This window comes from Triturus cristatus, chromosome 9, assembly GCF_964204655.1.
Source record: "Triturus cristatus chromosome 9, aTriCri1.1, whole genome shotgun sequence".
NCBI lineage: Eukaryota > Metazoa > Chordata > Amphibia > Caudata > Salamandridae > Triturus > Triturus cristatus.
The window spans coordinates 360,017,273-360,089,361 of record NC_140592.1 but is presented as its reverse complement, the minus strand read 5'-3'; positions in this window follow the sequence as shown (position 1 = coordinate 360,089,361).

Below are 72,089 nucleotides of genomic sequence, written 5' to 3'. Positions count from 1 at the left end.
CACTGGGCATGTGAATGGCTGCATATCTGACTGAATTGGTGTGTAAGCGACTGTATGCATCAGTAAGTAAGTAGGAGTATGTGTGGCCTTTTACAAAAGTGAGTGGATGTCTTTGTAGCTGTATGGGTGAATGAATGGGTGTATCAGTAATTACATGGGAGGGTGATTGAGTATGTTAGTGATTGTATGCATGGCTGACTTGTTTTATAAGTTACTGCGTAAGTGAGTGCGAGCATGTTTTAGTAAATGGATTATCAAATAAATAACTATGTGAATACCTGCATAGGTAAGTACCATCTTGTAGTAGTAGATGTTTTCGTAACTGATCTGGTGCGTTACTAACTGTATAAGTGAGTTAGAGAGTTTGTCAGTGGTTGAATGGGTTGAGTTGTTTAATCAGTGTGTCTCTGGGTGTCAGTGGCTGTATGAGACTCTACCTTTGTCTGCAGTTTTACAGTGTCAAAATGCTGAACTACATACAAACAAATAATTAGAAAAGAGGCAATACGAAGTAATGGGAAAGCATGCCAAGTGTTCTTTACCCATAAAAACACTCTCCAAGGCTATGTTATAGTAATATTCCTGTGATACACAACTATCTCGAGACATCTATAGATGTAGCACTCCAACCACTATTGAAAAAGAACATAAATATATGTTAGTATTTCATTTACAAAATTGCGAAAACATAACAGTACACATTTCTTATGCTGTAACAGTATATCACAGTATAGTTCAACATTAAATTTTTCCTTTTTTACTGTTCTCAGCTTTCATACTTGTTCACCATAATCGAAGTACTATATAAAGCTTCATCCTTGATCAGTGTGGAAAAAACAATCGTATAAATTGTAGAAAACAAACTGCACAGTATATCACTATAAATAAGTGGGGCTATGCGTTGCAGTCTCTAAAGTTCATTAATCTGTTGTTTCACAATACTACCAATATATATAAACCCCTCTTGAATTTTTTAGATCGTTTTGAAAACATCACCCTGGTAGGCCGAATGACGTCTAAAACGCTGATGATCCATGTAGACAGGGGCGTAATAAACACCCCTGTAGCCCCAATGGTGCGGGGGGCCCCCAGTCTTCAGTATGTGAAGGGGGCCCCCTCAGCTCATCTGTGAAGAGCTGTGTGTGTCTTGCTCTAAAGCAGCTGCAGTGTGCAGCCAGCTCTGAGCTCCTTGGGTTGACCCAGGACTGAGGAGAAACAAAGTAACAAGTTACATTGTTTCTCTTCAGTCAGAGCCAGGTCCAGAACAAGGGTGGGGGCCCTCAGAGAGAGTATACTCCACAGGCCACTGTTCCTCTGAGAAGGGATGAGGCAGCACAATGCTGACTGGGGCAGGAGAATGTTTGCACCTCCAGGAACAGGATCTGCTGGGACACATTGGAAGGGAAACAAGCATTTGCAATGCAATTGGTCTCTCATTTGTGAGAGTTAATGCTATTGAGGTTGTAAAGGACAATGTGGTTTACCTATGCATTTTCTAATTGGAGTGGAGTGAATGTGTGTGGTGTCAAGTGGTCATATGTGGTTTGGATTGGAATTGTTAGTTGAGGAATTGTGTTGTGTGGATTGGATCTGTGTAGTGAAATAATGTGGCATGTGTGCAGTGTAATTATGCGGATAGTAAGTATGTGGTATTGAGTGTGCTGGAATCATGTGAAGTGGGATTCTGTGTCATGGAGTGGAATTGTGTGTCTTGGAGTGAGATTATCAGGAATGGTATTTTGTGTTCTGGAGTGGTATGTAGTGAAGTTTACTTATGTGGTGTGCTGTTAAATATTGTAGCATGATGTGGAATTTTGTGGTGTAGTTTGGATGCATGTGGTGTGTTGTGTAATTGTGTTGTTGGTTTGAATTATGTAGTTTGTTGCTGAATTATGTGGTGTGGAATGGAAATGTTTAGAGTTGAATTGTGTGATGTGGAAGTGTGCGCTGTTGAGTGAAAATTATGTTGAGTGGTATTATGAGGCATGGTGTGAAGTGTAGTTATGTGGAATGTTGCTACAAGGAATAGACTGGATTTATGTGGAGTGTATTTATGCAATATGGAGTAGAGCATAATTATGTGGAGGTTAATTATGTGGTGCTGAGCGGTATTATGTGGAGTGTAATTATGTTTTGTGATGAATTGTGTGGGGATGAATTGTGGAATTGTGTGATGTGTGGAATTATGTGGCATGGTGAATAATTGTGTGAAGTGGAATTATGCAGCATGTTGCAGAGTTGTATTTTGTGGAGGGTAATTATGTGTTTTGGAGTTGAGTGTAAATATGTTGTGTGAAGTATAATTATATAGATTGAAGTGTAATTATGTGTTGTTGTGTGGAGTGTAATTATGTTGTTTGGAGTGGTATTAAGTTGTGTAGAATTTTATTATGTGACCTGGAATTATATGGTATGGAGTGAAGTGGAAATATGTGTTTTTTAATTTTTAGGAGTGTAATTATGTGGTATGGAATGTTGTAGGGTTAAATCATTTATAGTTGAATTGTGTGGCATGGAATTATGAGATGTTTAAATGTGATGTGTGTGGTAGAATTAGGTGGCATGGATTTGAACAACTGTGCATGCTAAAGTTTTTATGTCATGGTGTATAAAGTTGACGATTGTCTATTTTTCTTTGTAAAAATAATATGGACTGTTTCTTTACCTTCCGGTACATTTCTGAACAATTTGTTAAGCTAAATTGTATTGTTGCATTGTGTGCGCATGCAGGGAAGAACAAGTGTCTGGCAGACATGCAAAAAATCATCCTATGTCTCAGTATTAACTTTCACACTGCTAAGCAGTAATTCCAATCCTAGAATGAGTTACCTGTTTGCTTTACAACGACAGTTAGTAAAACAAGTAAGTGCTTTGCCAGCCTATATAAGTAGCAATGGTTTTAAAGGGACTTGTTTTCGTGCAAGGTATTGCTTTTCCCAGTTCACGGAAGGGATAAAAAACATCTCCAGATAATAATAGGGTTGACAGGATGGTGCGATAGCAGAATACTGATATGTGTGGATCTGGTGAGGACTGCAGGCAGCAAGTGCTTGATGCGCCATTTGCATAAGAAAATACTATACATTTTTTTCGCTATCCTCCATTAGTTATTAGTAAGGAAGGGGAATGAGAAGCGTTCACCGACAGCATTCGGTTAGTCTTAGGGAGACAGAGAATGCTGTGGTCTGTGGTAGATGCCGCCCAGAAGGCATAGGTATATGTATCAGGACCTGCCAATGAAAGGAAGAGGAAATGCATTTTAGATGTTGCCGGTATTGATGGCTACTGTGCGGTTGCCGACTTCGCTGGGCTGACAGTGGGTGGGGAAATGCTGCGTTGTCACTGGAGGTTTAATTACATGATTCGCACATTCTCTCTGGTGTTTGTCCTTGGGGTACTTGCTGACTGGTGCTACATATGGGATCAGGTTTGCCTTTGACAGGAGGTGTGGTTTAGTGGGGTACATAGTGTAAATTAATGTTGGCGTGAGGAAACAAAAATCAGACCATTTGTACATTTAATATTATTGTGTGCATCATGTAGAGAATGCAAACTAGCAGGAATGGCTTTGATGCTATAGAGGCTAGCAGGAAGAACTGTTTTGGGGTGGTCAGTTGAAGAGATTGTTTAACATGTTTTAAACTACCACAGTGGCATTGGGGAGGGCAGCACCTAAAATGCTCTGTCTTTACTGGTAGGCAGTGGTTAGATGGGGACTGGCCATCAGTCTTTCTGTTGGTGGTGGACAGGGGAGCAGTGGGCAGCGGTCATGGGTTCGCAGTGACATCCGAGGGGTGATTTTAAAGGCGGGCGGAAAAGCATAACTGCAGGTTTCGTTGGGGTGAGACTAGAGTGTAATGGATGCATTAGTAGCAGGCACAATGGCAATGGTCTGTGTTTGGAGGTGGTTAAGTGAGTGGGCTTCGCTTGGAGGTGGGTCATCTAGTAGGATGATGTGTTTCATGGGCTGGCTGGAGGCAGTGTTCTGTAACTTTGCTGGAGGGCGCAGTAGCAGTATTTACGTATCTATGTAAATCGCCCGATGAAATAGTGGATGTGACCGATGGACGAACCAGAATCCTTTTCTTATGGCTGGGGGAGCCCCTGCTGTGTGGTGGGTCATTGGCCTGAGAGCTCTTGACTGGCACGTAGAATGGGGGCCCCCCTCCAATGTACTTTGCAGGGGCCCCCCTCAAGTTTTGTTACACCACTACATGTAGACAAAATCCCCTACATTACTTTTTTCCACAAGTAGTACGTTGAAGTTTGGATGAAGAAACAAAAGATGACAATTTTGTAATTTGAAAGGCAGTTTTGGTTTCAATTTAACCTTGGTGTGATTCAATTGTGTGCATCAAGTTTCACACTTTAATGAGAGAGTGTATTATTTAGATGTTATATTAACTCTTTTGTGGAAGATTAAAAAAATCTTGTGAATTTTGGAGAACGTTTTAAAGACATCACCCCCGATAGGCCCAATGATGTTTAAAACACTGATGATCTACATAGAAGAAACACTGTACACTTCTTTTTTTCCCAGAAATCCTCCTTAACCCCTTCGCTGCGGCGGAAATTCCGCCGCAGCGCTGGGGGGTGCGGGGGGGCAGCGCGGTGGCCCGGTGCTCATGAAGGAGCCACGCCGTCATGAGCCACGGTTGGGCTGTGCTCATGACGGAGTGGTTCCGTCATGACTCCGCCCACAGCGCTAATCGCCCACACAGGCGGGGAATTAGCGCCGCGTGGGCGGCGCGGCCGCCAACAGCCGCAGCATGACGGAACCACTCCGTCATGAGCACACAGCAACCGTGGCTCATGACGGCGTGGTTCCGTCATGAGCACGGAAGGAGTTAAAACTTTGGTTGAAGAAACAACAGATAAGAGTTTGGTAGCTTGAAAGGAAGTTTTGGTTTTAATTTAATGTTGCTGTCATTGTACTTCATCCATCCAGTTTCACTCTTTAAATAGACAGTGTAGTGTCCAAATGCTATATTAATTCCTTTGTGAAAGATAATAGCGAAAGTACTAAAATTTCTTTCAGAAACTGATATTTGACCAGTTTTGAAGTTTGTTGTTTCAGTTTCTAATTTAGATCCATCTGCTCTGCATCGTTGTAGCATTAATATTAGGTATTTATCAATTTTTCCGAAAATCAGCGTAGTCATAACATCTGATGTGCAATTTGAGCAGGTCATATTCTGTTTAGCCTTTTTCATCAATCCGTCAAAAGGCACAGTTTTATAATCCGTTAATGTTAAATACAGAAAATGCGCAGAATTTATTTGAGTGGTAGATGAAAAATAACAATCTTCACAGTCATGGTTCCATGTGTAACTCAGTCCAAATAAATCATTAATATTTACTTTGTCTTGTTCTAAAACTCCAAAGATCACCATAATATATTCCTGTGAATTTCGTTGAGTGTTGAGAGTAAATACTACAGATCCAGTATATATGTCTACTAGTTCTCAAATGCCTGAAGCAGAATGTACTACAGTCCTATCACTATTTAAACGTTGGAGCAAATGACAGAGTGCTGAACACAATGTGGCATAATTACAAGGAATTAACAACACCAAAACATCACTTTTTCTGGTGGCGTTAAGTCCTTTGGCTTATTTACAAGGCAGCGTTAAGCCACTTAACGTGGCTTACCACAACCTTGTAAATAATGCCCCTTTTCATGCAGCACTTAGGGGCATATTTACAAAGAAGAGACGGAGCGCAGTGTTAGCCTTCTTGGCTTAACGCCATGCTCCGCACTTCTGAAACGCAGTACTGCACCGGATTTACAACAATATGGTGCAGCACTGCATTACCCCTTGGGCTGGTGCTAATTTCAGCTGTCTTGCGCCAATGCAGGTTCCTTTGCACTATAGTACAAGGGGTTCTGAGTTCGGGGAATGATTGTTTATGTACAGGAAGGTGTCCCTTCCTGCACATAAACAATCTTAACCCCTTCTGTGCCCATGACGAGATGGTCTCGTCATGGAGCACAGTCGCGCTGTGCCCATGACGAGACCATCTTGTCATGACACCCACCCAGGGGAGAAGCGCTGGCGCTCCCCCCGTGAGTGGTCGATCTTTTTTTTTTTTACTGGGAAGGCAGGGGAAGACCTTCCCCTGCCTCCCCCCACCCCCCCCGCGTCATCAATGACGTCAGCGCGCAAACCGCGCTGACGTCATTGGAGGTTTCCCGTTTGCTCTCCGTGGCGCAGGAAGCTATTTGCTTCCAGCGCGTCGGAGAGTAAAGGTGAGTTTTGGGGCTGGGGAGGGGGGATTTTTGCATCAGTGGGTTTGGGTTAGGGTGGGGGCACTATGGAAGGCCCAGGCATGCCAGAGGCTCGGCTTCGTTCGTGTGTGCCTGTTGTTGCTTCCCTGTGAAATGGATTCAAATTTGAAAAACACTCGTCTTTCTAGTTGCTTCCCTGTGAAATGGATACAAAAATGCAGAGAAATGCCCTTCTTTGTAATTTTTCAAATCCAAAGTGCAGCAGCATGATTTTTGCATCGGTGGGTTTGGGTTAGGGTGGGGGCACTTTTGTATGCAAAAACCAAAGGAAATGATGGACGGAGTGTTGAACATTGCAAGCACTCACCCCCAGTCAACTGATCTGGGTTTAATCCATCACTGTTCTTTAGCCCACTCTGCCACCCCAGTTCAGACATGGCCATATGCAAATCAGTCTGACCCTGTGCCTCATGGGAACAGTCCAGCCCGAACTGCCAAGCCATGTCTTCCCTGGACCGGAAACAAGCTTCCTAGGACCGGTTTCTGGCATTTCAGCCGTCTTCAGCCAGGCTTGCTTGAATCCAGTGGCAAAGTGAGCAAGGGACTCACGTCTGAGCATACCCTGCCAACTTATGGCGAACAAAGCAAAAACCAAAGGAAATGATGGACGGAGTGTTGAACATTGCAAGCACTCACCCCCAGTCAACTGATCTGGGTTTAATCCATCACTGTTCTTTAGCCCACTCTGCCACCCCAGTTCAGACATGGCCATATGCAAATCAGTCTGACCCTGTGCCTCATGGGAACAGTCCAGCCCGAACTGCCAAGCCATGTCTTCCCTGGACCGGAAACAAGCTTCCTAGGACCGGTTTCCAGTCCAGGGAGGACCTGGCTTGGCAGTTCGGGCTGGACTGTTCCCATGGGGCACAGGGTCAAGACTGATTTGCATATGGCTGGGTTCAAACTGGAATGGCATGGTGAGCAAAAAAACGATGGATTTGGGCCCAGATCTCTGTACTGGGGTGAATGTATGACATTGTTCTGCATTCTGTCCATCAATTGTTGATTTTGCTTTTGTCACCCCGAGTGGGAAGGGTATGCTCAGACGTGAGTCCCTTGCTCTCCATACCACTGGAATCAAGCTATCCTGGCTGACGAGGGCTGAAAGCCCGAAACCGGTCCTAGGATGCTTGTTTCCAGTCCAGGGAGGACCTGGCTTGGCAGTTCGGGCTGGACTGTTCCCATGGGGCACAGGGTCAAGACTGATTTGCATATGGCTGGGTTCAAACTGGAATGGCATGGTGAGCAAAAAAACGATGGATTTGGGCCCAGATCTCTGTACTGGGGTGAATGTATGACATTGTTCTGCATTCTGTCCATCAATTGTTGATTTTGCTTTTGTCACCCCGAGTGGGAAGGGTATGCTCAGACGTGAGTCCCTTGCTCTCCATGCCACTGGAATCAAGCTATCCTGGCTGACGAGGGCTGAAAGCCCGAAACCGGTCCTAGGATGCTTGTTTCCAGTCCAGGGAGGACCTGGCTTGGCAGTTCGGGCTGGACTGTTCCCATGGGGCACAGGGTCAAGACTGATTTGCATATGGCTGGGTTCAAACTGGAATGGCATGGTGAGCAAAAAAACGATGGATTTGGGCCCAGATCTCTGTACTGGGGTGAATGTATGACATTGTTCTGCATTCTGTCCATCAATTGTTGATTTTGCTTTTGTCACCCCGAGTGGGAAGGGTATGCTCAGACGTGAGTCCCTTGCTCTCCATGCCACTGGAATCAAGCTATCCTGGCTGACGAGGGCTGAAAGCCCGAAACCGGTCCTAGGATGCTTGTTTCCAGTCCAGGGAGGACCTGGCTTGGCAGTTCGGGCTGGACTGTTCCCATGGGGCACAGGGTCAAGACTGATTTGCATATGGCTGGGTTCAAACTGGAATGGCATGGTGAGCAAAAAAACGATGGATTTGGGCCCAGATCTCTGTACTGGGGTGAATGTATGACATTGTTCTGCATTCTGTCCATCAATTGTTGATTTTGCTTTTGTCACCCCGAGTGGGAAGGGTATGCTCAGACGTGAGTCCCTTGCTCTCCATGCCACTGGAATCAAGCTATCCTGGCTGACGAGGGCTGAAAGCTCGAAACCGGTCCTAGGATGCTTGTTTCCAGTCCAGGGAGGACCTGGCTTGGCAGTTCGGGCTGGACTGTTCCCATGGGGCACAGGGTCAAGACTGATTTGCATATGGCTGGGTTCAAACTGGAATGGCATGGTGAGCAAAAAAACGATGGATTTGGGCCCAGATCTCTGTACTGGGGTGAATGTATGACATTGTTCTGCATTCTGTCCATCAATTGTTGATTTTGCTTTTGTCACCCCGAGTGGGAAGGGTATGCTCAGACGTGAGTCCCTTGCTCTCCATGCCACTGGAATCAAGCTATCCTGGCTGACGAGGGCTGAAAGCCCGAAACCGGTCCTAGGATGCTTGTTTCCAGTCCAGGGAGGACCTGGCTTGGCAGTTCGGGCTGGACTGTTCCCATGGGGCACAGGGTCAAGACTGATTTGCATATGGCTGGGTTCAAACTGGAATGGCATGGTGAGCAAAAAAACGATGGATTTGGGCCCAGATCTCTGTACTGGGGTGAATGTATGACATTGTTCTGCATTCTGTCCATCAATTGTTGATTTTGCTTTTGTCACCCCGAGTGGGAAGGGTATGCTCAGACGTGAGTCCCTTGCTCTCCATGCCACTGGAATCAAGCTATCCTGGCTGACGAGGGCTGAAAGCCCGAAACCGGTCCTAGGATGCTTGTTTCCAGTCCAGGGAGGACCTGGCTTGGCAGTTCGGGCTGGACTGTTCCCATGGGGCACAGGGTCAAGACTGATTTGCATATGGCTGGGTTCAAACTGGAATGGCATGGTGAGCAAAAAAACGATGGATTTGGGCCCAGATCTCTGTACTGGGGTGAATGTATGACATTGTTCTGCATTCTGTCCATCAATTGTTGATTTTGCTTTTGTCACCCCGAGTGGGAAGGGTATGCTCAGACGTGAGTCCCTTGCTCTCCATGCCACTGGAATCAAGCTATCCTGGCTGACGAGGGCTGTAAGCCCGAAACCGGTCCTAGGATGCTTGTTTCCAGTCCAGGGAGGACCTGGCTTGGCAGTTCGGGCTGGACTGTTCCCATGGGGCACAGGGTCAAGACTGATTTGCATATGGATGGGTTCAAACTGGAATGGCATGGTGAGCAAAAAAACGATGGATTTGGGCCCAGATCTCTGTACTGGGGTGAATGTATGACATTGTTCTGCATTCTGTCCATCAATTGTTGATTTTGCTTTTGTCACCCCGAGTGGGAAGGGTATGCTCAGACGTGAGTCCCTTGCTCTCCATGCCACTGGAATCAAGCTATCCTGGCTGACGAGGGCTGAAAGCCCGAAACCGGTCCTAGGATGCTTGTTTCCAGTCCAGGGAGGACCTGGCATGGCAGTTCGGGCTGGACTGTTCCCATGGGGCACAGGGTCAAGACTGAATTGCATATGGCTGGGTTCAAACTGGAATGGCATGGTGAGCAAAAAAACGATGGATTTGGGCCCAGATCTCTGTACTGGGGTGAATGTATGACATTGTTCTGCATTCTGTCCATCAATTGTTGATTTTGCTTTTGGCACTTTTGTATGCCCAGGCATGCCACGCGGCTTCGTTCCTGTGTGCCTGTTGTTGCTTCCCTGTGAAATGGATCCAAATTTGAAAAACGCTCGTCTTTCTAGTTGCTTCCCTGCGAAATATATCCAAAAATGCAGAGAAATGCCCTTCTTTGTAATTTTTCAAATACAAAGTACAGCAGCATGATTTTTGCATCGGTGGGTTTGGGTTAGGGTGGGGGCACTTTGGTATGCCCAGGCATGCCACGAGGCTCGGCTTCGTTCCTGTGTGCCTGTTGTTGCTTCCCTGTGAAATGGATCCAAATTTGAAAAACGCTCGTCTTTCTAGTTGCTTCCCTGTGAAATGGATCCAAAAATGCAGAGAAATGCCCTTCTTTTTTTCAAATCCAAAGTGCAGCAGCATGTAGAGAAATAGAATTTCTTATATGAGAATAATAGCAAGACAGAGGGGTTGCAAAGTGGCCAGATTGTTTTTTTTTTACATCCAAATACACCAGCATCACTTTACAGAGTTTGCCAGTGAACTGCTACTTTCATTTTCTCGTCTTTCTTTGAAGAGCATTGTTGTTTCCAGGTTGGGAGAGTGTACCATTCCTGGAGGTACTGCAATACCTGGTTGATGGGTGGATTGGAAAACACAATGTGTACCATGGCTCTGTGTTTATGGATGTGGTCTCTTTATACCATACTGCTTACGTTTTGTAAGGATGTAAGCAATGGACAGTGAAACGGTTCCCTTCAGGGCCCTCTAGTCATGTCCATAACTTTTCAGGTGAAACCACTCGCTGATTTCTGAATAGTTAGTGAGAGATCAATTAGGTAACCATGTTGTTTCTGCTTACATTTCACATGCTTTGCATTCCCTATGAGTGGTTGTTTTTTTTTTTTTTTTAGGCAGCATATTACTCTTATCAAGTGCATAATTTGAATTGAGCCACATCCAAGTGTTTAAGGCTTCGTTCCTGTGTGCCTGTTGTTGCTTCCCTGTGAAATGGATCCAAATTTGAAAAACGCTCGTCTTTCTAGTTGCTTCCCTGTGAAATGGATCCAAAAATGCCGAGAAATGCCCTTCTTTTTTTCAAATCCAAAGTGCAGCAGCATGTAGAGAAATAGAATTTCTTATATGAGAATAATAGCAAGACAGAGGGGTTGCAAAGTGGCCAGATTGTTTTTTTTTTACATCCAAATACACCAGCATCACTTTACAGAGTTTGCCAGTGAACTGCTACTTTCATTTTCTCGTCTTTCTTTGAAGAGCATTGTTGTTTCCAGGTTGGGAGAGTGTACCATTCCTGGAGGTACTGCAATACCTGGTTGATGGGTGGATTGGAAAACACAATGTGTACCATGGCTCTGTGTTTATGGATGTGGTCTCTTTATACCATACTGCTTACGTTTTGTAAGGATGTAAGCAATGGACAGTGAAACGGTTCCCTTCAGGGCCCTCTAGTCATGTCCATAACTTTTCAGGTGAAACCACTCGCTGATTTCTGAATAGTTAGTGAGAGATCAATTAGGTAACCATGTTGTTTCTGCTTACATTTCACATGCTTTGCATTCCCTATGAGTGGTTGTTTTTTTTTTTTTTTAGGCAGCATATTACTCTTATCAAGTGCATAATTTGAATTGAGCCACATCCAAGTGTTTATAGCGGGCACAATTAGGTTACAGCTGAAGGCAGTGCGAGTTTCAGTGGGCAAGTATGGTGTTCAGTGGGGATGTGGCACTATGGCCAGAGCTGTGGAATTTGGAACTGGGGAACCGGGTTCCGCATTCATGACCAGTCCACCACACCACTGTACTGAGGGAGCACATTCCCATGCTAGACCGTAGAAGGCCCCACTAGACCTTAGAAGGCTTGATGTCTTAGCACAAGCAGGTGTACCCTAGTGGTGTCAATTGTGGGTTAACCTTGAAGGCCTGTCCACCACAATCCATACTGAAGTCCATCTCAAATTTCCCACCTCCCAGCGTTCTCCTGGGTCTCCCGGTAAAAATGGTGCCTCACTTGTGTGGGATGCCCAAGTACCCGTGACAGGCAAGGGCCCAAAACGTAGTGAGGTGACATCAAAATTGCCTATCGCAAAACCACCTGGTTTTGCAAGGGGGGTCACCTGGGTTTTTAGCCCGGTGCTCGGCGGCCATCTAGGGAAACCTACCAAACCCATACATTTCTGAAAACTAGACATCCGGGGGCATCCAGGGAGGTATGGCTTGCGTGGATCCCCCAACGTTTCCTTACCCAGAATCCCCTGCATACCTCAATTTTAGCTGAAAAAATCCATTTTTTCACACATTTTTGTGTGGGAAAGTTGTGGCATCACCGGGCTCACTCAAATTTACCACCTCCCAGCGTTCCCCTGGGTCTCCCAGTAAAAATGGTGCCTCACTTGTGTGGGAGGTCCAAGTACCCGCGACAGGCAAGTGCCCAAAACGTAGTGATGCGACACCAAAATTGCCTATCTCCAAACCACCTGATTTTGCAAGGGGGGTCACCTGGGTTTTTGGCCCGGTGCTCGGCGGCCATCTAGGGAAACCTACCAAACCCATACATTTCTGAAAACTAGACACCCGGGGGTTTCTAGGGAGGTATGTCTTGCGTGGATCCCCCCACGTTTCCTTACCCAGAATCCCCTGCAAACCTCAATTTTAGATGAAACAATCACTTTTTTCACATATTTTTGTGTGGGAAAGTTGTGGCATCACTGGGCTCACTCAAATTTCCCACCTCCCAGCATTCCCCTGGGTCTCCCGGTAAAAATGGTGCCTCACTTGTGTGGGAGGTCCAAGTACACGCGACAGGCAAGGGCCCAAAACGTAGTGAGGTGACATCAAAATTGCCTATCTCAAAACCACCTGGTTTTGCAAGGGGGGTCACCTGGGTTTTTGGCCCGGTGCTCGGCGGCCATTTAAGGAAACCTACCAAACCCATACATTTCTGAAAACTAGACACCCGGGTGCTTCCAGGGAGGTATGGCTTGCGTGGATCCCCCAACGTTTCCTTACACAGGATCCCCTGCAAACCTCAATTGTAGCTGAAAAAATCACTTTTTTCACACATTTTTGTGTGGGAAAGTTGTGGCATCACTGGGCTCACTCAAATTTCCCACCTCCCAGCGTTCCCCTGGGTCTCCCCGTAAAAATGGTGCCTCACTTGTGTGGGAGGCCCAAGTACACGCGACAGGCAAGGGCCCAAAACGTAGTGAGGTGACATCAAAATTGCCTATCTCAAAACCACCTGGATTTGCAAGGGGGGTCACCTGGGTTTTTGGCCCGGTGCTCGGCGGCCATCTAGGGAAACCTACCAAACCCATACATTTCTGAAAACTAGACACCCGGGGGCTTCCAGGGAGGTATGGCTTGTGTGGATCCCCCAACGTTTCCTTACCCAGAATCCCCTGCAAACCTCAGTTTTAGCTGAAAAAAATCACCTTTTTCACACATTTTTGTGTGGGAAAGTTGTGGCATCACCGGGCTCACTCAAATTTCCCACCTCCCAGCGTTCCCCTGGGTCTCCCCGTAAAAATGGTGCCTCACTTGTGTGGGAGGCCCAAGTACACGCGACAGGCAAGGGCCCAAAACGTAGTGAGGTGACATCAAAATTGCCTATCTCAAAACCACCTGGATTTGCAAGGGGGGTCACCTGGGTTTTTGGCCCGGTGCTCGGCGGCCATCTAGGGAAACCTACCAAACCCATACATTTCTGAAAACTAGACACCCGGGGGCTTCCAGGGAGGTATGGCTTGTGTGGATCCCCCAACGTTTCCTTACCCAGAATCCCCTGCAAACCTCAGTTTTAGCTGAAAAAAATCACCTTTTTCACACATTTTTGTGTGGGAAAGTTGTGGCATCACCGGGCTCACTCAAATTTCCCACCTCCCAGCATTCCCCTGGGTCTCCCGGTAATAATGGTGCCTCACTTGTGTGGGAGGCCCAAGTACCCACGACAGACAAGGGCCCAAAACGTAGTGAGGTGACATCAAAATTGCCTATCTCAAAACCACCTGGTTTTCAAGGGGGGTCACCAGGGTTTTTGGCCCGGTGCTCGGCGGCCATCTAGGGAACCCTACCAAACCCATACATTTCTGAAAACTAGACACCCGGGGGCTTCCAGGGAGGTATGGCTTGCATGGATACCCCAACGTTTCCTTACCCAGAATGCCCTGCAAACCTCAATTGTAGCTGAAAAAATCACTTTTTTCACACATTTTTGTATGGGAAAGTTGTGGCATCACCGGGCTCACTCAAATTTCTCACCTCCCAGCATTCCCCTGGGTCTCCCAGTAAAAATGGTGCCTCACTTGTGTGGGAGGCCCAAGTACCCGCGACAGGCAAGGGCCCAAAACGTAGTGAGGTGACATCAAAATTGCCTATCTCAAAACCACCTGGTTTTGCAAGGGGGTTCACCTGGGTTTTTGGCCCGGTGCTCGGCGGCCATCTCGGGAAACCTACAAAACCCATACATTTCTGAAAACTAGACACCCGGGGGCTTCCAGGGAGGTATGGCTTGCGTGGATCCCCCAATATTTCCTTACCCAGAAACCCCTGCAAACCTCAGTTTTAGCTGAAAAAATCACCTTTTTCACACATTTTTGTGTGGGAAAGTTGTGGCATCACCGGGCTCACTCAAATTTCCCACCTCCCAGCGTTCCCCTGGGTCTCCCGGTAATAATGGTGCCTCACTTGTGTGGGAGGCCCAAGTACCCACGACAGACAAGGGCCCAAAACGTAGTGAGGTGACATCAAAATTGCCTATCTCAAAACCACCTGGTTTTGCAAGGGGGGTCACCTGGGTTTTTGGCCCGGTGCTCGGCGGCCATCTAGGGAAACCTACCAAAGCCATACATTTCTGAAAAATAGACACCCGGGGGCTTCCAGGGAGGTATGGCTTGCGTGGATCCCCCAACGTTTCCTTACCCAGAATCCCCTGCAAACCTCAATTTTAGCTGAAAAAATCACTTTTTTCACACATTTTTGTGTGGGAAAGTTGTGGCATCACTGGGCTCACTCAAATTTCCCACCTCCCAGCGTTCCCCTGGGTCTCCCGGTAAAGATGGTGCCTCACTTGTGTGGGAGGCCCAAGTACTCGCGACAGGCAAGGGCCCAAAACGTAGTGAGGTGACATCAAAATTGCCTATCTCAAAACCACCTGGTTTTGCAAGGGGGGTCTGCTGGGTTTTTGGCCCGGTGCTCGGCGGCCATCTAGGGAAACCTACCAAACCCATACATTTCTGAAAACTAGACACCCGGGGGCTTCCAGGGAGGTATGGCTTGTGTGGATCCCCCAACATTTCCTTACCCAGAATCCCCTGCAAACCTTAATTTTAGCTGAAAAAATCACTTTTTTCACACATTTTTGTGTGGGAAAGTTGTGGCATCACCGGGCTCACTCAAACTTCCCACCTCCCAGTGTTCCCCTGGGTCTCCCGGTAAAAATGGTGACTCACTTGTGTGGGAGGCCCAAGTACCCGCGACAGGCAAGGGCCCAAAACATAGTGATGCGACACCAAAAGTGCCTATCTCAAAACCACCTGGTTTTGCAAGGGGGGTCACCTGGGTTTTTGGCCCGGTGCTCGGCGGCCATCTAGGGAAACCTACCAAACCCATACATTTCTGAAAACTAGACACCCGAGGGCTTCCAGGGAGGTATGGCTTCCGTGTATCCCCCAACGTTTCCTTACCCAGAATCCCCTGCAAACCTCAATTTTAGCTGAAAAAATCACCTTTTTCACACATTTTTGTGCGGGAAAGTTGTGGCATCACTGGGCTCACTCAAATTTCCCACCTCCCAGCGTTCCCCTGGGTCTCCCGGTAAAAATGGTGCCTCACTTGTGTGGGAGGCCCAAGTACACGCGACAGGCAAGGGCCCAAAACGTAGTGAGGTGACATCAAAATTGCCTATCTCAAAACCACCTGGTTTTGCAAGGGAGGTCACCTGGGTTTTTGGCCCGGTGCTCGGCGGCCATCTAGGGAAACCTACAAAACCCATACATTTCTGAAAACTAGACACCCGGGGGCTTCCAGGGAGGTATGGCTTGTGTGGATCCCCCAACGTTTCCTTACCCAGAATCCCCTGCAAACCTCAGTTTTAGCTGAAAAAAATCACCTTTTTCACACATTTTTGTGTGGGAAAGTTGTGGCATCACCGGGCTCACTCAAATTTCCCACCTCCCAGCGTTCCCCTGGGTCTCCCGGTAATAATGGTGCCTCACTTGTGTGGGAGGCCCAAGTACCCACGACAGACAAGGGCCCAAAACGTAGTGAGGTGACATCAAAATTGCCTATCTCAAAACCACCTGGTTTTGCAAGGGGGGTCACCTGGGTTTTTGGCCCGGTGCTCGGTGGCCATCTAGGGAATCCTACCAAACCCATACATTTCTGAAAACTAGACACCCGGGGGCTTCCAGGGAGGTATGGCTTGCGTGGATCCCCCAAAGTTTCCTTACCCAGAATCCCCTGCAAACCTACATTTTTGCTGAAAAAATCACTTTTTTCACATATTTTTGTGTGGGAAAGTTGTGGCATCACCGGGCTCACTCAAATTTCCCATCTCCCAGCGTTCCCCTGGGTCTCCCGGTAAAAATAGTGCCTCACTTGTGTGGGAGGCCCAAGTACCCGCGACAGGCAAGGGCCCAAAACGTAGTGATGCGACACCAAAATTGCCTATCTCAAAACCACCTGGTTTTCAAGGGGGGTCACCAGGGTTTTTGGCCCGGTGCTCGGCGGCCATCTAGGGAAACATACCAAACCCATACATTTCTGAAAACTAGACACCTGGGGGCTTCCAGGGAGGTATGGCTTGCGTAGACCCCCCAACGTTTCCTTACCCAGAATCCCCTGCAAACCTCAATTTTAGCTGAAAAAATCACTTTTTTCACACATTTTTGTGTGGGAAAGTTGTGGCATCACCGGGCTCACTCAAATTTCCCACCTCCCAGTGTTCCCCTGGGTCTCCCGGTAAAAATAGTGACTCATTTGTGTGGGAGGCCCAAGTACCCGCGACAGGCAAGGGCCCAAAACATAGTGAGGCGACACTAAAAGTGCCTATCTCAAAACCACCTGGTTTTGCAAGGGGGGTCACCTGGGTTTTTGGCCCGGTGCTCGGCGGCCATCTAGGGAACCCTACCAAACCCATACATTTCTGAAAACTAGACACCCGGGGGCTTCCAGGGAGGTATGGTTTGCATGGATACCCCAACGTTTCCTTACCCAGAATCCCCTGCAAACCTCAATTGTAGCTGAAAAAATCACTTTTTTCACACATTTTTGTATGGGAAAGTTGTGGCATCACCGGGCTCACTCAAATTTCTCACCTCCTAGCGTTCCCCTGGGTCTCCCAGTAAAAATGGTGCCTCACTTGTGTGGGAGGCCCAAGTACCCGCGACAGGCAAGGGCCCAAAACGTAGTGAGGTGACATCAAAATTGCCTATCTCAAAACCACCTGGTTTTGCAAGGGGGTTCACCTGGGGTTTTGGCCCGGTGCTCGGCGGCCATCTCGGGAAACCTACAAAACCCATACATTTCTGAAAACTAGACACCCGGGGGCTTCCAGGGAGGTATGGCTTGCGTGGATCCCCCAACGTTTCCTTACCCAGAATCCCCTGCAAACCTCAGTTTTAGCTGAAAAAATCACCTTTTTCACACATTTGTGTGTGGGAAAGTTGTGGCATCACCGGGCTCACTCAAATTTCCCACCTCCCAGCGTTCCCCTGGGTCTCCCGGTAATAATGGTGCCTCACTTGTGTGGGAGGCCCAAGTACCCACGACAGACAAGGGCCCAAAACGTAGTGAGGTGACATCAAAATTGCCTATCTCAAAACCACCTGGTTTTGCAAGGGGGGTCACCTGGGTTTTTGGCCCGGTGCTCGGCGGCCATCTAGGGAAACCTACCAAACCCATACATTTCTGAAAACTAGACACGCGGGGGCTTCCAGGGAGGTATGGCTTGCGTGGATCCCCCAACGTTTCCTTACCCAGAATCCCCTGCAAACCTCAATTTTAGCTGAAAAAATCACTTTTTTCACACATTTTTGTGTGGGAAAGTTGTGGCATCACTGGGCTCACTCAAATTTCCCACCTCCCAGCGATCCCCTGGGTCTCCCGGTAAAGATGGTGCCTCACTTGTGTGGGAGGCCCAAGTACCCGCGACAGGCAAGGGCCCAAAACGTAGTGAGGTGACATCAAAATTGCCTATCTCAAAACCACCTGGTTTTGCAAGGGGGGTCAGCTGGGTTTTTGGCCCGGTGCTCGGCGGCCATCTAGGGAAACCTACCAAACCCATACATTTCTGAAAACTAGACACCCGGGGGCTTCCAGGGAGGTATGGCTTGTGTGGATCCCCCAACGTTTCCTTACCCAGAATCCCCTGCAAACCTCAATTTTAGCTGAAAAAATCACTTTTTTCACACATTTTTGTGTGGGAAAGTTGTGGCATCACCGGGCTCACTCAAACTTCCCACCTCCCAGTGTTCCCCTGGGTCTCCCGGTAAAAATGGTGACTCACTTGTGTGGGAGGCCCAAGTACCCGCGACAGGCAAGGGCCCAAAACATAGTGATGCGACACCAAAAGTGCCTATCTCAAAACCACCTGGTTTTGCAAGGGGGTCACCTGGGTTTTTGGCCCAAGCTCGGCGGCCATCTAGGGAAACCTACCAAACCCATACATTTCTGAAAACTAGACACCCGGGGGCTTCCAGGGAGGTATGGCTTGCATGGATCCACCAACGTTTCCTTACCCAGAACCCACTGCAAACCTCAATTTTAGCTGACAAAATCACTTTTTTCACACATTTTTGTATGGGAAAGTTGTGGCATCACCGGGCTCACTCAAATTTCCCACCTCCCAGCGTTCCCCTGGGTCTCCCAGTAAAAATGGTGCCTCACTTGTGTGGGAGGCCCAAGTACCCGCGACAGGCAAGGGCCCAAAACGTAGTGAGGTGACATCAAAATTGCCTATCTCAAAACCACCTGGTTTTGCAAGGGGGGTCAGCTGGGTTTTTGGCCCGGTGCTCGGCGGCCATCTAGGGAAACCTACCAAACCCATAAATTTCTGAAAACTAGACACCCGGGGGCTTCCAGGGAGGTATGGCTTGTGTGGATCCCCCAACGTTTCCTTACCCAGAATCCCCTGCAAACCTCAATTTTAGCTGAAAAAATCACTTTTTTCACACATTTTTGTGTGGGAAAGTTGTGGCATCACCGGGCTCACTCAAACTTCCCACCTCCCAGTGTTCCCCTGGGTCTCCCGGTAAAAATGGTGACTCACTTGTGTGGGAGGCCCAAGTACCCGCAACAGGCAAGGGCCCAAAACATAGTGATGCGACACCAAAAGTGCCTATCTCAAAACCACCTGGTTTTGCAAGGGGGTCACCTGGGTTTTTGGCCCAAGCTCGGCGGCCATCTAGGGAAACCTACCAAACCCATACATTTCTGAAAACTAGACACCCGGGGGCTTCCAGGGAGGTATGGCTTGCATGGATTCACCAACGTTTCCTTACCCAGAACCCACTGCAAACCTCAATTTTAGCTGAAAAAATCACTTTTTTCACACATTTTTGTATGGGAAAGTTGTGGCATCACCGGGCTCACTCAAATTTCCCACCTCCCAGCGTTCCCCTGGGTCTCCCAGTAAAAATGGTGCCTCACTTGTGTGGGAGGCCCAAGTACCCGCGACAGGCAAGGGCCCAAAACGTAGTGAGGTTACATCAAAATTGCCTATCTCAAAACCACCTGGTTTTGCAAAGAGGGTCACCTGGGTTTTTGGCCCGGTGCTCGGCGGCCATCTAGGGAAACATACCAAACCCATACATTTCTGAAAACTAGACACCCGGGGGCTTCCAGGGAGGTATGGCTTCCGTGTATCCCCCAACGTTTCCTTACCCAGAATCCCCTGCAAACCTCAATTTTAGCTGAAAAAATCACCTTTTTCACACATTTTTGTGTGGGAAAGTTGTGGCATCACCGGGCTCACTCAAATTTCCCACCTCCCAGCATTCCCCTGGGTCTTCCGGTAATAATGGTGCCTCACTTGTGTGGGAGGCCCAAGTACCCACGACAGACAAGGGCCCAAAACGTAGTGAGGTGACATCAAAATTGCCTATCTCAAAACCACTTGGTTTTGCAAGGGGGGTCACCTGGGTTTTTGGCCCGGTGCTCGGCGGCCATCTAGGGAAACCTACCACACTCATACATTTCTGGAAACTAGACACCCGGGGGCTTCCAGGGAGGTATGGCTTGTGTGGATCCCCCAACGTTTCCTTACCCAGAATCCCCTGCAAACCTCAATTTTAGCTGAAAAAATCACTTTTTTCACACATTTTTGTGTGGGAAAGTTGTGGCATCACTGGGCTCAATCAAATTTCCCACCTCCCAGCATTCCCCTGGGTCTCCCGGTAAAAATGGTGCCTCACTTGTGTGGGAGGCCCAAGTACCCGCAACAGGCAAGGGCCCAAAACGTAGTGAGGTGACATCAAAATTGCCTATCTCAAAACTACCTGGTTTTGCAAAGGGGGTCAGCTGGGTTTTTGGCCCGGTGCTCGGCGGCCATCTAGGGAAACCTACCAAACCCATACATTTCTGAAAACTAGACACCTGGGGGCTTCCAGGGAGGTATGGCTTGTGTGGATCCCCCAACGTTTCCTTACCCAGAATCCCCTGCAAACCTCAATTTTAGCTGAAAAAATCACTTTTTTCACACATTTTTGTGTGGGAAAGTTGTGGCATCACCGGGCTCACTCAAATTTCCCACCTCCCAGCGTTCCCCTGGCCCTCCCGGTCAAAATGGTGCCTCACTTGTGTGGGAGGCCCAAGTACCCGTGACAGGCAAGGGCCCAAAACGTTGTGAGGTGAGATCAAAATTGCATATCTCAAAACCACCTGGTTTTGCAAGGGGGTCACCTGGGTTTTTGGCCCGGTGCTCGGCGGCCATCTAGGGAAACCTACCAAACCCATACATTTCTGAAAACTAGACACCCGGGGGCTTCCAGGGAGGTATGGCTTGCGTGGATCCCCCAACGTCTCCTTACCCAGAATCCCCTGCAAACCTCAATGTTAGCTGAAAAAAATCACTTTTTTCACACATTTTTGTGTGGGAAAGTTGTGGCATCACTGGGCTCACTCAAATTTCCCACCTCCCAGCGTTCCCCTGGGTCCCCCGGTAAAAATGGGCCCTTGTCTGTCGTGGGTACTTGGGCCTCCCACACAAGTGAGGCACCATTATTACCGGGAGACCCAGGGGAACGCTGGGAGGTGGGAACTTTGAGGGAGCCCGGTGATGCCACAACTTTCCCACACAAAAATGCGTGAAAAAAACGATTTTTTCATCTAAAATTGAGGTTTGCAGGGGATTCTGGGTAAGGAAACGTTAGGGGATCCACGCAAGCCATACCTCCCTAGAAGCCCCCGGGTGTCTAGTTTTCAGAAATGTATGGGTTTGGTAGGTTACTCTAGATGGCCGCCAAGCACCGGGCCAAAAACCCAGGTGACCCCCCTTGCAAAACCAGGTGGTTTTGAGATAGGCAATTTTGATGTCGCATCACTACGTTTTGGGTCCTTGCCTGTCGCGGGTACTTGGGCCTCCCACACAAGTGAGGCACCATTTTTACCGGGAGACCCAGGGGAACGCTGGGAGGTGGGAAGTTTGAATGAGCCCGGTGATGCCACAACTTTCCCACACAAAAAATGTGTGAAAAAAGTGATTTTTGCAGTTAAAACTGAGGTTTGCAGGGGATTCTGGGTAAGGAAACGTTGGGGGATCCACGCAAGCCATACCTCCCTGGAAGCCCCTGGGTGTCTAGTTTTCAGAACTGTATGGGTTTGGTAGGTTACTCTAGATGGCCGCCGAGCACCGGGCCAAAAACCCAGGTGACCCCCCTTGCAAAACCAGGTGGTTTTGAGATAGGCAATTTTGATGTCGCATCACTACGTTTTGGGCCCGTGCCTGTCGCGGGTACTTGGGCCTCCCACACAAGTGAGGCACCATTTTTACCGGGAGACCCAGGGGAACGCTGGGAGGTGGGAAGTTTGAATGAGCCCGGTGATGCCACAACTTTTCCACACAAAAAATGTGTGAAAAAAGTGATTTTTGCAGCTAAAATTGAGGTTTGCAGGGGATTCTGGGTAAGGAAACGTTGGGGGATCCACGCAAGCCATACCTCCCTGGAAGCCCCCGGGTGTCTAGCTTTCAGAAATGTATGGGTTTGGTAGGTTTCCCTAGATGGCCGCCAAGCACCGGGCTAAAAACCCAGGTGACACCCCTTGCAAAACCAGGTGGTTTTGAGATAGGCAATTTTGATGTCACCTCACTACGTTTTGGGCCCTTGCCTGTCGCGGGTACTTGGGCCTCCCACACAGGTGAGGCACCATTTTTACCGGGAGACCCAGGGGAACGCTGGGAGGTGGGACATTTGAGTGAGCCCAGTGATGCCACAACTTTCCCACACACAAATGTGTGAAAAAAGTGATTTTTTCAGCTAAAATTGAGGTTTGCAGGGGATTCTGGGTAAGGAAACGTTGGGGGGTCCACGCAAGCCATACCTCCCTGGAAGCCCCCGGGTGTCTAGTTTTCAGAAATGTATGGGTTTGGTAGGTTTCCCTAGATGGCCGCCGAGCACCGGGCCAAAAACCCAGGTGACCCCCCTTGCAAAACCAGGTGGTTTTGAGATAGGCAATTTTGATGTCACCTCACTAAGTTTTGGGCCCTTGCCTGTCGCGGGTACTTGAGCCTCCCACACAAATGAGGCACCATTTTTACCGGGAGACCCAGGGGATCGCTGGGAGGTGGGAAATTTGAGTGAGCCCGGTGATGCCACAACTTTCCCACACAAAAATGAGTGAAAAAAGGGATTTTTTCAGCTAAAATTGAGGTTTGCAGGGGATTCTGGGTAAGGAAACTTTGGGGGATCCACGCAAGCCATACCTCCCTGGAAGCCCCCGGGTGTCTAGTTTTCAGAAATGTATGGGTTTGGTAGGTTTCCCTAGATGGCCGCCGAGCACCAGGCCAAAAACCCAGGTGCCCCCCCCTTGCAAAACCAGGTGGTTTTGAGATAGGCAATTTTGATGTTACCTCACTACGTTTTGCGCCGTTTCTTGTCGCGGGCACTAGGCCAACCCACACAAGTGAGGTACCGTTTTTCTCGTAAGACTTTGGGAAACGCGGGGTCAGGGGAAATTTGTGGATCCACGCAGATTCCGGAACTTTCCACAACAGAAATGTGGGGAAAATGTTTTTTTTTTTTTAAATTTTTTAGGTTTGCAAGGGATTCTGGGTAACAGACCCAGGTGGGAGGCAATCAAGTCACCCCATCCTGGATTCCCCTGGGTGTCTACTTTTCAAAAATGTATAGGTTTGCTAGGTTTCCCAAGGTGCCTGCAGAGCTAGGGATCAAAAACTACAGCTAGTCATTTTGCCAAAAAAGGGTTATTATTCCCTGCGAAATTGAGATGTGACCACATTGCGTTTTGCGCCGTTTCCTGTCGCGGGCACTAGGCCGACCCACACAAGTGAGGTACCGTTTTTCTCGTAAGACTTTGGGGAACGCGGGGTGGGTGGAAATCTGTGGATCCACGCAGATTCCGGAACTTTCCACCACAGAAATGTCGGGAAAATGTGTTTTTTTTGACAATTTTTTAGGTTTGCAAGGGATTCTGGGTAACAGACCCTGGTGGGAGGCAGTCAAGTCACCCCATCCTGGATTCCCCTGGGTGTCTTGTTTTCAAAAATGTATAGGTTTGCTAGGTTTCCCAAGGTGCCCGCAGAGCTAGGGTTCAAAAACTACAGCTAGACATTTTGCCAAAAAAGGGTCATTTTTCACTGCGAAATTGAGGTGTGACCACGTTGCGTTTTGCGCCGTTTTCTGTCGCGGGCACTAGGCCGACCCACAAAAGTGAGGTACCGTTTTTCTCGTAAGACTTTGGGGAACACGGGGTGGGTGGAAATTTGTTGATCCACGCAGATTCCGGAACTTTCCACGACAGATATGTGGGGAAAATATGTTTTTTTGGACAATTTTTTAGGTTTGCAAGGGATTCTGGGTAGCAGACCCTGGTGGGAGGCTGTCAAGTCACCCCATCTTGGATTCCCCTGGGTGTCTAGTTTTCAAAAATGTATAGGTTTGCTAGGTTTCCCAAGGTGCCCGCAGAGCTAGGGTTCAAAAACTACAGCTAGACATTTTGCCAAAAAAGGGTAATTTTTCACTGCAAAATTGAGGTGTGACCACGTTGCGTTTTGCGCCGTTTCCTGTCGCGGGCACTAGGCCGACCCACAAAAGTGAGGTACCGTTTTTCTCGTAAGACTTTGGGAAACGCGAGGTGGGTGGAAATTTGTGGATTCAAGCAGATTCCGGAACTTTCCACGACAGAAATGTGGGGAAAATGTGTTTTTTTGGACAATTTTTTAGGTTTGCAAGGGATTCTGGGTAACAGACCCTGGTGGGAAGCAGTCAAGTCACCCCATCCTGGATTCCCCTGGGTGTCTAGTTTTCAGAAATGTATAGGTTTGCTAGGTTTCCCAAGGTGCCCGCAGAGCTAGGGTTCAAAAACTAGAGCTAGGAACTTTGCCAAAAAATGGTAAATTTTCACAGCGATATTGAGTTGTGACCACGTTGCGTTTTGCGCCGTTTCCTGTCACGGGCACTATGCCTACACACACAAGTGAGGTACCATTTTTATCGGGAGACTTAGGGTAATTCAGATTTGTAAAGGAACTGTTATTATCTATTGACTTTCGATGCATTTATGCCTTCCAAATGAAAGACATTGTGTAAAAAATAAGTCATTCTAAAAAATGACTGATAATTCTCATGCTAGTATGAGTATTCCCAATTTCAGAAATGTGCAAATATCTACTGTTTCTAAACTCTATATTTTGTTCCTATTTCAGAAATACATAGGTGTCTTTCATACCGATTTTTCCATGTACACATTTTTACAGAATAATTACTATATACCCGGTACATAATAAAAAACCATTGCAAGTTGCTGCTCAGTTTTTGGCTCTGGGCTCGTCGGGTTCTTGGTGAACCTACAAGTCCTATATATCCCCACAACCAGTAATGTCCAGCGGATGCAAGGGTATATTGTTTTGAAAGAGCTGTCATAATTAGAAGAAGTTACAGGTGAAAAAGTTGACACAAAAGGCTGTTTTTTTCAACTAATTTTCAATTTATCCTATATTTAACTGTTTGTTTCTATAAAAAAACCTTGATGGATCTACACAAATGACCCCTTGCTGAATTCAGAATTTTGTCTTCTTCTCGAAAATGTATAGCTTTCCAGGATCCATTATTGCTTTTGTACCCATTTCTGCCATTAACTGGAAGGAGGTCAAAAGCACAAAAAATAGCAAAAATAGGCTATGTCCCAGAAAAATGCCAAAACTGTGTAAAACATGTTGGGTTTCTGACATAAGTCTGGTATCCCCGAAAAGCTGGGAAAATGGTGATTTCAACCCTACAAACCCTTTTTTGATAACATTTGCAGGGAAAAACCCAGATGCTTTCATTTGCAGCCTGTTTTTCCAATTTTTCCGAAAAAAAACAAAATTTTGCTGTATTTTGGCTCATTTCTGTGACCCCTCTAGGGGAATCCACAAACCCTGAGTACCTTTAGAATCCCCATGATGTTGGAAGAAAAGGACGCAAATTTGGCGTGGATATCTAATGTGGTCAAAAAGTTACAGGGGCCTAAGCGCGCACTACCCCAAATAGCCAAAAAAAGGCTTGGCACAGGAGGGGCAAAAGGCCTGGCAGCGAAAGGGTTAAATGGTGATTTGTAATGTCTATGTTTGCTGCTTTGTGCAGCGCACATAGAAATTGAAACCAGTCATTTTTAAAATGATTGATTATGTACAGGAAGGGATATCTTCCTACACATAAACAGTCATACATGGCATTTTGCTGTTTCAATGTGTACTGTACAACGCACAACACATAGAAATGGCAAAATGAGGAGAAATAAAGCATTTCTCCTTGTTTCGTCAGGGTAAGACCAGGTATTCCCTGGTCTTAATCTTGGTGCTGCCCCATATTCATGCAATGCTTGTTAATATGGGGCAGCGTCAAAATCAAGGGGTGTTGTGGTGGAACGCCCACCGCAACACCCATTACCCACTCCTTTCATGCTAAGTATACCTTGAAAGGGTGCCTCATTCACAAGGCGTCATGAAGCCAAGTTAAATGCCACCTTGTGAATAAGGCGAAGCCCCTATCACCACAGGGACATCACAAAAAGTGACACTCCTGTGGCGATAGGGGCTTGTAAGTATGCCCCTCAACGATGAAAGCTGTGTGCAATGGGTGTTGCAGTGGGCGTTCCTCTGCAACACCGATTGCTTTAGGGCACTGTCCCATACTTACAAGGTAGGAGGCAGCGCCAAAAATATATCCAGGAAATACCTGGTCTTAAGGGGGCGATAAGAGGAGAAATGTTTCATTTCTCCTCCTATTTTGCAGTTTCCATGTGTGCTGTGAATCGCCTGTAAAGATTGTTTATGTGCAGGAAGGTGTACCTTCCTGTTTATGTGCATGAAGGTTTCCTTTCCTGCACATAAACAATCATTCCTGCAGTGCAGGCACCCTTGTAAGGGTGCCTGCTCTGGTGCTAGAAAGGTTCTTTAGCACCAGCACTAGGGGAAATACAGGGGTGCACCACATTCTTGTAAATACAGCGCATCCCTGCATTTTGAAACTGACGGAGCACGGCATTACCAATTTTGACGTAACACTGCTCTCCACCAGTTTCTAGTAAATACACCCAAAGTGTTCTTTCATTTTTCTTGAACTGTATTTCTAGCATGTGGTAAATGGAAGAGTACATTGAGAATAACATTTGCAAAGCAGTTGACACCATTACTATTTTCCAAATGAAAACCTACAACATCTCCTTAATTTTCCACTTTTTTCTTCTTAACATCTTCTTTGACCATCTTTTCCTTCTTTTGAGGAACATCTCTCCATACTTTTTTGAGCTTCCGCTTAGGACAGATTATCTATTTCTCATAAATAGGATACTGTCCTAAATAAGAGTGCATAAACTACTTAACCAATTCCGCCCAAATGTCACAATCAAACCAGACAATGTTCTAACTCAGGACTGTGAGAAGGTGGGTTGGTATATACTGTCCACTAGTTAAAGTGGGCACCTTGTACCAGGCCACACGGCCCTTATTATGTCTGAGGTCAAAGATAACCTTATTGAAAGCTATCCTAGTGGTAGCTATGGAGAGCAGCCTTCAGGCTTAATCTTGGAGGAATGTAAAGCAGCTTGTTTTACCAGAATATCACCTCCTAAATGACTAAATGATGTGTTTATATAAAAATATGTATTTATTAATATAACACTTTCTACTAGTCTCTACACGAGACTAGGGCGTAAAGCACACAATACTAAATCAATAGAACATTCGTAAATAGCGAAATACACAGCGGGCTCCAGGGGGAGACCGAACCATATACAAAAAAATGGCATAACAACGACTTCAATAGAGACAGTGCCTAGAGCACGTAGAATCGCTGGGACCCCAAGGAACCACCCAGAGGAGTGACACAGGGAGCCCACGGAGGACGGGTGCAGTGCGGAAACACAGACGCGTGCTCCGTACAACTCTATGGGAAAGTTGCGGTTGGAAAATTACAAGTTAAGGACACTTCTAAGAGGACTTCGAGCAAACCCTTTGGAACTTCGGAGGTCCTAAGGCCAACCCACCAGTGAGTACCGAAGTACCTGTGTCACCTATCCCAGAGGAGCCGGGTGCATAGGGGTCAAGTGGTGTTGGAAACGTTTGTCGTTTTCAATGGCGAGCTGCAAATAAGTCCTGCTGCCAGGAGGGCGAAGAATGTCCGGTGGAATCCAAGGCTGTATTCGAGGTGAGAAAAATCTGAAAGCAGAGGGGACAGAGTCTGGGTCACTTCAGGTGACCAGGGGCTCTGTAGTCGAATGCCCACTGATGTCAGGTGCTTCAGGGATGAAGAAGGGTTGATTGACTCTGCAGCTACGGGGACCAGGAGATGTCGAAGACAACCAAAGTCCGGAGGTGTGCTGTTCCACGAAGGATGTCAAGAGCTAAGGGGTCGATGTCCAGCTGGAGCACCAGCAAGCCTTGGCAACTGCAACCCACGCTGTCAGAGGAAACAGGTTACGGTGTGGATCAGCAAGGTCCGGGGGACTCTCCAAACAATGGAGAGTCAGGGCACGTCTGGAGCAACCAGGTAAGCCCAAGAGTTAGCAAGGTGACCCTCGGTGCAAACACTGCTCGGGGTCAGGACTACACGGAGTCCAGAGCACAGACTCAGGAATTGTCACTAAACAAATGCACTTGCAAAAGTACACGGTGCACAGGGGTTCGGGTTGCACGGTCCCCACGAGGGATACTGTTTGTAGAATCCCTGAGAGGGCAGATCAACCTTAGGCACCTTCTTGAACCCACCTTCTGTGTTGCTGAAATCTTTAGAGTCCTCAGGAGCTCGGGAGAAGCAAACCGGCCAGATGCATTTATGTGCCTGCTTTACTCTCCCTTTACTCCAAGGGAGATTCTTCAGTCATCCAGCATTGTGCAGGCAGTCGAAGTACTTGGTTTCTTCTTAGCAGAATCTTGTCCAGGTAAAATCTAAAGTCCTGTAGCCAGGTAACCCACTCTATACCCATGGGAAGGGGTTGGAAAGATTCTGTGGACTCTACTAGGGAAGGGGCAGGTCAGAGGGGTGGCTACACCCATGTCCTTTGTCCAGTTTTGCACCAGAGGAGCAGCAAATGGCTCCTAGAACTGGTTTGAGCCAGACTATGCACAGGGACACCAAATGTGCCCCCAGTGTAGACTTTCTGGCACTCTAAGAGTGCACCCACTCAGCCCCAATACACTAAATTCTGTCTGGGAGGTGGTTACGCCTCCTTGTGACAGGATGCATATTGTCATGCCTTCCTTGGCTCAGCAGCAGGAGAGCAGAATTGTGTCTGGCAGCATCCAATTTGTGGTGCCGGAGTTGTCGAGAAAGCTGGTACCGGGTATACCGGTGACCCATATATGTCCCTTCAGAAGGGTGGAATCATACCTCCCACCCCAGTTACTGGCATGGAGGTATGATTCCAAGGTGTTTGACACCAAACACGACATGTTTCTAAGCAGGCATTTTAAAGTTAGCATTTCCCGCAAGGTTATAATGCACTTAAACATACATGTCTGGCTGCATCACATGTAATCATGGAGAATGGTCTCCGAAGCCTGCAGAGGGGCTCTGCTCATGCAGCGGCACCCTCTCACATAAAACCCAACACCCTGCCTTCAGGATTGTTAACCCAGATCTCTTGACTGGGGGAGAATGTCTGCATTGTCAGCATTCCGTCCATCATTTGTTTGTTGTATTGCTTCAGGATTGTTAAGGCCTGCCATAGGGGTGACTGATAGGTATTTAAGTGTAGTGATTTAGATAGATATAGTGAACCTATATCTTAAGTAAGTGGTGCAAGCACCAGTTTACACAGTCTGCTGTAGCAGGCTGGTTGTGTCAATTTGGATGGCCTCTCAGGGGTGGCACAATACATGCTTCAGCCCATGGGAGGCCCTGGGTACATGGTGTACCATATACTAGGGACTGATAAGGGTACCCCAGAATCCAATCTGGAGTGTACCTAAAGTACATGCATATCAATTTAAGGGAGAAAGCAGATAGACTGGTGTCCTGGATAGCAGGATCCCAGTGAGACTAGTCAAAAACCAGCAAAACACCAGGAACAAAGTGGGGGTATCTATGCAGTCAGATCCTACCTTCCTACAACAACAATGCTATATATGACATTCCTTGTATAAATACAGTAGTTTCAATATTAATAAAAGCTGCATCTAAAGTTAAACCTTGTAATTTTTGGATAGTTACAGCATATGCTAAAGAGAGTGGAAACTGCTGCCGCCGCACAGCAAGCCACATTAGCCAATCTGATTCACGCCATGAAACTGATCGAAATTTCTAGCCAAAATTTCAATCGCATCTCTTTTTGAAAAATGAATTAAATCAATAACTTTACCCATTGCACCATTTACTAACCCGTCTTCAACATTTAAATTACGTCACAAAATTACTCAATAGTTTTTGAGCATGTGTAAATGCTTTGCTAATCCTGCAATCCTGGACACATACTTCTTGAAATTCAGTTTTGCTTGTAGTTTTTCTGGGAGCAGAATTGTCAATCCCCGATTTTCAATTTTATCGAAAGCGGTAATTTCGAAAGTATCTTCTTTCTCTAGTTTTAGTAATTGTGCGTTGAAGCTGGAGCACCCTTGAAGTAAAGGCATTAAAAGACTATAGGTTTCTGTTTTTCAATCAAATTGTACATTAGCCCTGCTGATGTAATGTTAGATACATATAGTTCCTTGATAAGATGTCCTTCCAAAGCATGTTTTCCCTCCTTTGTTAGAACTCCTATTCTAATGTCCTTAAGAATATTTCCATATTCCACATCAGATGCTTGATGCATATTTTTCACTAGTTCCTTATATTTGAAGTTTGACCAAATATTTACATTGCCAATACTCCACAATGAATTTCTTTTTTCATTATGGACAAGTGTTTTGAAATCAGGTTGTCCATTTATGAGGTTAATTTGCAGGAGGTTACCAAACTAAATTAAATGTTTTCCTCCAAAGAGTAAATCATACTTTCTAAATCAAATCTGTTGCATTCGTAAGTGTGTGAAGGCAAGCATTAAGTTCAATACCATGCTCACCTCATTAATGACCAAAAGCTTCAGTTTCTTCAATACTCTTAATACCTCATGACAAGCTTCATCAAATAATTTCTGGTATTCCAGTTTATTGTCATGTTCAACTTTGGCTACTTTGTCAACTCTCCGTGGCTATCTCAGCAGCAATTGTTTCTTCCTGTTCAATCAAATTTTTCTACATTTGCAAGTAGTTTAGAAACACTGAACACTGAATACTGTCTTTCACAGCACTGAAATAATCTTTTGTAGCAGTCATAGTGTACACATAATTCTGATTAGGCATGTCAAAGCTTGAACCACTGCAAAAGTACCAAATAGAAGCGATCTCTTCTCTTTGCAGTCTGGAAACTAAGTTTTCTGCACTTGATTTGATTAACTTTTGTGTGTCTTACTAAGCAATCATCACATCCAAGTACTGCATATCTCCCTTCTTCTAAGTTTTTTTTTTAACATTACTTCCATATCTATAGTAGTGAAGAACTTCATAGAGGCACATGTTTTCTAGATGTGGACTCTTTCTTGGGAAGCATGTATCCAATATGTTAGATTTCACAATGTCTCTACTTTCTGGACTAAATGTCGCTAGGTACTGATGTCTGGGAAAGCTTTCAAGACTCAGGGGCATATGTACTAGCCCCTATCGACACCTCAACATCACTTTTATCGATGTTGTGGTGGCGATAGGGGCTGCACCTTATGTACAAGGCAGCATAAAGCCACTTAACGTGGCATAAAGCTGCCTTGTACATAAGGCCCGCTTTCACGCTATGGTTAGCGTGAAAGGGGTGGGCAGTGGGTGTTGTGGTTGACGCTACCCCCTATGTACAAGGGTGGCGTATAAAGGAGGCAGCGCCAAAATTCAGATCAGGTAAATCCTGGTCTTACGTTGGTAAAACAAGAAGAAATGCATTCTTTCACCTTGTTTTTGCTTTTTCCATGTATGCTGCCTTCTGGAGCACACATGGAAAAGCAAATTGCCATGGTTTGTTTATGTACAGGAAGGTCCCCTATCTGTACATAAACAACCCTTTAAAAAGAAAAAGCCATTTTGTCACTTTCATGTGTGCTGCATGAAGCAGGGGAGAGGATGTAGCCTTACGGCTAGAGCGGTCGACCTCAAAGTTGGGGAACAGGGTTTGATTCTTGGCAACGACGCTCAACATCTTGTTATTCTGGGCAAATCACTTAATCTCTCCATGCCTAACAAAAATGAATGTGTCCTTCTGTAACGAATAGGGGTGGGCGGAATTTGCAAAATTCACTTTTGCAAATTATCGCGAAAATGTTAAAAATCTCCACAAACACGCGGAAATACCACGAAGATGCGGAAGTTTTTTCCCCGCCCGTTTGCGGTATTTTCTGCGTGGACGCGGCTCGCCAACTTACCCATGCGGTTGCTCGCGGGCGCGGCCATCTTGTTTTCACTTGTCTCGCGGTGTATGATCGCAAGAAGAAAGACGTGATCGCGCGACGAATGATGTTACTGCGGGCGCGAACTGTCGCGAGACAGCGCAAATGGCTACCAACAATCCAACATCTCGTGGAGAACGCGACCGGATTGGGAAAACTTGTCGACGAACGCGGGGATTCAGGTAAGGCGATCGGCCGCACGCAAGAATGTATTATTTTACAGCGCGAGCAAGCAAAAAATTTCCGGTAAAATGCGGATTGCGGAAATTTTTACATTTTTGCGCTCTCCGCGGAACGCAAAAATGTCAAATTATTGCAATTTACGCGAGCGGAACGGAATTTTAGCCCAGGCTGGTGCTCATGTAAAGCGCTCTGATACCCGATGTCTCCGGTCTAGTTTGCGCTATATAAAATTAAAAAAAAGAAAAAAGAAAAGAAAGTGACAAAATGGCATTTTAGGATTGTCTATGTGCAGGAAGGGACACCTTCCTACACATAAAAAATCCTCCCCTGCACGCAGACACCCTTGCACTATGGTGTAAGGGTGCCTGCGTTGGTGATAAGTTGCTAAACTTAGCGCCATCGCAGGGGGAAACACAAGGCTGCACCACATTCTTGTAAATATGGTACAGCCTTGCGTTTCAGAAGTGGAGGAGTGCGGCGTTAAGCCAAGAAGGCTAACGCCGCCCTCCGTCACTTCCTTGTACATATCCCCCTCTGTTTCTTGTGTTTGCAAGGCCTAGACTTACCCATACAATTCCCCTTGACTTTGAGAACTAACTAGCCGAGCTCAACCAGTACAAGCACTCATAGGATCCTATTTCTTTGTGGGAAAGCATTTTCAAGCTGAAACTGTACAATTTCGTGGTAAAACTCTTTTCTGCAGAAATCTCTTCCCACATCTTGTTCATCTTTGTCTTCTCTGACTTTGTTATATGAAATCACTTAACGAGCACCAGCGATGGAGTTGTCTGCAACAAACTGTATATCCATGTTCACATTCCACATTTTTTAAATAACAGGTTTATAGTCATTACTAAACTTAGAGGACTCTGTTCTTCTCAGGTTTATGTGTTTTCGTGTCTGTGTATCACTGACCGCAGATAAAAAGCTGTTTACTCTTCCTTCTGAAATGACAGGTCAAGGGAATTCGAAATGACATCTGTGTAAAACGTTCCTTTGCATATATATTTCTGACAACAGTATTTCTCTCATCTATGATTTTGTAACAGCAAAACCTGTTGTTTCCAGCATTTATCAGCACTATCTTTTGGGCTGGTGCATGTTACATACTGTTTTATGAAAGACGAGACAGACTCATCACTGTCTGTTACAAATTTGGAATCTGCAGTTCAGGGCCTAGGGTTGCCACCTAATTGTTACAGTGAAGCCATCATGGTGCTGGGGAACTCGTAATGATGGGTGTCCAGGCCATGTACTCTCCATGGCTGCCCTGCACATTTACAATATCCAAGAATGGACTTAGATATTGTAGGGTCATATCTGCTCTGGCAGATATGACCAAAAATGTGTTATTTTGCACGCTGCCTTAGGGCAGTAAGGCCTGCAGAATGGGGTGACTTACGTATATCTAATGCAGTGTCTGTGGGCATAGCACACAGGGATGTATGCCATGTCAACTCTTCATTTTTCTCTTCACCAGGACACACAATCTGCAATGGCAGTTTGCATGGTCTTTGTGAGGGTTCCCTAGAGTGGCACTATGTGTGCAGCATCCCTAGCGGACCCTATTCAGTCCCAATACCTCAGGTACTGGGTACCATTTAACGGGGGACTTTGAGGGTTGCTGAAGTTGTGCCAATCGTGGTACATTTTTAGGAAAGAGCTCTGGCACTGGGAACCTGGTTAGCAGGACCCAGTGCACTTTCAAAATCACATCATGTTCCAGGCAAATAAATGGGAGCTAACCATGTGAAATGAGGCACATTCCTACATGCACAGACAGGCTCTGCATTGGTAGGCCTGACCCATGTTTAAAGGACTACTCATCTGAATGGGTGACTAGATTGAGTAATGGCTGGACGGTAACCCCTGTGAAATATTATTTTAAGGTCTGGGAGAAGGGGGAAAAGAGCATATAGATAAACTACAAAAACACTCCCACTTGACCATGTCTAATTCACTATTGGCTTACTAAAGCTCTCTGGGCTCCCCTCTATTACATTGTCACAATATTCACAGCAATTTTTTATTTAAATCCATTCTTTTTTATTTTTTCAATTCTATTTATCAAAAGTTTTAAAAAAATTGTAAGTACAAAAACCACATGACTTTTTATTTAAAAAAATAATTTCATATACTGTGTCATTATTTACAATTCATCTCAGCATTGTGACATTTGAACTTTTTCAATTGATATGCATTCTGTACTTGATTTGCAAAAGATAACCTCATATAATAATCCACCTGAGCACCGCAACTTCCTCACATCACATCACACCCTAATCTAGCATACTCATACATACACTCATCCTTCAACCAGCTATAATGGTATACACCTTTGAATCATAAGTGAGAATCCTTCATTGTTTATTTCTGATTGTGCTGCCAGCTGGATGTCCATAGTGTCGACGCACGTTTCGGTGGGTAAATTGATTCAAAGGCCACCTTCTTCGGGACCTCCCTTTGACTGTTTCATTTCTAACGGGGGTTCTGGGCTATCTGTAAATAGAAGGGATACTTTAAACAAAGGGGACGCCCATAATCACTAGAATATGCAGTGGGGAATACTACTCTTTTATACAACAAAGTGAACAGGGAAGAAATAAGAAAAAGAAGAAAAGTTGAAAGAAAAGAAAAAGAAAGAGAAAGAGAGAATAAAAAGGAAAACATTGAAAAAATGAATGAAAGGAAAAAGAACCCTGCGTGATGGAAATTCTTGTGAGTCAACGCCTTGTGCTTGGTTGGCCATCTAATTTCTGTGGGAGAGTGAGTTTCAACATATAAATAGTATTGTTAGAGACACTTTAATAATCTCATTTTCACCATATGGCCCTTTTTGTGCTCACTCCTCTCTTTTTTTATCATTAATCTGTGCATGGTTTTAGTATTTTACTGACCCGTAAAGGACTGTTCTGGGTTCACAATCTCCGGTAACAGGCTGGTGCGCGGTCGGGAAAATATTTCTTATGATTGAAGATTCTTTATGTTCCTTATATGTCCATTTCAATTGTATATCGCTGTATAAGAAGACATATTATATATTTGTTATTTTTTGTCTTATTTTTTTTGGCTAATTGTTGATTCTTCTACTGCGTATATGCCAGCAAGGGAATACATTACCCATTGTCTGGTTTTTGTGTAGTTAGGTATTTTTGGTCCAACCTCGTTGTATCTAGCGATCAATGCGCTTGGATTAGTTCTGCCACCTCAGGCCTCATAGAAATGAGGGCGTAAACTTTACTGCAGATAGTATCTTAAAAAGATAAAAGAGATGGTATATTGTATTGCCATTCGTCTATGTGCAAAACAGTAAATATCTCCAAGTTATATCACTGCACTTAACATTAAAGAGGGTTATATTGGGGTCTATATTTCTAATCCGACTGACCTGGGTCTATATTTTAAACAAAAAGACTAGTGCCTCAATGTAATTGGGCTCATAGGTTTCTCCTTCACTGTATACTTTGTTTTGGAGACTCAGCACATTACTCATTATATTTGTTCACACGTCAAGCCTGTCCCAAATGCAGGAATTATTTAGCCTGTTTGCAATATTTTTTATACAGGTTCGTGAAAGTGCGTGTATTTATGCTGGGACAGTTTTGATAACGGGCATGTGTCTCAGTGACGTTTTTATTGATTGAGCATGAGCGGATTAACTTACTGTGCTTAGGTCATCAATATCATGCTTTTAATGTCCTCCAGTTATTAGTTTCTTGTCTCCCCTGGTGTCAATTGCTTCTGCAGATAGTACAAACCCTCCTACAGACGCGTGTTGAATACACTCGCGTATTGAGAGTCTCTGTCTCTCCCTATATACCAAATTTTCCCATACAGCGTGTGGTATCAGCTTCCAGCTTGCTGCTCAGCCAGTGGATGTGCGTAGAGTGTTAGTATGAGTGTATGATGTCATACAGTGTTGTATGCGTGGGTGAATGTCTGTTGAGAGTAGGGCTGGGGTTCGTTCTTCGTTCATTGTACCTTACTTCTTAGTTCTTTACTTCATTGCATCGTTTCTTCCTGTATCTTGCCTAATAAACTACTAGAAGATACCATCTGAATCCGGACTATTCTTCCGTTGCAACATAGCGGTCTCCACTTACTTGTTTTTTGCTATATCTTTGATCATCTGCATTGTTATTCAGTCACGTCCCGTGCCGCGGACAAAAGTGGGGACGCGAACGCTAAAATCATTGAAGAAGCCTGGCGTGCCGTGCACTCATGACGTGCACTTGCGGCCAGACGTGAAAAAGCGCATCGTGTTCTTTTCTAACAGTTCCGCCATCTTAGAGAGGATACTTTGGGGATGGATCTTGTTATAACCTGCTATGCGAGTAGCTTGTAATATGTGTTGTGCACATTTGGATTTTGTGTTGGAAATATGTATTATCAGTAACAAGTTATACTGGATGATTACTCTGTGGTTTTAGCGTTCTGACACCATTTTAGTTAACAATCAACTATCTGCAGATCGCATCTTCTTAAACATACTACTTACAGTGTAAATCTCGGGAGTTGCTATGTCGGCTCACACGATTGTATTACGGCCACATAACTATCTTGTAGTATGCAGCCTGTAAATGTAGGCAGTATTTATGAGAGGTTCCCCATGATCTAGCGCCATATTTGATTGGTCTTATATGAACACCAAAATACATGAAAGTACTCTTGTTGGTATGGAGGCTCTAGTTAGATATCCAGACTGCCTAACTGTCTAACTCTCAAGAGGCTTCTTTATGATATACTGCTACTGCATTTAGGAGGGCAGTAACTGCCGATCTTTGTAATACTGTATCTCTTCATGCTCATTTGGGTCGCCTAAGGTGATATAAGTGTGTTACTATATACACTTTCATATTTTTATTGCTAATTACTAACTATCTCACAGAATGTGGGCAGTTTGAATATGAACTTCCCTGTATTTTTCATACAATTGCTGGCACCATGTTTACTTGATGTTGTTGGGACATAAAAAACATGTAAGTAATCCTCTTAGCATAGTGGCCCTAGTTGGATGACTAGGTTGTCTCAGTACGTGGCTACACATCTGAGTGACTGTAGGAATCCACCTGTAGTAGTGCAATCAGGTGTTTCAGTAAGTATGACGGCATATGACTGTTTTAATAACTCTAGGGCTCTCTAACTATGTAAGTGGATGAACAAATAGATCAGTGCCTGTGTTGGGGAATACAGGGGTATATAAATGTGCCAGAACCTGTATTTGATTCTGATGGATACATAACTACTTTCTGAGTATGTGAGTGAGTGTGTAAGTTCCTCTGTCAATGAGTGACTGGTTGAGACAGAGGCTCTATGCTTTTGAAAACATGTATGTCCGTTGCATTATGGGTGGAATGCTCTATATACTATTTGCACTAGGAGTCTGCAAGTGCCAGAGTAACTTAGTGAAACTCAAAGGTCTACTTGTCTGGATGGGTGACTAGGTTGTATCAGTACTTTTATGAGTGAGTGTAAGAATCAACCTGTAGGAGTGCCATTAGATGTTTAAGTAAGGCTTCCGGTATATGACTGTCTGTTATAGTAACTCTATGGCTCTCTAAATGTGTATGTAAGTGGCTGAACAAATAGCACAGTGCCTATATTGGTGAATACAGGGGTATGTAAGTGTGTCTACCTTTGATACTGATGGATACATAACTAATTTTTGAGTATGTGTTAAGGTATGTTATGTTACAAGATTTGTAAAGTGCGTGGTGACCCATAGGCATCCCAGCACTGGTTTAGGAAAGGAAATGTTCCATCGAGGTAGAGAAGGCATTTAGAAGACTAGTTCTTGAAGAGGCCGGTCTTAAGAGCCTTTCAAAATCTCAACTCATTATCAATGGACTGGATGACCAAGGGGAGTGAGTTCCAAAGCTTTGCTACATTGAAATTAAATGGTCATGCTCTACTTTCACTCTCTCTCTGTGTCACTGGGTGTGTAAATGACTATGTAGCTATATGACTAGTTGTCTTAGCATCTCTATGGGGCCGATTCCGATCCTGGAAAAACCGGGTACGAACCGTCGGTCGGAGCGTTTTCTCCGTCCGACTCGTACCCGGTAAAAACACCATACAAACTTGCAAGTACGATTCGCACAGAAATACCATTTCCGTACGAGTCGGAAAAAACACCGACCGACAGCAAAATCCATACGAATGTGATCCGGGACACCGCGGACGTGACGTCCGGACGGAGTTAGGCATGTTTTTACGTCCCAGCAAGTACGATTCGTACCGACAGCAGTCCGGACGGCAATATTTTTCCGGCACCCAAAAAGTGCCGGAAAAGCGAAGGACGCGCGATGCGAGCGGAATAGGGGGCCTGGTACGCGCCGTCTCCCCCCCCAGCCCCCCGTATGTATACGCCGTCCACCCCCCAGCCCCTCGTATGTATGCGCCGTCCCCCCCAGCCCCGCAGATGTACGTGCCGTACCCCCCCAGCCCCCCGTATGTACGCGCCGTACCCCCCCAGCCCCCCGTATGTACGCGCCGTCCCCCCCAGCCCCGTGGATGTACGTGCCGTACCCCCCCAGCCCCCTGTATGTACGCGCCATACCCCCACCCCCGTAGGTACGGTGCGGACCCCCACCCCCGTAGGTACGGCACGCACCCCCACCCGTGTATGTATGGCACGTACCCCCACTCGTGTATGTATGGCTCGTACCCCACCCGTGTATGTACGGCACATACCCCCACCCGTGTATGTACGGCACGTACCCCCACCCCCGTAGGTACAGCACCGTACCTACGGGGGTGGGGGTACGTGCCGTACATACACGGGTGGGGGTACGTGCCGTACATACACGGGTGGGGGTACGTGCCGTACATACACGGGTGGGGGTACGTGCCGTACCTACGGGGGTGGGGGTACATGCCGTACATACACGGGTGGGGGTACGTGCCGTACATACACGGGTGGGGGTACATGCCGTACATACATGGGTGGGGTGTAGGTGCCGTACATACACAGGTGGGGGTACGTGCCGTACCTACGGGGGTGGGGGTATGTGCCATACATACACGGGTGGGGGTACGTGCCGTACATACACGGGTGGGGGTACGTGCCGTACCTACGGGGGTGGGGGTCCACACAGTACCTACGGGGGTGGGGGTACGGCGCGTACATACAGGGGGCTGGGGGGATGGCGCGTACATCCGCGGGGCTGGGGGGGATGGCGCGTACATCCGCGGGGCCGGGGGGGACGGCGCGAATATACGGGGGGCTGGGGGGGACGGCGCGTACATCCGCGGGGCTGGGGGGGACGGCGCGTACATACGGGGGGCTGGGGGGGACGGCGCGTACATACGGGGGGCTGGGGGGGACGGCGCGTACATACGGGGGGCTGGGGGGGTGTTCGGCGCGTACCGGGCACCTGTTTGGACCTCGCCATGGTTGCTATAGGAGTTCGCTCCGGACGGTCTTTTTACCACACGGTTGTACAATCGGACGGAAGGTACGAATCGTACTTGCGAGCTTGGACTTCAGTTTTCAGATTCGGACGTAAAAATGTCCGGGGACGTGTCGGACACCTTTTCCGACCCGAGGACGTGTCGGGGAATTTACCCAATGCGATTCGTATGGACTTTTTCACGTACGAATCGTACTTGCCAGTTTGTACGGGACTTGTACGATTCGTACGGTAAAAAATCCAGATACGATTCGTACGGGGAATATTTTTCCAGGATCGGAATCGGCCCCTATGTGTCTCTATATGTGTATGTAACTGAGTGTATGGATTGCTTACTAGCTGTATTAGTGAGTGCTGGGGTATATAACTGTACGCAACTGTCTCTGTTACTTCTAGATAGCTAAGTGCTGTGTGGGCATCTGACTAAATGTGTAAGTGCCTTTGCATCTCTCTGACTGGGTGTGTGAGGAGCTCTATGCTTTTCTTAATTTAATGGGTGAGTTGCAGCATAGGTCGGATACTGCATGTAGAACTGTACATATAGGTCTGTAAGTACACATATAACTTAGTAAGCTTAAAACTACATTTAAGTACTGCAGGAAAGTGCCTCTTCTGACATGATTACACCCCACTTTTTGCCAAGTATCTGGTGCAACTCTCACTGAAAGTGTACTGGGTTCCTGCTAAGCAGGACCCCAGTGTTATTTTGCTAAACTGTACGGTTCTTCCACAATTGTCATCCCTGTAGGATCCATGTAAGTCCCAGTAAGTTGTCACCTAGGCATTGGAATTAGAGAGGGTCCCAAAGGGCTGCAGCATAAATTGTACCACCCTAAGGGACCCTCACCAAGCTCATGCAAACTGCCGTAGCAGCCTGTGTGTCTCGGTGCAGAGAAAACCGAAGAGTCAACATGGTACACATCCCTGTGTACCATGCCTGCCAGCACTGCATGTGATAGAGGTAAGTCACCCCTACGGCAGTCCTTACAGCCCTAAGGCAGGGTGCACTATACCCAAGTGTGGGCATATCTGCGGGAGTGGATATGTCCCTGTGATATCTAAGTTCTCCCTTAGAAATTACAAGGGCAGAGGGAAGTCATAACAAGTACATGGGCTTGACACTCGTCATTGCGAGTTCCCCAGCTACATAATGGCTTCACTGCACCCTGAGGTGTTTGCTACCAAACACCTCGCCTTAATAAACCCACACAGATGCCAGTACTGGATGTATTAATAAATGCACTAAGAGGGAACCTTAAAGGGGCCCCCTGTTAACCTACAGATTACTAGTGTGTTGACTGACTGTTCTCAATCATCTGGCCACCATAGACAGGTTTCTGGCCTCCTGATGTGAGAGCCTTCTCTTTCGGAGGTCAGGAACAAGGCCTGCTCTGGATGAAGGTGCTCACACCTCCTTCAAGTAGGATGGGCTTTCCAGGGCGGGAAGCTTCACCTTTGTTATGTGACCCCGGCCTCCCCAAATAGTGAAGTTGCCCACACCCCTGTCCTGATCCCACTTTTTAGCAGCAAGACAGGCAGGAAAATTAATAAGATTAGAAGATGTGCCCATGTTCAGCCAGCATCACCCATGGGGTGGGCCAGCCTGATGTGGACCACACTTTTCAGAATACTCCAGATTGTTTTGGATGGAATTAGCATTCTAGGGTTGGGGTTATGCCACTTCCCAGAGGAAATGGTCATATAGTGGGCATAGACACCCTAACGGTAAGTAGACCATTGGCTACTACATGTCACTCCCCTTAAACATCCCTAATTTAAGTATTTAGGTGGCTCCCATGAACCCAAGAACTCAGATTTGATGGATCAACAGAAGAAGGATGAAGAAGAGTCACTGTCTGGCGAGAACTGCAGCAGAATTTTGGCTCGAAACCCTGCCGTCCTCTGTCCTCTCTCAACAATCACGACAGAGTGACTCACCCGGCAAGCTAGAGAACTACCAATGCCTTTGGAAGCCTGCCATCACTTCAAAAGCCACTGACTGTCTCCCTTGAATAGAGGAGATACTCCCCTGCAGTCTGCAGGCACCAACAAGCAGAGTCTGGTCCACCACCTTGCAGCTCCCTGACCCGACCAATGCTGCAGATGACCAAGAGAAGGTGCTCATGCTCTGTAAGGTCAGATCTGTCTTCCCACCCAGTGTGAAGACACCATGACGAACTGGAGCCATGCAGCACTAACCCCTGGGGTGCCGGAAGCCCTACACCAAACGCCAACAGAGAGAGTCCAGTCCAGATTCTCACTGCACCAGGACCAAGCAGCCATCGAGGGGCATCAGCATCACTGAGACCAACTTCGAGAGTGGCCCAGCTGCTTTGATTTTGCCCCTGCCTGCTGTTTTTCCCTGACTGCGAGGTGCATCGTTGCTCACCCAGCCCAGCTGACTTACCACTCTGCACCCGAATCGCCCGTTCCCGATTAAGTGTGGGCAGTGAGCACCGCTTTGCTAATGGAGTTTGTGGAGTTTTGCAAACTCCACACTCTGCTGGGAGAGTGGAGTTTTGGCAACAACCCTGATTCTGTTGTGTAGCGCAGTTTGTCCCCACCACCTACCCCTAATGTAATTCAGCAAGGACAAGCACAGTCTGACCTTATTCAACATGTATGTATACATGATTGTAGCTCCTATTCTCACCTTCCAGAGTCGCTCGTGGACACACGGTCAGTTCTAGAGCCTGAATGCATATCATTCCTTTCTTCAATCTTAATCCAGACACAGCGTATGTCAAGGAGTGACTGCAAAGTTACATATCCACACAATTTACTGATTTTTAAGGAGAACCAGTACGCACCTCTATATTATTTCTGTTGAGTACACTACACACCCCCACTCTTGGCTGTTGATGGTATGGTTCAGTTCACTTTGACTGTTGATGGACTGTACCAAGGTGAGGCATTAAGGGGCCTGTCTGCCAGTTGATTGCCTAATTTGCCTCCACTGGAGACTGCACCCCCCTCTGTGAGTGGTGGTTCGTGCCGCTGGTTCCTTCATACTTCCTCCCTGTACGGGTTTGGCAGAGGGTGAAGAAGCTTGCTGCCTTTCCCAGGCTGCTGTCGCATTGCCAATTTGCCTGCCTTCCTCCACCGCAAGTACTGGCCGCTGGGAGATTGTTAAGTAAGGCATGGTGGCCGGCAAAGAGGGAGACTGGCGAGACAAGAGACGTAAGCGGCGATACAGGCCGGGCACGGAGAGCCTGCTGCAGGAGGAGCAATGCAGGGAGACATGCTAAGGTATGTTGCGGGGTCTGCTCATAACCATATGGGGTACCTGGCATGGGCCCTGGATGGCACCACCACACAAGGCCACGGGAGCTGCTATCTGAACACTGTTCATCCTGCGCCCAGTAACTCACCCTCTTCCTTTCACAAAATCTGCCCCAACCACAACCCTCTTCAGTCCACCTGAAGACACAAAACTCACCTCACCAAAGGCCTTTTTTACCAAGCCTCTTTGACCCCGCCCCCGATCTGTCATGAGTAGTTCTTGATTTCAGTCCCTTATAGGGCAGAGTGTAACTCAGTGGAGTTCCACAGAGTGTTTATGCAACTCCGCGAAATTTCGCGTAGTGCAATTCTGCGAACTCTGCCCACCCTTAGTCCCGATGTACCAGGTGTGCCCCTGGGCTCCAAGACCACTTGCAGTCTAAGCCCTCATTTGGGAGCCATCGGACTTCTCCACAAGAACCCCTGTGCAGCCTGTTTTTGGGTGGCCTCCTTTCACCATAGCACAGCAGCTACAGGCCGTACCAGCACCCGGGCCACTCCTGAAGAACTGCTGGCAGTTCTTTGGACCTTGGCCCACTACAACTCCGAACCCTGAAGGTGAACCCCATCGAACTGACTGCACCTATCTTTATTCATCTTTTACTTTTCTTCCCGTAGGATTGCATTGTGCATAAAAGAGCAACGGTTTGAATGTTTTACCTACATCTGAATATTGATATCAAAAACAGTATTTACCTTTGAATGAAGTTCTTGGTTTCAAAACAAATGTAAAAAGAAGTGCCATTTTTGTAATTTGGTCTCTGATTTATTCTTAGGGTGTGTCTCATTTAGTGCCTCTGTGAGTACAACAAATGCTTACCCCTACACTCTGATAAGCCTAACTGGTCGCCCACACTACCACAAAAGAGAGTGTTAGTATTATCTACTTTTCCCTCTGAAAAGCAAATTGGGACCCACTGGACTCTCTGCAGAGTGTTCTTTGTTTTAGTACACTATATAGAGAACCAGCTTCCTACAAGTACAAACCACTCTATCCTATAACCTACCTATAGCCTATCATAGGAGTCAGTTATATGTAATTACTACTGCATACATAAGTTCTGTATACATATGTCACTGAATATGTACATACCTCTCACTCTCTCTCATAGACTAGATGAGTAATAATTGTTTCCTACATTTGTATATAACTTGTACTATATATGAAACACTGCATATTTAACTATGCCTAGGTATCACAAACTACACATATTACTCAGTATTACTTAAAAGGGCATGTCTTACCATCCAAGCACATACAAACCTGCCCTATAACTTCGTAACACCAACCATATAGAGTATCTAATAGATAGCTGCCAGGTTTCACAGGTCCATGCGTTATGTACTACTCCAGTGCATGTTTTTTCCTTTCAATTCTGTCACTCGTAGTCCTCTTTTAAAATGGAATAAATAAGATTACAGTCAGTCCCAGTGTTCAAAGAAAAATATTCTTTTTTTAACAGCACATCATGTTTGGACCTTTAAAACTTTGCAGAGCTTCAAGTATATTGCTAAGTATAAGTTTGAAGCTTAGCAACCAGTTTTTCATACCAACTAGATAATGCAGTAAAATAACACATGTACAATATAAAGTTGCAGGGCAACACATTGTTAAGCAACGTCTATCACAGCTAGTCTGAACTTTAGAGAAACAGCCATATACTCACACACCCAGAAAGACACTTACTCACCCATTATTATTATAAAAAGTGTGACATAACCCCTCCTAGATTGTCTCATAAAGTCACAATACTTATGTATATATCATACTCACATTTATCAACCTCACATATCACTTTTCAATCAAACGTTTTCTTTTGAAAGTTCAATCTAATTCACAAACTTGAAAACTGGGTTCGTTGGTGAAATATGTTTGTTTTGCTTATATTAGATAGATGCATTACACTCAGAAAAATGTGAAAACTAAGCATAAGAATGGTAGACCACTCTCATACAAAGCAACCATTAACGGCAACCTTTTCAACTCTGCACTCTCTGATACTGTGAAAGACAACAAATAAAAACATGTCTTTCATATTTTAGTTTTGTTAGTCCACTTGTGAATGATTAGGATGTGTTAACCCTTTCATGCACTGTTATAAAGAAGCCCAATATGGAAGGCTATATGAGCATATTCACGAACTATTCACAACCGTCAGTGTGTGCCCCATGTAAATTCCCGATAAATTTCCGAAAAATTACAGGAGTCTAAAAACATATTTAGCATGGTAGTTTCATTACTTTAAAACTACACTAAACTACACTTTATAAGAAACACCTCACTATGATACACCCTTCCCCTAACACTCTCTTAGCAAAGTATCCATAGCTATCCACTAGAATCAGTATGTAAGAAGTTGACAACACATTCTAGAAGGAGCATACTAGTTAAAGAAAGAACCGCAGCAGGTGTGGTTGACTATAAAGAACTAAAAGTATATCCAAGTTTGCATTACTTTTTTAAAATTTTTATACCAGAGTCAATAACAGATGTACTTACTTATCCTTTAAAGACACTGCATAGTTTTAGCAACCTGCATATTTACACCATCTTATCAAATATGTATTTTTTAAAACCAGCTCCTCTTATCCATTTAACTGCATTTAATTTTCAAACCAATCTCATCCAGCTTCAGTATTCTCGTGTGTGCTACTGCTCCTTGCATTCCAAATGGTTATAGTGTGGATTGTAGGTCACAGCTTTGTGTTTTGAACCAGAGAGTGTGCTATAAGGAGTGGTATTGACAGGGACACAGGTGTGCCTATTGTGTACATTACTTGGATTGTCCAGAGAGGGTTAAAGTGGCATCAGTTGCTGCCTTTGGTTGAACGCATTGTGGATTGCCACCCCCGACCTCATGATTGTGCACTGGGGTGGGAATGACCTAGGCACTCTTACTGGGGTAGGATTAGAAATCGCAATGAAGGATACCTTTGCACAACTAACGACACTTTTCCCTCACACTGTCTTGGTGTACTCCAACATATGACAAGGGCAGAAATGGAAGCGGTCAAAATAATTCTATAGAAGTGATGGAGTTTACCTCACAGACGAAGGCAACTGGGTGTTTTCAGCAACTTGAATCTTATGTATAGCTGTCATGTGTACCTAATAAACACAAAGGCTCTTCTCAGAGCCACCCTATATCCCAAAATGTTGCCTATTTCCTTTTTAAAATATCTCTTTTTTTTAATTCACAATTTGCGAATACATCGCAAATACACAAAGCTAAATCAGCCATTCAATAAACACCAGCACATTCAAAATTAATAACTATGTAAGTGATTCTGTGCATTACACTGGGTATATCACTATCTAAAAAAAGTCTATTACTGAATGTATGAGTCTCTGAGTGGGTCTGTGAGTGAATGCATACGTGTCTCAATGGGTCTGTGAGTGGATGCATGAGTGTTGCGGTAGGTCTGTGATTAGGTGCATGAGTCGCTGAGTGAGTCTGTGGCTGACTGCATGAGGGTCTAGGTGGATCTGTGAGTGGGTGCATGAGTACCACAGTGAATGGGTGCATGTGTGTCTAAGTGAGTCTATGAATGGGTGCATGAGTCACCGAGTGAGTCTATGAGTGGGTGCATGAATACTTCAGTGGGTCTGTGAGTGCATAAGTGTCTTGGTGGGTCTGTGAGTGGGTGCATGCATCTCTGATAGGGTCTGTGAGTCTGTGCATGAGTATCACAGTGTGTGTGTGTGTGTGAATGGGTGCATGAGTGGCTGAGTGAGTCTGTGAGTAGGTGCATGAGTACCTCAATTGGTCTGGAAGTGAGGACATAAGTGTCTTAGTGGGTCTGTAAGTGGCTTCATCAGTGTCTGAGTGGATCTGCAAGAGTGTGCAGGAGTATCACAGTGGGTCTCTGAATGGGTGCATGATTCACTGACTGAGTCTGTGGCAGGATGCATAAGTGTCTGGGTGAGTCTGTGAATTGATACATGTGTCACTGAGTAAGTTTGTGACGGTGCATGAGTGTCTGAGTGAGTCTGTGAATGGCTGCATGAGGGTCTGAGTGTGTCTGTGAGTGAGTGCAGGAGTACCTCAGTAGCTCTGTGAGTGGGTACATTAGTCTTGGTGGGTCTGTGAGTGGGTGCATGAGTCTCTTAGTGGGTCTGTGAGTGGGTGCATGAGTGTCACAGTGGGTCTATGAATGGGTGCATAAGCACGTACTGAGTCTGTGAATGGATGTATAAGTGTCTGTTTGAGTCTGTGAACAGGTGAATCGGTCGCTTAGTGAATCTGTGAGTGGATTCATGAGTCCATCAGTGGGTTTGTGAGTTTGAGTGACTGCATAAGTGTCTTAGTGAGTCTGTGAGTGGCTGCATGAGTCTCTGAGTGGGTTTATGAGCGAGTGCATATGTGTCTCAGTGGGTCTGTCAATGGGTGCATGAATCTCTGAGTGTATCTGTAAGTGGGTGCAAGAGTGTCTAGGTGCATCTCTGAGTGGCTGCATCATTGTCTGAGTGGTTCTGTGAGTGGATTCATGAGTACCTTAGCGGGTCTGTGAGTAAGTGCATAAGCATTTTAGTGGTTCTGAGACTGTGTGTGTGAGTGTCTGAGTGTGTGTGGATAGATGAGTGTTGCAGTAGGTCTGTGAGTAGCTGTATGAGGGTCCGAGCAGCTTTGAGAGTGGGTGTATGAGTACCTCTCTGGGTGTGTGAGTGAGTGCATAAGTGTCTCAGTGGATCTGTGAGTGGGTGCATGAGTCTCTGAGTGTGTCTGTGAGTGGGTGCAAAAGTGTCTCTGTGAATCTGTGAGTGTCTCTTTGTGGGCCTGTGAGTAGGTACATGAGTGTCTGAGTGGGTGTGTGGGTTTGTGAGTAACTGCAAGCAGTATTTGCAATTTTTTTGCAATGTTACACAGGGGCAACCTTGAACGTCACGGCAAATTCACGAATACCTCACATGTCTAGTGAATTGCCTCTTTTGACAGGGTTGGCCCTCACTTTTTGCCTGGTGTATGATGTGATTTTGAATTGAAAATGCATTGGGTCCCTGTCAACCAGGTTACCAGTGCCAGATCTCTTTCAGCAAATGGTACCACAATTGGCACAACTTCAGCCACCCCTGTAAATAGTAAATGGTACTCCTGTTACCTAGGGAATAAGGACTGAAGATGTTCCACTAGGACTGCAGCACCAACGGTGCCACCCCAGAGCCCTCTCGCCAAGACCATGCAAACTGCCATTACAGGCTGCATGTCTTGGTGCAGAGAAAACTGAAGAGTTGACATGGCACACAGCCCTGTGTGCCATGCCCACACACACTGCATGAGGTATAGGTAAATCACCCATAATGCAGGCCTCACATTCCTAAGGCAGGGTGCACTGTACCTCATGTGTGGACATATCTGCATGAGCAGATATGACTCTACAATATTAAGTCCATTCTTTGATATTATAAGTGCGCAGGGAAACCTTAGAGATAACATGGGCTGAGTGCTTGTCATTATGGCTTTCCTAGCTCCATGATGGCTTCACTGTACCCTAAGATGTTTGGTACCAAACATCTTGTCTTAATAAATCCTCACTGATGCTAGTGTTGGATTTATCAATAAATGCACAATGGAGACCCTCTATAGGGTTTCCTGAAAACCTACCAGGCACCTGTGTGATTTCTGACTAGTCCTAACCAGCCTGCCACCACCAGCCTCATGGGGAGAGGGACAGCACTTTCAGAAACAGGATGACTTTCCAAGGTGGGAAGCTTCAAAAGTGATGCCACCTTTGAAATGTGACCCAGGCAGTTCCAGCTAGTAGATGATGCAAATCCACTTTCCTGCTCCACATTTGGTGTGAGGACAGGTGGGAAAATTAGGTAAATCGGGAGGTGGGTCTACATGCATCCAGCACCACCCCTAAGGTGGGACAGGCGATGTGGACCCCACTTATCATTTCCGTCTATCTTGGCTTGAGGTAAAACTAACCAAGTCACGTTTCAAGCTTTATTCCACAGCATGTCATAAAAGCAAATGAACATCCTAACAATACTATAAATACTAAAATAAGATACAATATGTACATTGTTAAGAACTCATTAAATTAAGCCGGTCATTCGAACGAGGGGACCGTGAGGTGTTGCTGGTGTCCCCTCAAGCTCACCTGGAGTCTCGTTGCTGTCCGCCTGGGCTCCTCTCATCGCCGCTTCACCGCGCGGCCATAGAGCGGGGAAACTACCATTCCCAGGTGCCCCAGCGGCCCCTGACGACGGAGAACGCGCCCGGAGGCGCTTAAAACACTGGTGCTCCCTCGGTGGAGTGGGGAAGCCGGTCATTCGAACGAGGGGACCGTGAGGTGTTGCTGGTGTCCCCTCAAGCTCACCTGGAGTCTCGTTGCTGTCCGCCTGGGCTCCTCTCATCGCCACTTCACCGCGCGGCCATAGAGCGGGGAAACTACCATTCCCAGGTGCCCCAGCGGCCCCTGACGACGGAGAACGCGCCCGGAGGCGCTTAAAACACTGGTGCTCCCTCGGTGGAGTGGGGAAGCCGGTCATTCGAACGAGGGGACCGTGAGGTGTTGCTGGTGTCCCCTCAAGCTCACCTGGAGTCTCGTTGCTGTCCGCCTGGGCTCCTCTCATCGCCGCTTCACCGCGCGGCCATAGAGCGGGGAAACTACCATTCCCAGGTGCCCCAGCGGCCCCTGACGACGGAGAACGCGCCCGGAGGCGCTTAAAACACTGGTGCTCCCTCGGTGGAGTGGGGAAGCCGGTCATTCGAACGAGGGGACCGTGAGGTGTTGCTGGTGTCCCCTCAAGCTCACCTGGAGTCTCGTTGCTGTCCGCCTGGGCTCCTCTCATCGCCGCTTCACCGCGCGGCCATAGAGCGGGGAAACTACCATTCCCAGGTGCCCCAGCGGCCCCTGACGACGGAGAACGCGCCCGGAGGCGCTTAAAACACTGGTGCTCCCTCGGTGGAGTGGGGAAGCCGGTCATTCGAACGAGGGGACCGTGAGGTGTTGCTGGTGTCCCCTCAAGCTCACCTGGAGTCTCGTTGCTGTCCGCCTGGGCTCCTCTCATCGCCGCTTCACCGCGCGGCCATAGAGCGGGGAAACTACCATTCCCAGGTGCCCCAGCGGCCCCTGACGACGGAGAACGCGCCCGGAGGCGCTTAAAACACTGGTGCTCCCTCCGCGTCGCGGGACGCGCGCGGGCGGACGCCGGGCAAAGGGCGGGCCCTCTGTGGCCCTCAGAGGACCGATTGAGGCCGGGACGGGCCCCTCCACTAAATCGTAAGACTTTGGATTGTTTTTAATTGAGTGATTAATAAGTTGCACTAGGTATATTGACACATGTTGGCGTCGCCGCCCTTGTGAAAGTTTAATTGAAGTTTTAGGCCCTTACTGTGGCATAACAAAACATGGCCAAAGTGATAGCAGGAGGTAAATCAGCGCCTATCTCAACGTTGGATAACTACCTAGTTAAAGTTGTCACCAAAATCAACAGTGATAGACGGAAATCACTAGGTCATGGTTCAAATTCTCTGCCTGCAGGTCCTTTGTTGAATGATATAGACATCGTACTTTCTACTTCACCCCATGTCACAAACTGTGAAAATGAAAAGAATGATGTAACATCTGTGGATGATCACACTCCTAGGGATCAGGATCTATTTGAAGTTAATAGAGACTTAACAACTGACGTAATTGAGACTGTAGAAGACTCTCCGGAACGGCCAACCCAGAGAATGTTAAGATCCCGTAAACGGACTCATCTTAAACAGGGTCCCACTCGTAGCAATCTTAAGAAGACGGGTTCTGTGCCAACCACTCAGGCTACTAAGGATACAGCCACTCCTAATCATCCTATGGCTAAGTTAGACTCTGATCAACTCGAATCCCTGTTAGGCCTCGTAGAGTCTAAAATCTTGAAAATTGTCGAACCCTTAGTTACCAAAATTGGTGAACTATTTGTCGAGATTGAAGGTCTACGTAATCTCTTGGCAAACAAGACCATTTCTTCTGAGAACCCGACCAAAGCCGCGGAGGACCCACCAGTCTCTGTTAATATCACGACGCATCCAAAGAATACTCTAAACAGCACAGCCCCACCGGTGATTGTTCCATCAGCAAATGAGAAGATCACCTTTCCCTCTGGCAGTTGCCCAAGCAAAAATGATGCAACTTTAAGTACACATTTGGGAGGTGCAAAACCAGATCTCCCCCCTGATTGTGCCCCTTTTGTTATTGTGTTAAAAAATGTTCCTCCCTTGAAGGATGTTGCCCAGAATTTCTCCCCTGAAACCCATGAATCTCTTAAAAATAAATCAGTATCGTGGCTAAATAGGAATTTTGGTTTTCCAGCACATTTATCCCATTTGATTCTAACCACGAGAAGAGTTTCCTGGGTTGGGCGATCACGCAAGACTATAAAGGGGGATTGTGTATTAATAAATTTTAGTAACCCCCATATAGTACACAACATCCTATCAAAAGCCACCTTGCTTCCCTATACAGGGGAGGGTATCACCCTCCATTCATTGGGCCATTTCTATAAAGAACAGAAAATACTACCCCACAGTGTTCCATGGGAGCCCAGAGCAAGTCAACCTGAAAGCCAGTTCCCTCCGGGACTTGCCATTTCAAATCGCTTTCAGGCCCTGAGCAACTTAGACTCTAATGATTGACTGCATCATGGGGGCACTATAAGGTTTAGTATGGAGAACTTGCCCGCTGTGGAGGGTGAGTCCATGGTACCAGGTGGTTCTGTATCAACCATATGTGGAGAGGACACACAAAATGTTATGCCTGCATTGGGGACTGTCAATGATGAAAGAGTGGATGCAACTGTTAGTATCCCACTATTGCCCCTTGGCTCAAGCGTCCTTAGTTGGAACATAGCTGGATTAAACAACAAAGTGCATGACCCTATCTGGAGGGATACTCTATTAGGTCATGAAATTATTGGACTACAAGAAACTTGGGACACTGAAAACACTTTCCTACTTGATGGTTTTTGTGCCTTTTGGGCACCAGCGGTTGCCTCAAATAGGGGAAGGGCTAAAGGCGGTCTTTTGACCCTTATTGCATTAACTATTGATGGCAAATATAGCAAAGTAGAAACGGGTTCACCTTACTGTTTAGCAGTCGAAATTAAATCCAAATTAAATGGGACCTGGCTTATAGTAAATTTTTATAATTCGTTTATTCAGAATATGCCTAGTGAACACTTACGCAGTCTATCTGATTTTCTACAAACGTATAATGAACTTTGTAAAAATCCGTATTCGGTTATTGTGCTTGGTGATTTTAATGTTCATCTATGTTTTAAAGATTGTTTTATACGGGACAGTTTAGGTCCTCAAGATCAAGGTAACTCCCATTTTGAACATACCCCACAGGGGATTCTTTTAGACGAGCTTCTAGTTGAGAATCACTTAGTTTATCCTGCAAATGATATAAATGACACCCCGACTTTTAAAGGAAGCGGAATAGGTTCCACCATTGACTACATTTTTGTTACATCAAATCTAGTTGGAAATGTAAGTCATTATAAGGTTAACTGGTCTACTTTTAGCGACCACAATCCTGTCCAGTTAACTCTTATTGATGATCTTAAAAAAGGAATAGTGGATAAACCGACTGTCAGTTCACTGGACATAAGGCCGACAGACCAAATGCGACGCCTGAAATGGCGTCAATTGGTCCCAGAAGATTTCACCAAAAATCTGTGGGAGACGGTCGGGGAGGAATTACTTCTGTGTTCACAAGATGGGATCTGTAGTGATGCAGTGTTGACAGCTTATCAAAAAATCTGCTGCCAGGTGAATAGTGATCTTAAAAAAGTATGTAAGGATAATCCCAAAGTCGGGGAGAAATGGTTTGATCACAGCTGCTCACTCTCCCAACGGAAGCTCATGTCAGCTCTTAAAACGGTTCCACCGGACAGAGCGGAAATTGCCACCTGTAGGAAGGCCTATAAATTGGCTCAGAAGAAACGTAAAATTGAAATCAGGGAAAATGCATGGAATGATTTACTGTCCACTGATGTCATTAATAATAGTGCGAAATTTTGGTCTATTATAAATAAACCTTTTTTTAATGGTAAAAGCAATACTGAGCTTGAATGTGGCATCCAAGAGGATGCCTGGTATGCTCACTTCAAACAGGTTTATGATGGAGATGGTTTAAGGGTGGGGTCTTCATTTAATTCTGAAAATTACACATTGACCTTCACAGAAATAGAGGTGACAAATGCCATTTTACAAATGACAGGTAATAAGGCCCCGGGACCCGATGGTGTCCCGGCCGACCTTTTTAAATCAGATATCAACCTCTGGTCTAAAATCCTTTTCAATGTTTTTATAAATGCATGTCGAAAGGGCCTCCCATCAACATGGGCAAAATCGGTGATCGTCCCTATTTTTAAAAAGGGGGATAGAGGCGACCCGAGCTGCTATCGACCAATTTCTCTTATAGACTCCTCAGTGAAAGTCCTGGGGAGAGTAGTTCTTGCCCAACTAAATGGATGGCTAGAGGAATCTGGAAAACTCTCTATGGTCCAGTATGGATTTAGGAAAGGGATGGGTACCATAGACCAATGTTTAAACTTACAACTCTTAATTGGTAAATACACGGTAGCTAAAAAAGGAACCTTATTGGTTGCCTTTATGGACCTGTCTTCGGCCTTTGACCGTGTCAATAGATCAAAACTATGGCCCATGCTCCTAGATCTTGGTGTTGATAAAGAGATTGTTTATTTTTTAGCGGACCTACACAGAGAGTTAATAGCCACAGTTCGTTATGACCAAAAGGGAAACTGTACCAAAGATATACCCATATCTTATGGGGTCAGGCAGGGGTGCATTTTGGCACCTCTCCTTTTTACTTTATATATAAATGATTTGGACACTACCCTTGTCGCCTCATGTAAAGATATCTCCCATGCGGGGAAATATTCAGTCCCTGCCCTTTTATATGCTGACGATGCTGCCCTAATCGCCAGAACGGGAGTGGGCCTTCAGCTTCTGTTAAATTCTTTCGCTGATTTTATGAAGGATTTGGACTTATCTGTAAATTTTGTAAAATCTCATGTCATGGTCATTGGCCCTAAATCTGCCAAATCCAAAACTTTTTCTTGTGGGGGCCATCAATTATCGAGAGTCTCTTCTTTTCCTTATCTGGGCGTCCTCTTTGATGATCGAGACTCCGGGGTAACCCAGTTACAGGCAAAAAAGATTGTGTTTTCAAGAGCTACAGTTGGAGTGCTGGGTTTTGCAAGAAAACTGGGAGCCAGACCACTTAAGGCTCTTATCCAAGTCTACAAGGCTAAGTGTCTATCCATAGCCTTGTACGGAGCTGAGGTTTGGGGCATTAAAAATGCTAAATGCATCCAGACTGTCGAGGACAGATTTTAAAAAAATCTCCTCTCAGTACCAGTTTGCACGGCTAATTATATCGTTCATCAGGAACTAGGAATTGGTTATCTTGAAGACAGCATTGCCCTGGCCCCGATCCTGAAATGGATTAATATCTGGCTCAACCCGGATTTACACCTGAACCACACTATCTTGAGAGATTGTCTCTCGCTCGATTATGGCCCGCATATACCATGGTTGAAATATATTCGGACCCTGGCCAACAATCTCGGGAGACCAGAGCTGTACTTTTCCCCCGAGAATTTGGTAAAAGGCGACATCAACTGGTGCAAAGAAAGTTATAGCTGCATATCCTCTCTGGCTAGGGAAAAGAAGGAGCTGGTTAAGGGTTCCGTTAGGAGCCACCAGCTCTGTAAAACAACACCTCTCATGGAACCCTATCTGGGATATGTAACAAACCCAAATCATCGCTTTCTTTTAACCAGATTTAGGTTGAATCAACTATACTCTTTGATTGAAGCTAAGACAGATTGGAAAAGGGTGTTAGATCCTAGTCCTTGTTCCTGTGATAATTTCTCCCCCCAGGACATTATACACCTCTTTTTCTTTTGTGAGCACTTTATTGACATCAGGAAACGTTTCTTAATCCCAATTTTAAAAGATCAAGGCTTTGTCCAAGTGAGACCTGCTTTTTTGTATCTACAGCTTTTAAACAATGTTTGGGAAACCTTTAATATTGCGAGTTTTTTAACTGTGGTAATTCGTACTCTGAAGAAATGAACTGTACCCTTTTTAAATGTTGGTATTGTGTTATTAATGAAATCTCTGTTTTTAATATGTATTTATTGTAGTATGCTTTTATGGTTTGCACTAAACCGAATAAAGACTTTTGACTGACTGACTGACTGACTGACTGAGTGTCTGAGTGGGTGTGTGGGTTTGTGAGTAACTGCAAGCAGTATTTGCAATTTTTTTGCAATGTTACACAGGGGCAACCTTGAACGTCACGGCAAATTCACGAATACCTCACATGTCTAGTGAATTGCCTCTTTTGACAGGGTTGGCCCTCACTTTTTGCCTGGTGTATGATGTGATTTTGAATTGAAAATGCATTGGTTCCCTGTCAACCAGGTTACCAGTGCCAGATCTCTTTCAGCAAATGGTACCACAATTGGCACAACTTCAGCCACCCCTGTAAATAGTAAATGATACTCCTGTTACCTAGGGAATAAGGACTGAAGATGTTCCACTAGGACTGCAGCACCAACGGTGCCACCCCAGAGCCCTCTCGCCTAGACCATGCAAACTGCCATTACAGGCTGCATGTCTTGGTGCAGAGAAAACTGAAGAGTTGACATGGCACACAGCCCTGTGTGCCATGCCCACACACACTGCATGAGGTATAGGTAAATCACCCATAATGCAGGCCTCACATTCCTAAGGCAGGGTGCACTGTACCTCATGTGTGGACATATCTGCATGAGCAGATATGACTCTACAATATTAAGTCCATTCTTTGATATTATAAGTGCGCAGGGAAACCTTAGAGATAACATGGGCTGAGTGCTTGTCATTACGGCTTTCCTAGCTCCATGATGGCTTCACTGTACCCTAAGATGTTTGGTACCAAACATCTTGTCTTAATAAATCCTCACTGATGCTAGTGTTGGATTTATCAATAAATGCACAATGGAGACCCTCTATAGGGTTTCCTGAAAACCTACCAGGCACCTGTGTGATTTCTGACTAGTCCTAACCAGCCTGCCACCACCAGCCTCATGGGGAGAGGGACAGCACTTTCAGAAACAGGATGACTTTCCAAGGTGGGAAGCTTCAAAAGTGATGCCACCTTTGAAATGTGACCCAGGCAGTTCCAGCTAGTAGATGATGCAAATCCACTTTCCTGCTCCACATTTGGTGTGAGGACAGGTGGGAAAATTAGGTAAATCGGGAGGTGGGTCTACATGCATCCAGCACCACCCCTAAGGTGGGACAGGCGATGTGGACCCCACTTATCATTTCCGTCTATCTTGGCTTGAGGTAAAACTAACCAAGTCACGTTTCAAGCTTTATTCCACAGCATGTCATAAAAGCAAATGAACATCCTAACAATACTATAAATACTAAAATAAGATACAATATGTACATTGTTAAGAACTCATTAAATCATAATGCTGGCGAATAACATAAATTTGTTTTTTAAAAGAGTGCAACATCATCAATAATATAAAAGCAGTTCAAGAAGAAATAAAATCTTGGTGTTAAAATTAATCATGCGTTGTGTGAAGTCAGGAATTCATTGGCCAACTTCTAGAGACTTTAAGGTGCGAGAGCGAATTATCCAAGCCCACCCTAAAACTTTTGCGACGGCAATGGCCATACAGGGAGTGCAATCAGATTCAAGTATTCTTAGGGCCTCTTTATACCTGCGTGTTCCCAAGTTTATACACACTGGTTTTAACCACCTATAGCGTGGGTTGATGTACAGAGGACATACAAACAACAAATGACCTATGTCCTCGATCAAATCTTTACAATGGTGGCACTTATCATCCTGGGTGGATGACCATCTATGGAAGGGACCCAATTCTAAACTGGAAATACAGTTTTCTATCAATGGTCCTTTCTATAATATCCCAATATGCCTCACAAAAGGGTATAGATTTGATATCAAGAAAGCGACCCGTTAGCTTGGCATTTTGGCCAGAGCTGGAAGCAGATGTCAGGATCATATCCCAGTACATTTTTTTTAAAGTTGACTTAGATGGGAAACTTGAACCATTTGAGTCATTCCATAAATGTCCTAGTTCCAGTTTTATTAACAGGTCTCTAATTTCCTTGAGCCATAAGATGGAATGAAAGCGGTCAGCCCTAATAATATCCTTCAAGGCAATAGCATAATGGGCTAGTTCAGGAGTTGTCAGAATCCTTCTCCAATAAAGGAGTGGGCGTAGTCGTGCCAAATCCTCAATTTTTTTCCTGCCTATGCAAGCGGAACCGTTGGGGTACTTTGGGGAACTCCAACTAGGCAGCGTAAAAACCTGTTTTCTGCCAGTCTTAATTGGTTCAAATTAGCAAAGCCCCACAGTTCCGAACCATGCAAGGAGGCACTAATGACTTTCATGTTATAAATTTCTAAGGCAGGGGTAATGGGCTTGGTCAGGGAGGATTTAAATTTAGAGGTAATTGCACCTGCCAGCTGGTGAAATTTTAAGGCAGCCATGTCAACATGATTTATCCAACTCATATTGCTCTGGAGGGATATTCCTAGATATGTAATGCCTCAACCTGTTCCAACGGAGTGCCATTAAAATTAATAACACCTCTAAAATGTTTCTGCTGATTTAGGCACATAAACTTAGTTTTAGAGGTATTTATCTCAAGACCACGTTTTTGACAAAAATCACCGAACATGTTTAATGCCTTCTGAAGCCCACTTGGTGTCCGCGAGACTATCAGCGTGTCGTCTGCGAACATGAGGACTGGCACACAAGCCCCTGCCAATACAGGGACATCCGTAGGGGAACAACTAAGGTGATTGACAATACCGTTGATATACAATGAAAACAATGTAGGAGCCAAGACACACCCCTGTCGAACACCACGCTCAACAGGGAATGGGTCTGTCACCTCCCCCTGACTTCCCCACCTAATACGTGCGTCATTGTTCTCATGTAAGCGGACAAGTAACGTTAACAGTTCTGGCGCCATCCCTGCTTCAGCAAGAACCCTCCAAAGTTTAGATCGGGGCACTAAGTCAAAAGCTGATTTTAGGTCTATAAAGACCGCATTGGTCAGTCTCACATTCTTCCAGTAAAGTGCTAAAAAATAGAAAACCTGGTCAACAGAACTGGTACAAGGGCGAAACCCAGCTTGATAAGGGGATAAAATGTTGTTTTCTTCTACCCAAGATTGCAGTTTATTTTGCACTAATCGACCTATAAGTTTTTGAACTGAGTCTATAAGACTGATAGGTCTATAGTTGCTAGGTAGTGATTTATCACCTTTTTTTAAAAAACTGGATTATTTCCGCACCTTTCCATGAAGGGGGAATAGGCGCACCCATAGCCACGGAATTAGCTAACCATTGAAAATATTGGCACCAAGATAATCTGTCAGTTAAAAACACATCGGCTGGTATTCCATCCATTCCTGGAGCTCTACCCCCAGTTACACAATCTAGTGCTAGATTAACATCTTTAATCGAGAACACCTGCGTTTGATAGTAGATAGTGGGGGGAAGTGAGCACTCACCTTCAGATGGGTTAGAAGCATATTGCGGTCTGAAGAAATCAACCCACTGATTTTTGGCAACATTATTTTGGGGGGATGGTGCGATCCCACCTCTGTCCCACTTGACTATAGCCCAAAATTGTTTTTGATCTTTGGCTAAACAGGCATGTTTCAAGTCTAGCCAGTGCTCTTCATCCCACTGTTTCTTGGCCACTATCTGTGCGTGCCTATATATCTTTCTAGCAATTCTCACACCTTCAATATTTCTTAATCTAAGTTCTACACTCAGGTTCTGACGGGCAGCTTTACAGGCGTTATTATACCATCCCGCCTCAGGTAATTTTTTCTTGTTAGCCTTTTCAATCTTAATGGGCTGCGTAAAGAACCCTTGGAGTTTAGTAAAAAAGAGGGTGTGAGCCTCAAGCATGATTAGGGGGAAATTTAGATTAGCAGATTGACTGTTTAAGTTAGCCACTTCGTCGATCACCAGTTCTTTAAGGTCCTCTAACTTCTCTGGCTTCTCAATTAATCTGCCCCATTTAACGTGGTGCATATTGTTCGATACAACAATATCCAGAGTGGTTTTCTCCCCTCCAAGTTTAGGTTCTCTAAGCCCATTGAGAGCTTTAAATTCCATACAAAGGGGATTATGATCACTTTCCACCCTTGGGATTATGATCATATCGCTCAACCTATGCCAATCTCTAATATCCACCAGGAAGTAATCTATGCGACTAGAGGACCTACCATTATCAAATGTGCTTGCTCCCAGGCGGTCAGACGGAGTACGCCCATTAGCTGCTCTAAGCCCTCTCTCTAGACATAGAGCTTTAAGTTGGATAGCTACTGCTGACCATCTCTTAACTTTGGGAAGGTCCAACTGAGGGACGCCCCACCTGCTATCCTCCTCAGCAGCAAGAAATTGGTCCTCAGGTCCAAGTGGCTCAAATGTCGTATTAAAATCTCCTCCTACAATTATAGACAACTTGGGTGGGAGTTCTGTAAGCTGATGATCAAGAGCAGAAATTACATCAGATAGGGTTCCCCCGGGGGCGTGGCTTGGACGCCGAGGGAAGATGGCGGATCTCCGTTAGCTCCGCTTCGACGCGGTGCTATGTAGCTGTGTGGAAGGCTTCCCAGCGAGTTGCGGGTGCTGTCTCCAGAAAATTTCACCAGCGGAACATGGCGTGATTCAGAATTGTCCTTCGTCGGCTGTTTTTATCACTCCTATCTCTCGGAGACGTGGAGGTTTGATTTCCTGAGGTAATGCCCGACGGCGGCCATTTTGTATCGAGGCGCCTGTATCCTATACCGCGCACGCATTTCCTGGATCCAGTCATGCTTTGATGCTTTACTGCTTCATTTTTCTCCGAGAGGGAGTCTGTTCCAAGTTCAACAGTTTCCATTAGCCCCTGGCCATGCTTGTTCTATACCGTTTTTCCCTCAGGAGAAGGTCTCATTATTTTGTCTTTTCTTCAGAGGAGCCGTGATTAACCCCTATGTTCCGGTATTTCCTGAGCCACAGGCTGGATGCAATACAGCTTCGTGTATCTTTTTCTTTTTGTTTTTTGTCCTAAGGTGATGCTGTAACGGCTTTATGAGTATTTTCGCCAAACTTTACAGCGTATGAGAGAACTCCGTATACGTTTTCCCGCCAAGAAAGCGTCTAGTCGAATTGCCAAGATGTCTAATGACTCCCATCCTCCAAATAAACCATCTTCTTCTGGTGCAAAGCCTAAAAGGCTGAAGAATGACCCGCCCTCGCCTATTCTTTCGTCGCAAAGCCCTGTCCTAGATAATATACTAGAGGAAGTGCGTGGTCTTCAGCCATTTATGGCCGCCACAAACGAAAAATTGCAACAAATAGAGGACCGATGGATTGTCATGGATGGTAGGGTGACTGAGTTAGAACAGCGCATCAGTGACGTTCAAGATGTTGCCACAAAAATTCCGTTATTGGAACAAGAGATTCACAAATTAAAGCTCCATACTGAGGACTTGGAGAATCGTAATCGAAGGAATAACCTCCGTCTTTTTGGCTTGCCAGAGAATATTGAGGGTCCTGATATGTTGCTTTTCCTTCAAAAATTCCTTCATGACCTCTTGGGCCTTCAGTCATCTACACCTTTGAATATACAGAGAGCTCACCGCCTAGGTCGCCTTCAACCGAATTCCACTAAACCCCGTGGTATTATCATGCTTTTTCTGGAGTTCACAGAACTTATGACTGTACTCAAAGCAGCTAAACTTAAGCGTCACCTATCGTGGTCTGGTCACAATATCTTTATCTCACAAGATGTCTCCAATGCGACCAATGCTCGTCGCAAAGAATTCCTTGCACTGCGTCCACAAATGAGACACTTGAACGTCCAGTATGGCATACTTCATCCCTCCATCTGCAAGATCAACCACGACGGCCAGACAAGATCCTTTGATGACCCGGGAAAACTGAAACTGTTTCTCAATGACATCTCCTCTCGCAATATGGACACAAATCATTGAGCGTTTCTTCTTTTTTACCGCTTTAATGTGGTGCTCTTAACAGCTTTTAACAGCTATTTTCTGGTTACCTTAGATACCTCTTATACATAGCTTTTCATATGCTTTATTGCTTATTGATTATTGTATGTGTGTTAATCACGTCTCTTCTTCTTTGTTATTGGTTATTCCTGTTCAAATTCTCTCTTCTCTCCCTCATATCTTTGCTCCTTTCTTATAAATACCTAGCTTATTTCCTGCTTCCAATTGTATCCATGTGGTTTACACCGCTGTCTTCTCTCCGGTCTCATCACGCTCCAACTTTACTTTTCTATTGTTGTCTTTCAGGTCTGGACTCTTTTCCTTGACCTGTTTTCCTTCTCTGCTTTCCTATGCTTTTTACGTTTGCTCACCTTCTTTTCTTCTCCTGCTCTTTCTCGCACTTTCTTCTTTCAGTCTTCCTCTGGTCGGTGCGTCACTCTCTTCCTTTTTTGAGATTTTCCATGTTTTCTCTTTGCTCTTTTCCCTTCATTTTTTCATGATTATGGTGCTTTTAGACCGCTCTTCATTTATTACATTGTCAAAGGCTTGTTGATTCTTCTTAGTAATGTGATTTTATGTTTTGTTGTTCCTGTTTGTAACCCTTATGCGCACTTTGTCTTCCAGTGTCGTCTTGTCTCTGAAGTATTCCCACACCATGTGTATCACATTCCCCTGAACCTCGCGTATGTGTAATTTTGTTACATGGAACGTACGTGGTCTTGGAAATCCTGTTAAAAGACAAAAGGTAATTTCTCATTTATCTAAACTCAATTCCCAAATTTCCTTTCTTCAAGAAACTCATTGTAATGACGTTGAGTCGCTGAAATTAAAAAGGCAATGGGTAGGCCAAGTTGTTTTTTCCCCTGCTGTTGACAAGAAGGGGGGGGTTGCCATATTGTTTCACAAATTTTTATCTGTGCAAATTATTTCCTCTCAAAATGATGACGCAGGTCGATGGGTAATGGCCAAGATTGTTGTTTACAATAAAACGTTAATCTTGTTAAACATTTATGGCCCTGTGAAACCGGATCCAAAATTCTGGAATGATATTAAAATTCTCCTCTCCACCGCTGACTGTCCCAATATTATTGTAGCAGGCGACTTCAATCAATGGCTGGATCCTTTCTCGGATCGCTTATCAAAGTACAAATTTCAACCGGATAAGACCCATAAATCCTTTCAATCGGCCATTGCCTCTCGCCCACTGTATGATGTTTGGAAAACCTGTAACCCTGATTTGTTGGAATATACGTTCTTTTCTAATGTACACCAAACCCGATCCAGAATTTTTTTTTTTTTTTTTTTTTTTTTTTTAAAAACCTTTATTTCGGTAGATGCACAATACACAGCGTCTGCCTACAACCCCTCGGGGCCGGCCGCTATGACATTGGAGAACATAGAACAGTAATGTCAGGATAAGAAAAGGTTTAATTTTATGGTTTTATCGAGTACAACGTAGTGTACATCGAAAGGAGTCGAAGCTAATCACTGACCAGGAGAGACATCACCGTTCACGGAGCACCCAGAAGGAAGCGTTGTATAGGAAGGCATTGGTAAGGAGACAGGTGGCCACCATCCAGGGACTAAAAGCATACACTATACCACAGAATGATAAAACACAATAAGCTCCTTACTAACACTGAACCCCGACCCCGAAGAAACAAAGAAACATAAAAGAAAAGGAAACCAAAGAGGAAGGGAGAAAGAAAGAGAAAGAGGGCCATAGAGACGAAAAAGACATAGAACACATCCCATCCCCCCACCCTGCATACCAGCGGAAGGCCATGGCCCACCCCCCCCCAATAGGCATGCCTGTCGCCCCAAATGAACCCCAAGTAGGAAAGAGAGTCCGGAGAGTGGGAAATAACCTCCCAGTCTCCGACTCCCAGAGAAGGCAGGAGGAGGAAATGTTACATACTCCCGGTCACCGCAGCCCATTAAGCATCCCCCACCCTGATAATCATCAGCACAACTGAAGAAGCAAGCAAAGCGGCAGGTGGGGAGACTCCATTCCAAATATGCGAGCAAGGCAAATAATTAGCAGCCTCATCCTAGTCCCCGCCCGCCAATACGTACAGCAAACTAAAGAAAATCGCCCAGCCCCGGCCCGATCCTGAGCGGCCCCACAGATCCACCCCCGCGGTAAACAGTAGCAATTTACACACATGCGGCACAACCGATACATAAGCAAATATTCTAGTCCGGGTCATGCCAGGCGGTCAAGCAGGATCATCAAGGGAGGCGACATCAACCCTGGCCTGAACGCGGAGACCCCACCAAACATGGCCGCCGCTGGGAGTATACCTCAGGCAGAACAAAGGAGCAAGATGGCCGCTCACGGCAAAGAAGACGCAGAGGGAGAAGAAGCGAGAGTTCCCAGTCATAGACCATCACCACATCGATAGTGACAAACACAGTTTTCCCCACCGAACGGCACACACTCCGGCGATGTTGAGGCGGACACGGCAACACCCGCAGAGGCAGAGTCTCAGTTTGTAAAGTGGAAGGGAGCTTTGTATCTGCAACTTGGGCATTAGAAAAACCCTCGACACTGTAACCAGGGAGAGGACGATCCATAGTATCCCCCTGCCGCCAATTTGTATCCGCCTCGAAGGGAATGAGAGGCATTGGGGGGTCAGACAACCGCAGTAGTTCCCTGGATGGCATAGCAGCATCGATCTTCCACTCCAGTTCTCGAGTGCGTTGGCACCATGTCGTCCGCAAGTCCCCCAGGGCTAGAAGGATATCACCATAGGTCAGGTCTGCTCCCTGCTGCAGCATGCCGACTGTATGTAAAGGCGCCATCGGGACACCCTCCAGCTCGATAGCAGGCAGTGAAACCTGCGGCAGGGACATGGCGGCCTCCGCCCCTCCGGCGAAGCAGACCGACACCGACGCCATTGCCGCCGCCAGCCCGCCTCGGAGGGGCGAGGGCGACTCCATAGGACGGAGGAACAATAGTGAGGGCAAGAGGAGTTGCTGCTCGCTATACGGGGCTCACACGATGGGAGAGCCCTCGGCTGTACTGCAATGTGGGTGGTGGGCGCTCTCAAACGGTCACCGCTCTGACCGCTGGTAGGAGGACAAAGGAAGATTCGCCAGCCCGGACCCAATCGTACAGGAATTCTCTCCGCCGCGAAGAAGGCTCCGCCAGGCCGCCCACTCCACGTCCGGTCACATTTCCCCCGGCGCCGGTCCAGCCCCAGGTCGTCTCACCGTACGTGATAAGCGGTGTCCGGCGGTGGTGGTCGGGCCAGAATGCGTGGGCAAAGTCCAAAGTCGGCAAACTCTATGAATCCTCGATCAAAAAGGCCGGCGGGAACATCGGAGGAATGCGGAAAGTATCAGCGCATTCGTGGGTACATTTGCTCGTGCCGTAGGCAGGATTAAAAATCAGGATGTCATGTAAACAGCAGACGGGCTGCGGAGCCGGGAGCTCAGACGTCCTGTCCGTCCGCCATCTTGGCTCCTCCCCCCCGATCCAGAATTGATTATATCTTGGTTAGCAAATCCCTTCTTCCATGTATCCAAAAATCTGAAATTGGCTCTATCTTTATCTCAGATTATGCCCCTGTCTATGCTGTTTTTGACCTTTCACTCACCTCCACCAAATATAATCGCTGGAAGTTTAACACTCACCTACTTTCTGATACAGCTTATCTTAAAGAAGCCACCTCCTTTATTAATGAATTTTTCACCTTTAACAACCCATTAGACACTTCCACTTCTAATAACTGGGATGCTTTTAAGGCGGCGCTCCGTGCTTTTACTATTTCCTTTGTGTCCCGGAAGAAAAAGGCCAATGTGAAAAAGTATAAGGACCAATTACAACAGTTGAAAAAATTAGAGCATGACTACTTTTCCTCCAAAAATGCTGACTCACTTAGGAATTTAATTACAGCTAAAACCAACCTTAACAAAATTGCTACTGTTGATGCCTGCAATGTTTTACTTAGAATTAAGTCTAAATTTCACGGAGGGCAAAATAAAGCAGGTAAAATGCTAGCGAACTATTTAAAAATTCGCTCTGAACGTAAGACCATTGGTCCTATCATGGATGAATCCACCAATAATCTAGTGTCCTCTGATGAAGAAATTGCAGCGGTCTTTCATGACTACTATCGATCTCTTTATTCAGATGATACATTCCCCTCCTCTCATAATCTTGATAAGTTCTTTTCTGGACTCCCTGCTCCCCCATCTCTGAGTGCTGAGTTTTCCGCTTTAGAGGCGGATATTACCCTTCAAGAGATTCTTACTGCCCTACAAGCTTTAAAGAAATCAAAAGCCCCCGGCCCGGACGGATTACCGGTGGAGTTTTATTGCACTTTCAAATCTTTGTTTGCCCCTAAATTATTGCAGCTGTTCAATTCCTTCATTGCTGATGCGAAAGCATCTGGCTCCTTTATGGATGCCTTGATCGTCATTATCCCTAAGCCTGATAAGGACCACTCTTTTTGTAAAAATTTTCGCCCAATCTCCCTAATCAATTACGACTGCAAGATCTTCGCTAAGATTATTGCTTCTCGACTTGATTCTGTCATTCCCCTTCTGATCAAGACGGACCAGGTGGGTTTCGTCAAAGGTAGATTGGCTTCCGATAATGCTAGAATGTTCATGAATATCTTGTCCCATGGTAAAAATTATAAAGATCCCCTGGCTGCTTTGTCTCTGGACGCGGAAAAAGCATTTGATCGTATAAATTGGCAGTTCATGTTTCATACATTACAATGGTTTGGTTTTGGCCCTAATTTTATTTCTTTTATCAAATTGTTATACTCATGTCCGAGGGCTAGTATTTTTGTTAATAACCAATTCTCTCAATTTTTTCCCCTATCTAGAGGCACCAGGCAAGGTTGTCCTCTCTCCCCATTACTTTTTATCCTGTGTTTGGAACCCTTCCTTGAGCGTATTCGAACCAATCCCAAAATTAAAGGTTTTGCCTCTGCTTCTGTTGAAACTAAAATATCTGCCTACGCGGATGATATATTGGTATACATGTCCAATCCCAGTGAATCCCTTCCCCCCTTTTTAGAAGAAGTCCGCCTTTACTCTTCCATTTCTGGGTACAAACTCAACCTTTCCAAAACGGAGGTTCTCCCTTTAAATTCCATTTGTTATCAATTCATGTTTGCGGATACTGCCTTTGCATGGTGTCCTTCCAAAATTAAATACCTTGGCATTTGGTTTGCCTCCAATATTGCGGACACTATTAAATTCACTTTTAACGCACTGATGAATAAATTGAAATCTCTTCTCCTCGTGTGGTCCCCCTTATTTTTATCATGGTGGGGTAGACTTGATACTATTAAGATGATGGTCTCTCCTCATATCCTTTACACGGTTTCCATGCTCCCTGTCAAAATCCCTAATACGTTTTTTTCCCAATTAAACTCTTTATGTATTAAATTTTTGTGGAACAATAAACGCTCCCGCATTGCCTTAAACAAACTTATTCGCCCCAAGGAAGAGGGAGGAGTGCGCTTCCCTAATTTTAAAATATACCACTCTGCTTTTTTGATTAAACAATCTTTCTCATTGGCCTTCGATTTTGGGGATACGCCTATACCTCGTTGGATTATCTTTGAGCGTTCGCTCCTAAAAGAGTTTCAGTTTCAGCATGTCACATTTATGTCTAACTGCACCTTTTTGTCTAAAAGCCCTGTATTAAAATATTCCCGTGAATTGCTGTGCAATACATTTCTTAAGGACCTATCCCCCATCCAATGTTTTTTAACTTCTACCCTATGGTATAACAAATTTCTCAAATACAAAGGTAGATCTTTCTATTACAAGTACTGGAAGGAAAAGGAGATCTTTTTTGTCCATCAGTTTTTGAATGGGTTTTCTATTATCTCCTTCCAAGAATTACAAACACGATATCAGCTACCTGACTCCTTTTACAAGGAATATATTATTATCTCTAATGCTATACAAACCCAATTAGCTACCTACTCTCTCCCATCAACCTCACCTTCTTTAACACCCTCTTCACCATTGTATCCTCTATTTCCGGCGCATAAACTTAAAGCTGCCACTGTTTACAAGTTATTGTTATCTAATGCCAATGTTCGTTCTAAAACCACCATTGAAAGTGCATGGGAAATGGACCTATCCATCTCTCTTCCTATTGAATGTTGGGACAAATTCTGGTCGAAATTATTTAAAGTTTCGGCTGCAGCCAGGATAACCCAATCTCTGTTTTTTCTGTATCATAGAGCCATTATTACTCCTGTTACTATTTGTAAGTTTTCCCCCACATCTTCTCCCCTTTGCTGGTCCTGCTCTACCGAAACTGGTACATTAGTCCATCAGTTATATGAATGTGCATCTGTTCTATCTTTTTGGAATTCAATTTGGAATGTATGCATGTCAGTTTTCAACTTTAATGTAACCTTATCTTTTGTAAATATCTTTTTAGGTTCTTTAGCTCCTGATATGGAAACTGTTTTACCTAGTTCTAGGTTATTTGATCTTTTTATTGCATTAGCTTTTAAAGTGATCCTGTCTGCATGGAAAGATAATTCTAAACTGTCGTCAATTACTTGGTGGAATTTTATTTGTGACGAACATAGGATTGCTTCCGTTTCCTCCTCTTCTGTCTCCCAAAAAATCAAAGCTGATCTTCTTTGGCTCCCTTTTACTACTTATCTCTCCTCGCACCCTCCCATGTGATAACTCATTTTCTTTTTATTCTCTTCTTTTTCTGGCTTTCTCTCTTATCTTTCCCTCTCACCTCTTTCGTCTTTCCTCTTTTCTTCCCTCCTCCCCCTCCTATCCCATTCACCAGTGCCTTATTCCTCAAATTATCCTATTATTGATCCTTTTCTCTTTTTGTCGACCTAGTCGTTGTAAACCAACTTCGTTTATATAATATCTCTTTATGGCGCTATATTGTAATAATTGTTTTATTGTATCATTTGCTTTTTCTTTTTCTTTTACTCTGAAAATTCAATAAAAACTTCTTAAACAAAAAAAAAAAAAGATAGGGTTCCCCCAACCATCCCTCTAGCATAGGTGTTAAAGATTACCATTCCCTGGCCAGTAGGCCATGTGATATTAACCGACAAAATATCATTTGATGCGAAATATGTTGTTTGATGTTACAACATAATGATTGACGGATCCAAATTATTAAGCCCCCTGATGGCCGGCCTTTAGATTTTTTAGTAGCAAATGTTTGGAAGTTAAGAAACCCCGTACGATGGACTGGGATCAAAGACCATGATTCCTGAAATAAGATGATGTCAAACTGGTCAACAAAACTGCACCATTCAGTAGACTGTAACTTGTTGCCAATTCCTGCAAGATTCCAAGAAAGAAAAGTCAACCCTGCCTCAGCTGTTGGGAAACAGGAAGGCTTTTTTATTATTAGAGGACCTTGGATCTCGCCTACTATCCTGTTCTCATATTCAACATTGTTACGTGGGCTACCAAGTGGCTCTGTTTCTAATACCTTAGATCCTAATCTATCACATTCTAGAGGGCAGGAGCATGTTAATATATCTAGTTCAGTTGTCTCTTTCTGTTTCTCTATAGAGTTGTATGCTACCCTCTTTTTGTGTCGGGTGATAAAAACAACATTTGATACAGTTGTTCTCTGCACCATGGAGACATTTAGACTATCAAACTTAATTTTATTCTTATTCTCTGACCTGGCGTCCCTACCGAGTCAATCACAATCATTTAGATCTGACAAAACCCCAAACCTATTTTCTAAGCTGATGTTCCAATTGCTATTTGAATCACTCCCACCCCCTTTGTTAGGGACAGAATTACACCTTAACCTTGGATTTACTAGATTAGCTTTACAACTTCTCATACAATAAAAATATTCTAGGGTTAGTGGAATAATAGCACTATACCTTCGTTGAGGGGGAAATATATTGGACAGGATATTGGGGAGAACGTCTGGATTTGAAAAGTTAAGAACTACACAGTCTCCCGCAAATTTTTTCGGGTTATACCCTAGCCATGGTACTCTTCTTGCCATAATAATTTCCCCAGCTAATTGTTGTTCACCCCAGGGGGACATCCTCATGTTGTTTGACATCCAGTGCAGAGATTTACTAATCAGAGAGGATGTAGATTCCACTTTGCCAGGCAACAAGGCAGGTACATTTGCCAAGACTAATGTAAGGGGGTAAGCCTCGACAATACATTGAAATTTGTCACCTTCTTTATGTAAGGCAATAGGTCTAGGTGGGGGACCTTCATTTGGTACGTTCCGGACGTTCTTATCTAATGTAGGTTGCAAAGGGGGAGGATTCACTGTCACTTTTTCTACGACCCTTTCTCCACCCCTAGAGGGCACCACATTTGAGGCAGATCTACTTATCACCGGGTTCGAAATACCATCCACTTCCTCCGCTGGCTTGTTTATCAGAGCACTCAGTCTTAGTACCTCTGCCATAAGCAGATCGATTTTAGCCACCAATGATGTGACAATGCACTTTATTTTAGAATCGATCATGCTAGCAATTTTTATGGATAGCTCATTCTCAGTCTTTTTATTGTCATATAACCCTATTACCTCTTCATTGTTCAAGCATTTAGATGCAGAGGTTGGCTTTTTCCTACCTAAGCGAGGCCCATTACTTTTACACTGGGCTTTTCTACATGCTCTAACTGCTCTGGCGCTAGGAGGAGGGACTAGGGACGGGGAATCTGCTACTTCGATATCTAAATCTAAATCTAATTCTGATTCAAGATTAGATTGCAAGTTAATGACTGGAGGCACACATTGTTCAGAGGTATCGCTAACTCGGACCTCTATGTCAGTTACAATACTACTGTTGGCCTGTGATGGAAAATCCAACAATGGTTCTGACAGAGGACTCGTCAAAGGGGGGATAGATGAACAATTCAACCCTAGTGACGCCCTCCTGTCGTTGTTAATTTTACTTACAATCTGCACCAGGTAATTGTCCATAGTGTTCGACACCGAAGAAATCTTTTGTTTAGACATACTTCCACAGTGGAATAACAGTACCTCACAATTAATTTATCGTAGATGACACGATCCGTAACTAGTAATCAAGGTTTTAGGCACTTGCAGATGGATACCTATTCTATGCAATGTTACCCAGCTAGATACAATGATCGATATTACTCAGCGACCAATAGTACCTGTATGTCCGAAGTCTTGTGAACAGTAAAACTCTGCTGGAGGTGAAAGGGGGATAGCCCGTCCCGTCCTCACTCATCCTCGGATGGCCTCAGATAGCCCGCCCTTTGCCCGGGCTTAGCCCGGCGCCGCCCGCGCGCGTCCCGTGACGCGGAGGGATGGTCCTTCACTTAAGCGCCTCTGGGCGCGAATATTGCGATCAGCTGGGGAAACGCTGAGCCCTCTGGGAGCTGTAGTCTCCCCCTGCGACGGCCGCGCGATGTCAACCAGCGGCTGCAGGGGAGACACACAGCATTAGGCACCCAGGGGCGAAGTGGCAGGTGAGAGAGTGATCGTCGTGCTTCCTTCAGGCAAGAGCAACGGCTGGATAGAGACCCGCTCCACCGAGGGATGGTCCTTCACTTAAGCGCCTCCGGGCGCGAATATTGCGATTAGCTGGGAAAACGCTGAGCCCTCTGGGAGCTGTAGTTTCCCCCTGCGACGGCCGCGCAATGTCAACCAGCGACTGCAGGGGAGACACACAGCATTAGGCACCCAGGGGCGAAGTGGCAGGTGAGAGAGTGATTGTCGTGCTTCCTTCAGGCAAGAGCAACGGCTGGATAGAGACCCGCTCCACCGAGGGATGGTCCTTCACTTAAGCGCCTCCGGGCGCGAATATTGCGATCAGCTGGGAAAACGCTGAGCCCTCTGGGAGCTGTAGTCTCCCCCTGCGACGGCCGCGCGATGTCAACCAGCGGCTGCAGGGGAGACACACAGCATTAGGCACTCAGGGGCGAAGTGGCAGGTGAGAGAGTGATCGTCGTGCTTCCTTCAGGCAAGAGCAACGGCTGGATAGAGACCCGCTCCACCGAGGGATGGTCCTTCACTTAAGCGCCACTGGGCGCGAATATTGCGATCAGCTGGGGAAACGCTGAGCCCTCTGGGAGCTGTAGTCATCCCCTGCGACGGCCGCGCGATGTCAACCAGCGGCTGCAGGGGAGACACACAGCATTAGGCACCCAGGGGCGAAGTGGCAGGTGAGAGAGTGATCGTCGTGCTTCCTTCAGGCAAGAGCAACGGCTGGATAGAGACCCGCTCCACCGAGGGATGGTCCTTCACTTAAGCGCCTCCGGGCGCGAATATTGCGATTAGCTGGGAAAACGCTGAGCCCTCTGGGAGCTGTAGTTTCCCCCTGCGACGGCCGCGCAATGTCAACCAGCGACTGCAGGGGAGACACACAGCATTAGGCACCCAGGGGCGAAGTGGCAGGTGAGAGAGTGATTGTCGTGCTTCCTTCAGGCAAGAGCAACGGCTGGATAGAGACCCGCTCCACCGAGGGATGGTCCTTCACTTAAGCGCCTCCGGGCGCGAATATTGCGATCAGCTGGGAAAACGCTGAGCCCTCTGGGAGCTGTAGTCTCCCCCTGCGACGGCCGCGCGATGTCAACCAGCGGCTGCAGGGGAGACACACAGCATTAGGCACTCAGGGGCGAAGTGGCAGGTGAGAGAGTGATCGTCGTGCTTCCTTCAGGCAAGAGCAACGGCTGGATAGAGACCCGCTCCACCGAGGGATGGTCCTTCACTTAAGCGCCACTGGGCGCGAATATTGCGATCAGCTGGGGAAACGCTGAGCCCTCTGGGAGCTGTAGTCATCCCCTGCGACGGCCGTGCGATGTCAACCAGCGGCTGCAGGGGAGACACACAGCATTAGGTTCCCAGGGGCGAAGTGGCAGGTGAGAGAGTGATCGTCGTGCTTCCTTCAGGCAAGAGCAACGGCTGGATAGAGACCCGCTCCACCGAGGGATGGTCCTTCACTTAAGCGCCTCCGGGCGCGAATATTGCGATCAGCTGGGGAAACGCTGAGCCTTCTGGGAGCTGTAGTCTCCCCCTGCGATGGCGGCGCGATGTCAACCAGCGGCTGCAGGGGAGACACACAGCATTAGGCACCCAGGGGCGAAGTGGCAGGTGAGAGAGTGATCGTCGTGCTTCCTTCAGGCAAGAGCAACGGCTGGATAGAGACCCG